The 72,089-nt window shown below is 36.3% G+C and overlaps 3 protein-coding genes and 2 pseudogenes across 5 annotated transcripts; 2 read left to right on the forward strand and 3 right to left on the reverse strand.

Moving 5' to 3' along the window:
* Positions 1-24,589: 24,589 nt before the first annotated feature.
* Positions 24,590-25,352, reverse strand: LOC147502476 (uncharacterized). The gene is made up of 2 exons (XM_086604542.1): positions 25,173-25,352; positions 24,590-25,030 (listed from the first exon to the last, which is right to left on the reverse strand). The coding sequence occupies exons 1-2, from the start codon at positions 25,350-25,352 to the stop codon at positions 24,590-24,592; spliced, it is 621 nt and encodes a 206-aa protein (XP_086460668.1).
* A 676-nt stretch (positions 25,353-26,028) lies between these two features.
* LOC147502477 (uncharacterized) lies at positions 26,029-26,469 on the reverse strand. The gene has a single exon (XM_086604543.1). The coding sequence runs from the start codon at positions 26,467-26,469 to the stop codon at positions 26,029-26,031; it is 441 nt and encodes a 146-aa protein (XP_086460669.1).
* A 7,212-nt stretch (positions 26,470-33,681) lies between these two features.
* Positions 33,682-35,934, forward strand: LOC147502478 (purine permease 3 pseudogene; annotated as a pseudogene). The gene has a single exon (XR_015221709.1). The product of XR_015221709.1 is annotated as a purine permease 3 pseudogene (transcript).
* A 4,875-nt stretch (positions 35,935-40,809) lies between these two features.
* LOC147502479 (purine permease 3-like) lies at positions 40,810-46,987 on the forward strand (annotated as a pseudogene). Its single transcript, XR_015221710.1, has 2 exons — positions 40,810-41,665; positions 46,518-46,987. The product of XR_015221710.1 is annotated as a purine permease 3-like (transcript).
* Positions 46,988-48,648: 1,661 nt separating this feature from the next.
* On the reverse strand, positions 48,649-52,679 carry LOC147502480 (shikimate kinase 3, chloroplastic-like). The gene is given in 11 exon segments (XM_086607269.1): positions 48,649-48,939; positions 49,259-49,323; positions 49,468-49,477; positions 49,479-49,547; positions 49,642-49,771; positions 49,880-49,962; positions 50,807-50,894; positions 51,117-51,189; positions 51,280-51,334; positions 51,555-51,613; positions 52,272-52,679. Coding segments are annotated over 11 exon segments (930 nt in total). The 5' UTR covers positions 52,525-52,679; the 3' UTR covers positions 48,649-48,894.
* Between the last annotated feature and the right edge of the window lie 19,410 nt (positions 52,680-72,089).

Here is a 72,089-nt window from a genome sequence, read left to right on the forward strand (position 1 = left end):
TTGGGCTGAAATGAGCTACGTGCTGGCCTGGACACGAGCTACCATTGTACAACGGAAATTTTGGTTGGATAAACTCTGAGGATGGCTACTAGCTTGTCCCTGATTTCAGTAGTGAATAGTGACACCTTGTACGTCTGGAGTATCTTTTGAGCGATCTGGAGTGCGCTAGCCTTGTCATTCGACTTCTCCAACCTTTGAGCGATCTCTAACCTTTGTGCGAAGTCTTCTAGCCTTTGATTGGTGATGTTGGTGAGGGCTGTGATGACGTTGTTCTCCACTGCGTCTGGAGTGCCATTGTTAGTGTTGGAGGTGGTGTGTTAGTGCATCATTTGGTTCTCTTGTTAAAGTGTTATGAATGACTCCTGTAGCATCTTCATCTGATCTGCTAATGCTTGTAGCTGTGCTTCCATGATGGCTTGTTGTGACCATCTTCGTGGGCTTGACAAAATGGTATCTTTGTTTTCTCAAGAGAACGAATCGGCAGACGGAGCCAATGTAGATGTTTGTTAGTTTACTGGACAACGACCTGATGATTTGTGTGATAGGGAATGGTTGCACTCTTCTTGGGATAAGAGTTGCCTACGTATCAAGTTTCTTGGGGTAAACTTGAATCAAGCCTTACGTAGTTCATCTCTCTCTACTTATATATGTTTGAGCTGACCTTCCTTGTTTGCTCCAGGCCGTTACGAAGTGTAGATCCACCTTGTGTGCAATCTTGATGATTCGCCATTATTTTGATGTTACAAAGTAAATGACTCCTTGATTGTTGCATTGATTGAGCTCCAGGATTGCGCTAGATGATTTGCTTCCATATATGGCTGTAACTGATGCTGGGACGACCTGGGTTTGGGACGTTTGGTACGAGCTGACGGAGTACGACCTAGTGTGTGGACACGTGTACTGTAGTGTAGAATGGAGGGTACTTACAGTCACTTTTTTAATATTTCCTGATTTTCCTCCTTTTTTTCTGTCATTTGTTTTTTTTTTTTACTTTTGTTGTTTGACAGTTGTTGAGATTAGAGATGATCCAATAGTTGTAGTAGCTCGTCCCTATTAGGGATATCCCCGGGATAGCATGGCTCTTGATTTTATTCTTTCTGAAAATAATGATACCATAAAATGACGGAGTGCACAGAATCGCACCTATACGGCTTTACTTCAATTCATTTTACTATTTCTGACCACGCAGATTTTGTGTACTCACAGAATCGCACTTGCATTCAAATATCCCAAGGCCCTACCTGTACCGGACCCTTAAAATTCAGCCCAAATCATTAAAATGCCGGGCCATTATAGTGAACCAAGTTAACATCACATTCTAAAGCCCATTTGAATCTATGTGGCCTTTCTTATAAAAATAATAATAATAATAATCTATGTGGCCTTTGATGTCTGGTTGGTTCTATTAATTAGCTAAAACTTGAAAGTTTCTAGCAGGCTAATTATTGGGCCTTCCTTCCTAAGAGATAGGGGTGTGCAGAAAACTGAAGGAAGAGCTGAACCGAGTGATTTTATAAAAGTCAGTTTGGGTAAGTGCAAACTCGACAGGTACAGTTCGGTCATCAGTTTTTAAACTTTCAAACTCGTATAAACCTATCCGCCGACCTTATTATGTTACTAGGGTTTGCCCGTGCCGTACAGCACTAAACAACTCGCCACGCCTTCAGCGCACGCTACCTAGTACCTTTACATGCCTGATAAACGTAAAAATGCTAGTTTACCTACGAAATGAACGATAAAACTCAAAACGTAAGTAAAACTAAACGAAATTACGTGCCTAGTTTATCAAAGATTGTTATACTCTCTATCTATTGAACAGATATAGTGGAGTAGGAAGTTCGTTCCACTCTTAGTTCTTTCACATAGTAATGTTCTCTAAGTATAAATAATCTTCTTAAAGTCTAATGAGAGATTTACAAATTATAAACTACGATGCAACTACCCACAAGATACGACTAATTAACTACGAAATGCTGCGTTGATTCTATGATAAGGAATTAGGGGGGATTGATTCCACCTTAACTCAACTTAACTTACTAACGATGAATCGTCGTAATCCGAATTGAACTGCTACGCAAAACAATTGGTTCTTCCTAACCCCTAATTACACATGGCACTTCTACCAATTCATAACTAGCATGTGAACGATTAAACCCATTCTCATGGTGAATTAATCGTTTCTAGAGTGGAATAGAAATTACGACGACTCTGCGATAATCAAAATCAGGCTTTCATCAAGGCTTCTCAACCCCCTCTAATGGAGGTTTAGCCGAGAATCATTCCGCAATCATTTCCATATAAATCTAAACTAAACATAATATCAAGATTCCAACTTTACTAATTTAACAAACAATAATTGAAATCTAATTAATAACTAAGACATGATCAACAACAAGAATTTTAACTAGATCTATAACTGCTATTGACAAAATCGAAAGGACTAATAATAATACTAATTTATTTATCTAATCAATGAATAACAATACTTTTAAAGGTTTAATCTAAAACAAGAAATGAAATGAACTAAACTTAATTAAAAACTAGATCTAGAAGCTATTCTAATGGCTACTTTCTATTCTAAGCTACTAGATATCTTAAGAGTTAAGTCTTCTTTGTTGATATGGAGAAAATCAGATCCAAAATCGTGCATGGGTTTGGAGCCATGTTTTGGGCCAGAGAATCAGGCCCAAAACCCAATTCCTTCAGTCCACATACCCATTTTTAGCTGAATTCGGCTTCAATAGACTTTTCATCCACTTTTGCTCCTTTGATTGGGCCAAGGCTTGAATCATTGGAAAGATATTTCCGATCCGGTTGTTTTGACATAAGGTAGGCCCAAATCCGAGGTCTGAGTCCAAATATACGGTCTTCAGAAGTTCTGCTGATTTTGTGCACTATTTCTGCCCGCGTGGACTTTGACTTTTCACCTTTTGACCGGGCTTTACAAAGGCTTTGTCTTCTTGAATCTCGGCCTTTAATCACAGAAACTCCTTAGCAACCAACCATTCCTCCTTTATATCATCAAAGTGGCACATTTCTGCACATAATTGACTTTGAAGCCTGAAACGCATAAAAACACGTAATCAGTATTAACTCTTAATTATTACTCACATAATTGGTCTAAAAGTATGATTATTAAGGGGTTAAAACTACAGTTTTAGGCTCTTATCAATGCCCATGTACATATTTACACCAAAACATCACCTGGTAACTTGATTATCGAAAGAAAAAGAAGAATAAGCAGAGGTGACTTGAGTGATCAGTTCCAAACAGATAAGGTGCAATTTCTTTTCGAATAAAATGTTTTGGTTTAGGTGTTTCATAATACGTTTACATTCTGTTTGATTCTAGTTGTTTGGAGTCTGGACTGTGGATGCTCTTTGCAATCTTATAAAATCATGTTTTTAAGTGATTTGAAGGCTTTGACGTGAGACAACAGAAGACTGTCAAAGAAGGTTTACATATTTCGGTTTAGCAAATTCAAATGCATATGCATTCACTGCCATTATTACTTGATCTCCACTGTTCATGAACTATGTACCAAGTCATCACAAACAACAAAAGGTTATGTACCAAGTAGCAAAAGGTTATGTGAAGCAAAATAATGTTCATATGGGAATAAAAACATTTCTTTGATGTTTGTGAAGTGAAGTTTATACGGAAATTTTGTGACTGTAGGAAATATGTCAGACTGTTCTATGCCAAAATATACAAATGAAGATGCTCCTAAAACAGAGATAGAAAAGGAGCAACACATCAGAGTATCAGACTACTCGCCTACTCCAAAACCACTCAGTAACAAACAAGTTCCCCGTTTACAGTGGCTTCTAAAAAAAAGTAGAGCTAGGTGCATATTTAATAATGCTTATCCAGAAATTGATGCTAATTCAGAAACTTTATAGCACAAAGCACCAATTAGTTGCAGGATGGTTCCAAAAGATGTCCTTTTTTGCTGAAAAATTCCAAAAGATGTCAATACCCAATAACTAAAGTCAAAATCTCCTTATTAGCATTTACAAATGATCCACATAAACCCAAAAACTAAAATAGGAGTTCAACCATTTTTAATAGCATTCATCATCCACTAATCAAGTCTTTGACTTTAAATAATTAACATAGTCAAGAACAGTCACAGATAACAATAAATGATCACTAACCAAAACAGAAAATCCATACTGAATCGTCAAAGAATGCCATTTTAGGCAATCGAGGGCTTAAAACATGATCCTATGAGGTATCAATCACAAAGTGGCATGAATTGCCACATGGCAACCCTGTGGTAGCCGATGAATGGCATCGCCTTGTTGCCGGTGCTTGAGCTTGAGGAGCAAATGCAGTTGGAATGGCAGAAAGGTGAGGCATGAAGCTTGGCTGAGAACTCATGGCTTTAACTTGTTGTTCCAACTTCTCTTTCTCTGCTTTCAGCTTTTGCTTCTCATCAAGAAGCTCATTTTTCTCAGACTACATAAATGATAAATGTAAAAAGAGTAGTTTTACCAATGACTAAAGTTCGTGAGAACTCTAAACGCTAGTAAAACTAGAACTATTTTCGTGTATCTAATTTATCAAAGTTTTCTACTCTTAATCAAATTAAGATATAGTGGAGTAGGAAGTTCGTTCCACTCCTAGTTCTTTAGCATGCGATGGTTTCGTGTCAACTAATCAATCATAAGTCTAGTGAGAGATTTACGAGGGGAATTATATACTACGAGGTGAATTCAATTAACAAGTTACGAATAACGAAATGATAGAATGCTAAAGGTTTGAATCTAGATAAAGAATTAAATGGAATTGAATCCACCTTAACTCGACTTAATCCTACAAACAAAGACTCGTCGTGATCCAAATTGAATGCTTCGCATATCAAAATAGTAATTCTAATTCCTAATTATACATGACATTTCTACCAATTCATAACTAGCATGTGAGCGATTAAACCCATTCTCATGGTGAATTAATCGTTTCTAGAATGGAATAACTATCACGACGATTTCTAAGTTTAACAAAGATCAAGCTTCATCAAGGCTTCTTCAACCCCTCTAATGGAGGTTTAGCCTTGATTCATACAACTATCATTTCCCATTGAATTAAATCTATACATCATATAAAAATTCTATTTTTATGCAATTTGTCTAAACAATAATTGAAATCTTAGGTAATAACTGGGAAATGAATAACAAGTAATAAAGGAATTTAAATCTAAACAATTGTAAATGACAAAATTGAAATGAACAAAAATCTACTATTTTATTTATCTAATCGATGAAGAACAATGATTTAAGAGTTTAATCTAAAACAAGAATTGAATTGAAACTAAACTTAATTAAAAACAATTAAAACTAGATCTAGAATTATCTATAGTTTTAGGTCTAATTAGCTACCATTAACAAAGAGCTAAGCTTTTGTTTTTATATACTCCAGATCCAAAAATCGTGCATGGGCTTGGAGCCATGTTTTGGGCCGGAAAATCGGGCCAAAAACCCAATTCTTTTAGTCCGAAAAAGGCTATTCAGCTGGATTTGGCTTCAACAGACTTTTCGTCCACTTCTGCTCCTTTGATTGAGTCAAAACTTGGACCATTAGAAAGCTCTTCCCGATCCGGTCGTTTTGACATAAGGTAGACCCAATTCCAAGGTCTGAGTCCAAAGATACGGCCTTCGGAAGTTCTGCTGACTTTGTGTGCTGTTTCTGCCCGCGTTGACTTTGACTTATTAGCTTTTACCGGGCTTTAGAAAGGCTTTGTTTCCTTGAATCTTGGCCTTTATCACAGAACTTCTTAGCAACCAATCCTTGCTCCTTTATCTCGCCAAAGTAGCACATTTCTGCACATAATTAACTTTATTGCTTGCCGAAATACATAAAAAAACACGTGTCGTTGTTAACTCTTATTTATTACTCACATAATTGGTGGTCTAAAAGTATGATTATTAAGGGGTTAAAACTACAGTTTTGGGCTCTTATCAAACCACCCCCAAACAGCATTTTGCTTGTCCTCAAGCAAATATGAGAAATTAGAATTAGTGACCAAAAATGGAGTTCTAACTAATCTCGTTTCGCTGAGTGTGATTGCATTGACCATATGCAACAAGGCCTTAAACCACTAGGAATTCCTAGTGGGCGAAGTTATAGCCTCGTGAGAGTTTTCCAAAGAAGGTACTCACAAACTTCATCTATACTACAACGACTAAGAAATAAAACTATTGTTTCCTTATTCATGCTCTAAATTAACTATACATTTCACTAGCAATGAATATAGAATAATCAAGTTGAAACCTAAGCTAATATATGCATAATAATCAATCATCTACAATAAACATATATACAATGAGTAATACTATGAAATGCAATAGCAGGTCCGTTTCTGAAAACTCATAATAGCGACCTTAAGTAGGTTCTCACATATAAGTCAAGATACAAACAGCTCGATTTTCCGATTTTCCCGCTCAAGTTTACATTCCTCCAATTGTAGCGGGCACACTTTTACCTTTACAATCTTCAATGACAAACAAGGAAGCCGAAGTCGATCAAACACATCTGCCACTTACTATCACACTAACCTATTCCCAATTGAGCTAGAGGTCTTTATTAGGTGTTGCGGGGATTAGGAGATGGTTTAAGAATGAAGGAAATGGATATTCAAAAGGACAAGTCCGAGATAATAGAATCTTCATTTTATGTAACTAGAGAAACCCTTGTTATTTACTTTTGCTTCTACACTTTGTTTCCATCCTTAGCCATATTTTTCTTTTTCTTTTCTTTGGCTTTTGACTCCCTTTTATTCTATTTTTGGAGTTTTTATTTATTTCTATTTTTTTTTTTTTTTCCTGGATGGAAACTTCTTTTCTTTTCCTGAAGCAACTAACTAATTTTTGTTTACACGGTTTTTTCTTTTTCTTTCTTCACTCATTCTATTCTCGACTTATTCTAGATTGGGTAAGTTGAATTTTTATTTTGTTTTGTTTTTGTAAATGGGGTAAAGGATTTGCGGTTTATGGAAGGTTAAGGAAAGGCTCGGAGGGGCTTAATTAGCGGAAAATAATTTTATAAGGGTTGAATTTCTGGCTATATCGATCCAAAGAGGGCCTAAATTCTCGCTTAGGATATGGTATAGTGATCAAGCAAGTGGACATGTGATTTCTCTATCCGGATTTTACTTCTCTCTTATGTCATTTCTCAAATGTTTCACTCATATAAGGCTTTAGGCTATATTCTCACAGGATTTGTAGAATAAGTACTCTAGCCTAGATTTCATAAACTTACTTGCTAACAATCATAGATACTCATGTAATATATTTATAGATAGATGCAAAGATTATTACATACATATTAACCTAAGTTTCTAAAAATTATTCTAATGCAAAAGCTACGTGAGACTTCTAGATTATTAAGAGCATAGAGAAATAAACAATACCAATATTCCTAAGTGTATAACATAAACTTATTTATTTATATTTTTGAATTTAAAAAATTTTAACTAGAAAACAAGTGCATATTATACATATCTATATCCTAACAGATGTCTTAATTACACGTGTTTCTATGCCCCCGCCAAACAAAAATGCATGATTTGTCCTCAAAGTATTTTAAATAACGAGGGTAGGAAAATACCATGGAAACGCGTGAAATTCTGGAACATCTACAAAACAATGGTAGAACATACTAATATAAGAAGGAAAACTGACGCAACTCTATAAGAGTTCCACCCGTTATGGGGTTAACAGAATTAAATTGCTTGGGACATAAGGAGACAATAACAAAACTAAAAACTTACCTTATCTCCCACTTAAGCATCCTCCTCCTCATCAAAGAGATGAGGTTCCTTCGCATCCTGCCAGGACATTATAACTTGCCAAGCTTGCCACCATTTATCATCTACTAATGCTAACCTGTTAAGTGTTATTATGTCCGATAGGATGTACGGGCGACCAAATGAGGTCGCACCGCCATCCCGCCAAGTCATAATTCGCGAATGAGCGAACCACCCAATTGGTGGGTCTCATGACTTCAACCCTTTTCCAATCTGTGAATTGGGCACGTAATACGTAAACAACTACGCGATGATGCGGCTTACCAAAACAGGCATAAGAAGATACTTACGCCATGCTTTGGGCTCTCTTAAGACTAGCGACTAAAACTTCGGGAATGTCATATCTGCGACGCCCCTCGCCTAAAGCGATGAAAATGTCACCAGCATCGCTTTTTGCGTAAGAACCGCCATTCCCCAAAATATTAATCGGGATGAATAACATGGTGGTGCCTACGCTTAGGGACAAAGCTACGGAAGCAATGCTATATCTCCCCGGTCCATTACTTGAAATACCCTCCCCCATAATACTCATGGAAATATGTATAATCATAAAGGTATGCATTATCGGTCATATATCCCCATGTGTGAACAGGATCGTATTGGTAATCCCAAACTAAAGCTACCACATATTTATTGAATTCTAGTATCGTGTCATCGACTACGACGGGAGAATTCTTGTTCTCCATCCCGATTACAATAGAAACTAACGTGGTCGTAGAAATAAGCAAAGAAGTCAGGCTGAATATGAATCGTCATCACTTACCGTGAGATGGCCATCCTAACTCAGGATCCTGTTTGAACCAATGTCCATAAGTCTCGGTTCCCAACACGTCTTCGAAAGACTGTTCAGGTATGACTATAGGAGATGTCATCTCAACTACTCTTTGGAACAACTCTAAAAATCCTCGAACAACCCCTCGAAAAATTGGAAATTTTCGTGGTTTACTTGAGGTCGATAGCGCTCAGTGTTTTGGATTTACAGTGTTTTGGGCGCGAGTCACGCTCAACTTGGGCATAGGTGCGCTCTGAGTATAATTTCTGACAGTGTCTAGGGCGCAGCGCCGCTTTTATCGAGGCAATGTGCGCCGTAAAGTCTTTTGCGTAAGTTTACAAGGAAAAAGAAGGAAAAACTTGGAGTGAAAGGTGAGAGATGATGGTGGGGTGTAGTATGGGTTGTGAGTGTAGAATGAAGGAAGTTTAAATAGGTTCTGAGCTTCCAAAATAAATTGGCAAGTTGCCAAATTGTTTAAGGCAATTTCCGAAAATAGAAAATTTCCAAACCCGAAAACGGAAACAAACCATATTCTTGATTTTATAACAACCCTGGTATCTTTTATACTGGATTTAGAATAGTAACTTCTAAACTCTCCTAGATTTCATGCTACCACCACACATAATCATAGATATGCCGATATCGGCCAAATTCTCAACCTTTACTCCAAGACAACTTTACAGAAGATGATCATATAACGAATTATGCTCGGTATAAATATTACCACCCCCAAACAATTCGGGAAGGTGGGATTAATGATAAAAACACGCACAATTCGAAAATAACCAATTATATTAAAAAAAAAATCCAAACAACATAAAACAAACAAATTAATATTTAAATTTAACTACTGAATTAAAATCCAACTAATAAAAAAATAAAAACAATGAAATAACAGCGAACACAAACCGATGGTGAACACTTAGCCATGTGATGAAGATGGACCCCGAGATGGAGATTGGTCCTGGATGAAGAATGGCTTGAGCCATCTGTCCTTCGGGCGACGACGCCATGCCTCTCGGGACTTCCCGAAACGTAATCCTCCAAGGGTGGCATCGTCGTAGCATCTCTATTCGAACAAGCTGTGCTTCCATCTCACCCGAGTAATCGCATAATTGGATTGGTGATGCTTTGGTGGATAGTCTCCATGTTAGACAAGATATCTTCCCCGACCCTTTCGAAAGCATTTCAACTCTCGTCGAAGGTTCGCTTGTTTATTTCAAACTTACAATCTGTCTATCTCGGATATCTTCACAAATACCATAAACGCAACGCAAGCCAGTTTGCAACACTTGCATGCGTTCTAAATTAGAACTACAACTATCTAATGCATCTTCATCCAGACATGTCATATCTTCCATTTCATCCTCCAACTCGACTACATTTCCTTCATACAACGGCCAAGTCTCTTGGATGCAATCCGTATAAATACTTGCATTAGAATGCAATTTGATCTTAATAGGAGCAGATTTTGCGACAGCTCTAAAAGACAGCATGATCTTAGTGATCAATACTGGAAGGGGCGCAGTGCTCTGTCCCACTCCTCTAATCACATTTAAAATTAAGTCGAGGATGCATAAATTATACTTATTTGTTTGCAAAATCCAGAGAACGTGCAGACATTGCAGACCGATGTCGCTGACTTTTTCTTTCCCGAGGACGTTCCTACCAATCCACTGAGCTACAATTAGTTGGTTGGTTCTCAGACTTGATTGGCGGACGCAATGAGAACTCGTATTGTATTCACCCTCCACGACAGTATCTTTCATCAAAGCAAGAACTCCAGTATACTGCGATTCCTGAATGGTGGCTTCTAGGTTGCTTCCAGGTGTAACGCCTAACAGCTCAGCCAACAACTGTCTCGTTACTTCCCTCCTCGTTCCTGCTACCTTAATGAAACTCCTATCCCCCTCCAATTCTCGCTTCTTATAAAATTGTTCTACCAAATCATAGTGATAGAACTCCTCAGTCGAGTACCACAGTCCGTTCCAATCCCTCCTAATCATCTCCGCGTAGAAATGGCGAAAACGATCGGGCCTAAATGCTTGTTCCGCAAAATTCTTTTCGTCAGTAAGCCATTTGAAGTTTTTGAAACAAACAATGGTTTTGTAGACGGTGGATGAGGCGAGTTTGATGAAAAACACACTAAAAACAATGGTGGTGGCGATGGTGGGTATGGTGGCAGCTTGAATTGGTGGCTGTTTTCGGTGGTGTAGGAAATTTGCTTGAGAGAACTCGGGCTGGTGGTTAACAATGGGCGTGGTGTAAATAGGTGTTTGTTTTTCTTTTTCTTTTCTTTTTTTTTATTTTTGGTTGTTAGGTTTTCCTTTAAACCTTGTTAACTGGCGGGATGGAAAAGGAAACCGACTGTTTGCATTTTGGGAAGGAAGGAGATGCATGTGCCATGCACGTGCGTGCGGTTTGGGCCCAAGCCCAATTCGAATTCCGAACTTTTTCGATATTTCGCGCAATTTCAAATTCAATTTGCCGCTTCGTTACTGGTCCGATTTTGGCGAATGAGTTATGGAAATGATTAGTAGAGAATTTCCAATCCAATGATCCATAAAACACTTAATTCTAACCATGGGTGACATATAAGAAGGTGGAAAAATGACTCAAAGTGCGTGTGTGACGTAAGTTATGCGAACGAAGGAAATCTAAGTTATAGATAACGTCAACCCGAATGAACTACGACTAATGGGCCTAAACAACACAAATGGAAAGTTTGACCAATCCGGATGGAAAGACCGACTGCCCACCCCCAAACAAACTTTTAAACACAAAATTTGTTTTAAACGTGGGTCGTTTAAAGTCAGATTCCCAAGACTTGTTGGATTGCTATTTCTATGATTTTAGAATTTTTATTTTTATTTATTTTTATTAGTTTATTATAAGAAAAATGAAAAACAATAAATACATAATTCACCTCATAGGGGAACATGATTCAAAAACCGAAAAACATGCAAAAGTGGAAAACGTGAATTATGTGAAACGTGGACTTAGGATCCGTACTACGACCACACACTCCATAGGGAGGGCCCGGTTACCTAAATGGTGCACTTACCACTATATGGAAGTGAAAGGAAGTACACCAAATGACAAAGGTCAGTCCTCATAGACAGGGTCCTGTCCTCTACATCGTGACGTGGTTCGTGAAAATGTTTTAACCGTTGACCATTAACTTGAAAGGTACCGTTGTCCTTGGATTTACCAAGGTGATTGCCCCGTAGGGGTGACTTCAAGAACTTAAAATGACCGCACCAACGGGTTTTAGTTTCCACCCGAAAATATGTGTAGATCGGAGTTGTAAAGCAAGACCTTTTGACCGACCACAAACTCTTTTGCGCAAGATTTGCTTATCATGAACATGTTTCATGTTAGTCTTATAATCCTTCGCGAGATCGTAAAAATCGCTACGGATTTCCTCAAGCTCATTCAATTGCAACTTGCGTTTGACACCCGCCTCATCAATATTGAAGTTAAGGTTTTTTATAACCCACAGAGCATGGTGCTCTAATTCAACAGGCAAATGACAAGGTTTCCCAAATACAAGTCTAAAGGGAGACATACCTATAGGAGTTTTGAAAGCCGTCCTATACGCCCATAAGGCATCCGATAGACGCTTCGACCAGTCTCTCCTATCAGGATTTACAGTTGTTTTTAAAAAAAATTGATTTCCCTATTAGAAACTTCTACTTGTCCGCTAGTTTGTGGATGATAAGGAGTTGCTACCTTATGTGTAACTCCATACTTTTTCACTAGAGATGTAACAACTCTGTTGCAAAAATGTGTTCCACCATCACTAATGATGGCTTTAGGAATGCCAAAACGACAGAAAATATACTCCTTAATAAAAAAAATACAACTGTCTTATGGTCATTGCTACGGCAAGCCATGGCCTCTATCCATTTAGACACGTAGTCCACGGCAACTAGAATATAAATGAAACCGTGGGAAACAGGGAAGGGACCCATGAAATCAATGCCCCAAACGTCAAAAATTTCTACTATCATGATTGGGTTTAATGGCATCATATTACGCTTCGTGATTCGCCCAAGTTGTTGGCAACGAATACACGTCTTGCAATGCACTTGGGCATCCTTAAAAAGGGTAGGCCAATAAAATCCACATTGAAGAACTTTAGCGACTGTTTTCATTCCACTAAAATGGCCACCACACTCTTTGTCATAGCAGAACGATAGAACTTCATTATATTCCCACTGGGGAATACAACGACGAATAATCTGATCCGCACAATACTTAAAAAGGTAGGGCTCATCCCAGTAGTATAACTTAACTCTGGCCAAGAACTTCTTACGTTCATTTCTTGACCAATTATAAGGAATAACATCAGCCGCTAAATAATTTACAATGTCAGCATACCAAGGTGCTGAAAAAATAGCATACGATGCTCATCGTGAAAAGAGTCCCAGATGGACTCGGATCACTATCATCGCCGTTTGTAAGTCTAGATAAGTGGTCAAGAACTACGCTTTCAACCCCTCTTTTTATTTTATTTCTAATGTGAACTCTTGCGGAGAGAAAAATCCATCGATTAATCTCCGCTTAGCATCCTTTTTGCAAGAAGGTACCTAAGGGGTCGTGATGGTCCGTGGTAAACTAAAGTTTTAGAACCAACCAAATAAGGACGAAACTTATCTAAAGCATAAATGACGGCTAAGAATTCTTTTTAAGTAGTTGTATAATTCCGTTGAACATCGTTTAAGGTTTTACTAGCATAATAAATAACAGTGGACTTATTATCTAGTTTCTGTCCCAAGACAGCACCAACTGCATAATCACTAGCATCACACATGAGTTCAAAAGGTTTAGACCAATCGAGAGGCTGTATAATTGGTGCAAAGGTTAGGGCGGCTTTTAAAGTTTCAAAAGCCTGCTTAGAGTTAAAATTAAAATCAAAGATGGCATCCTTTAAAAGCAGATTAGTTAAAGGCCTAGCTATTTTCGAGAAATCTTTAATAAAGCGCCTATAAAAACCTGCATGGCCTAGAAAGGCTCTAATATCACGGACAGTCCATGGTATAGGTAGAGTCGCTATCTTATCTAGTTTGGCCTTATCTACTTCGATGCCATCACTAGATACAATGTGACCTAGTACTATGCCCTTTTTCACTATGAAATGACATTTTTCCCAATTTAAAATGAGGCTCTTTTCTTCACACCGTGTCAAAACCTTAGACAGGTTAGACAAGCAATCTATGAAGAAGTCTCCATAGATAGAAAAATCATCCATGAAAACTTCCATAAAGCGCTCTACCATGTCACTAAATATATGAAGCATACACCGCTGGAAGGTACCAGGAGCATTACAAAGGCCAAAAGGCATTCGTTTATAGGCATATGTTCCAAAGGGTCACGTGAATGTAGTCTTTTCTTGGTCATCAATATCAATAATAATCTAAAAATAGCCAGAGTAGCCATCCAGAAAACAATAAAAAGCATGACCAGCTAGACGTTCAAGCATCTGATCTATAAAAGGTAAAGGAAAGTGATCCTTTCGTGTCATAGCATTTAAATGTCTGTAATCAATATAGATTCTCCATTTCATAGGACCTTGTGTGAAAACATAGTCACCCTTAGCGTTACGTACCATGGTAACCCCCGATTTCTTAGAAACTACATGAATGGGACTTACCCATTCGCTATCGGAGATTGGGTATATGATACCCGCATTGAGTAATCATAAGACTTCTATCCTAACCACCTCTTTCATGGCAGGGTTCAAGCGACCGAGGTTCATGGAGAAGTCTTCGTTATCCTCCAAATGGATACGATGAGTGCAAACATTAGGGTCAATTCCCTTAATGTCGGCTAGGGACCAACCAATCGCAGACCGATGTTCCCTAATCACCCTGATTAAACATGTCTCTTCATCCTTAGATAACATAGAAGATATAATTACCGGATGACTACCATCCGGATCAAGTTGAATATATTTTAACTCCGGGGGAAGAGGTTTAAGCACTGGGGTGGAAGGAAAGTCTATAGATGTTTTGTCAGGGTCCTCATCTTGCGTAATGAATACTTGCTTAGGTAGCAAGTTTTCATACTCAGTATAAGGAGCAACCAAAGGGTCTACAATTGGTGTGGACTCAAGGATGGTGTTGACTTCCTCTAAGTATGAGTCATTTACAAAATCTGAAGTTCCAAAAGAAAGGAATTTATACATATGGTTTTCGGGAAATGTGTTGTTAAAATAATCTTGAGCTAAGCTCTCGATCATACTAACCTCCCCATCTATAGACGATTCTGGTAACTGTTTCATCATTTTAAAAACATTTACCTCAACAGAAATATGGCCAAAAGATAAGGACATCTTACCATCGCGGCAATTTATAAGCACGTTGGCAGTTGCCAAGAAGGGGCGCCCTAAGATAATCGGTACAGAGTCGTTAGCGACTTCTGTATCGAGGATAACAAAATCTCCAGGATAGTAGAAATCCTGAACCTTAACAAGCACGTTTTCCACTACACCCTTAGGATACTTTATAGACATGTCCGCTAACTGCAACGTCATTTTTGTAGGTTGCATTTCTTGTAGACCTATTTGTTTATACAAATAAAACAGAAGTAAGTTAACACTCGCCCCCAAGTCTAATAAAGCGGTCGTCGTGTGGGATTCTCCTAAGGTGCATTTTACAGTAGGACGACCAGGGTCCTTGTACTTAACAATTCAATTATTTTCTGATAAAGTTGGGAATTATTCAGTTAGAAAGGCGCCTTTTAGGTATGTTGGTCTTACGCCTATTAGTGCACAACTCCTTAAGAAACTTAGCGTGGTTAGATAGTTTTTAATAATAGCCGAGAAAAGAAGGTTTATCGTTAGATTTTGAAAAACGCTCCTAATCTCCTCAAAGTTTGTATCCCCGGTTAGCATGGCTAATTTCTGGGGAAAACGGTGGCTTCTCTATATTTAGCGTATGGGCTCAACCGGATGTCTAACCTTGGGTATCCGTTTCTTAGGTTGTGATTTAACCGGTACCTCTACGCTGGTAGGCTCTTCAGTTTCTATTTCGTATCTAGTTCGATATCCCGTGTAGGGACTCATCGGTGGGGTAACTATAGGCATAGTTACTTTGTTATCAACCACTTTACCGTAATCCAGAGTGGTGATGGCATTTAGCTCACCTACGGTTGTAGTTTCCATACTAGTATTACCGCTTTACCTCAAAGGTCGTGTTTGCTATTTTAGGGTTTGATATCGCCACCCTCGAAACACGCTTTTGGTTGGGCTTTCTCTTTGGCTAACTATTGTATGCCCTGATTTATGGATTGTAAGAGCTGTTGGTTCGATTGAGTCATTGATTGGAAAAGTTGTTGGGTAACCTGTATAAAGGCGTCGATACGATCCGGTTGTGTAGGTGTAGTAGTCCGCGGGTGGTGCGACCGAACTATCTCACGCTGATTATTTATGGGCGGGTTGTGATAGTTATTATTGTTAACCGAATGATACCTCTATTGGTATTATAACTATTATAATTACCCCTGGACCTTGTGCTTGACCTTGTCGTGGTTGCGCTTGGTTATTATAATTATTATAATTCCCCTGACCTTGTCCTTGTCTAGGTGGAGCTTGGTTATAATTGTTTGCTTGCCTAACATTTTGGTTATTAAACCCTGGAGGTGTAACTTGTTGATTGTTTCGCCAACTGAAGTTGGGATTTTGTCTCCATGGGGCATTAGGAATAAGATAGCTATTAATGGAGCAAACATTATCTTGCTTTGATTGTTGTTGTTCATAGGCAAGAGGACAATAGGAGTCAGGGTGCTCAGGACTCAAACAGAAATTACATGGGTTGGAGTTGACATTCATGACGGGGATAGGCTTTTGTTGAACATAAATAGCCTCTACCTTTTTAGTTAGAGATTCGATTAAATTTTAAGTTCGATTGGGTTTCATCTCAAACATACCGCCCTTAACTAAACTGTTGAAGAAAAACTAGCGAGCGGGGATATCATCACTACCCCCAATTATTATTATCGCTTAGATTGATATTCTAAAATTTGTAAGCCTCCGAGGCTCCTTTACTTAGGAAACTACCCCATTCATTATGTCAAGGACTTCTTTATGGTGGTGTAGAAGTCCTTTGAAAAAGGCACGAACTAACGTGTCTTTCGCTAGGTTATGATGTGGACATTCTATAATGAGATCGGTGAAATGATTCCAAGCCTCTGAAAATGATTCATGAGGATTTTATCGAAAGAAATGAATCTTGGAAAGCATCTCATCCGTCTTTTAGGGTGTAAAAAATGTTCCATAAACAGCTGAACAAGTTTAGCCCACGAGTCCACAAAATTAGGCGTTTGGGCAGTTAATCAAGACGCCGCCTTATCGGCTATGGTGAAGGGAAACACCCTCAGTTTAATTTGTTCCGCACCAACCGTAGGATGGTGGAATGTTGTAAGGACTTGTTCAATCCTACGCATGTGCTGATAAGGTTTTTCATTGTCTAAACCATGAAAACACGTAATAAATTAAATATGTTTGGGGGATTCAAAAATCCCAATCGGGTATGCTAGAACGATGCAAGATTTAGGGCTATCGCCAAGGCTTTGTAAAAATCGGAGAGAGGAGTCTCTTTCTTCAGCCATTATGTCAGGTGTGGTGTGTGGAATAGTAGCTAGAGGTGTAGTGATTGGTATACTAGATAGACGTGTTTGTTGACGTTGACGGTTAATTACGTTCAGTGTTTTTCTCCGGCTAGACCTTAATCTCATGCAAGTCTAAGTCTAAACACGACAACACTCCAAACAATCTTGATATACTAGTATAAACCTCTAACTGGAGATGCGAGGTGTGGAAGAAAAGAATACCTGAATGCCTCCTTGCTTCGCTTTACTTAATAGCGCCTTGTTTACGCTGCGATCGCTGTATAACAAGTTAGAACACTGAAAATTGAAGAAATGGAAAGTTTGAAACAAACCTGAGGAAATCGGGCACTTTCAGCAGAGGGAACAGGTGCGCTCTGTTTGGGCGTAGGTGCGCTCCGTGTAACTTTAAGTTACAGTGTTTGAGCTGGTCGCCGGTTTTGGTTTGGGCAGTCGCTTCCAGTTCCAGGCGCTTGAAGCGCAGTAATTAATTTTTCGAGGAACTTTTCAATGCTGAAACGGACAACCACAGTATGAATCAAACAAGGGTGGGTGGGTTTAATGGGACTTAAAAATGACTAATTATACTATGAAACCAAAGCTAAAGGGAACTAAGATGGCAATGACTAAAGTTCATGAGAACTCTAAACGCATTTGATAAATGTAAAAGAGTAGTTTTACCAATGACTAAAGTTCAGTAGAGAACTCTAAACGCTAGTAAAACTAGAACTATTTTCATGTATCTAATTTATCAAAGTTTTTAACTACTCTCAATCAAATTAAGATATAGTAGAATCTAGATAGAAAGTTAAAGCTCCACTCTTAGTTCTTTAGCATCCTCGATGGTTTCGTGTCAACTAATCAATCATAAGTCTAGTGAGAGATTTACGAGGGAATTCTATACTACCATTCTCATGGTGAATTAATCGCTTCTAGAGTCAATAATTCAATTAACAAGTTACTTAATAACGAAATGATAGAATGCTAAGGGTTTGAATCTAGATAAAGAATTAAAGGGAATTGAATCCACCTTAACTCTACCTTTAATCCTACTAACAAAGACTCGTCAGTGATCCAAATTGAATGCTTGATATCAAAATAGTAATTCTAATCCCTAATTATACATAGGGCATTTCTACCAATTCATAACTAGCATGTGAGCGATTAAACCCATTCTCATGGTGAATTAATCGCTTCTAGAGTGGAATAACTATCACGACGATTTCTAAGTTTAACAAAGATCAAGCTTCATCAAGGCTTCTTCAACCCCTCTAATGGAGGTTTAGCCTTTTAATTCATACAATTATCATTTCCCATTGAATTAAATCTAGACATCATATAAAAATTCTATCTTTATTACAATTTGTCTAAACAATAATTGAAATCTTAGGTAATAACCTGGAAATGAATAACAAGTAATAAAGGAATTTAGATCTAAACAATTGTAAATGACAAAATCGAAATGAACAAGAATCTACTATTTTATTTATCTAATCGATGAAGAACAATGATTTAAGAGTTTAATCTAAAACAAGAATTGAATTGAAACTAAACTTAATTAAAAACAATTAAAACTAGATCTAAAATTATCTATAGTTTTAGGTCTAATTAGCTACCATTAACAAAGAGCTAAGCTTTTGTTTTTATATGCTCCAGATCCAAAAATCGTGCATGGGCTTGGAGCCATGTTTTGGGCCGGAAAATCGGGCCAAAAACCAAATTCTTTTAGTCCGAAAATGGCTCTTCAGCGATTTGGCTTCAACAGACTTTTTGTCTACTTATGCTCCTCTGATTGGGTCAAGACTTAGACCATTAGAAAGCTCTTCCCGAGCCGGTCGTTTTGACATAAGGTAGACCCAATTCTGAGATCTGAGTCCAAAGATATGGCCTTCGGAAGTTCTGCTGACTTTGTGTGTTGTTTCTGCCCGCGTTGACTTTGACTTCTTAGCTTTTACCGGGCTTTAGAAAGGCTTTGTCTCCTTGTCTCCTTGAATCTTGGCCTTTATCACAGAACTTCTTAGCAACCAATCATTGCTCCTTTATCTCACCAAAGTAGCACATTTCTGCACATAATTGACTTTACTGCCTGAAATACATAAAAAACACGTAATCAGTGTTAACTCTTATTTATTACTCACATAATTGGTCTAAAAGTATGATTATTAAGGGGTTAAAACTACAGTTTTGGGCTCTTATCAATAAACAAAGTGCCAAAACCATAAATAAAGAAAATTCCATCATCTGAGAATTCAAAACTTCAGTCACTCGATGAAAAAAACTATAAATATGTTGATAGCATACAGCAGTCTGAATATGCTCCTCACCAAGAAGGCACACATTCTTTTTTAAGGCTTCTTGCAAATAACGAAAAGTTGTATTCATCTTTCCTATGTCCTGGTACATCATAGCTACATTTATGAAAGTTGCAGCCACGTCAGGATGATCAGGACCACATGATAAACTTAGTAGGAGCAATGTCCCGAGACATATGCCATAGAGCGAGCTCTGTTTGGTTTAAACCAGGATAGAAGAGAGCCATATTGCCATAGCTGTAACAATGAAACCAATTATTCGGTGACACACATACACAAACCAACAATAATCTGAAAACTAATATACAACGTTAAATAAGGAATCTGAAAGCTCTTTGTGTGTTGCTTTATGGAGGAGTTTTCCCTTCTACAACTATTATTATGAGGAGATTGACAGATTAATTGGTACATGTGAGCAGTATCTAGGTGGTCCAATCCGAGGCAGCGGTCATTTATGATAAGTTCTTTGTGCTGCTGCATTATTGCTCCTGCCATGTCTCCATGCATGATATAGAACCATTGCAAGGTACCTAATGAAAGAAAAATTACATTATCAACACTAAGCACATAAAAAAAATTACAGACATTATAAATACCAGATCTACTCACTACATTATGTTTTTAGTTAAAAAAACTCGTCAATGCAAGAGTCGCACAGAAAAGATAATAAATGGACAATCTTTTGCATTGATGATGAGACCTTAGTTTTCAAAGAAAATTCAGAAAAAATATTATGGTACCACTAAGATAGTTGGTAAGGAAGAACAATAGATGTCTCATCCACCCAACAGATATGTATCACGGAAAAAGAAACCAAGGGGTATATAAGAAGGGAGAAAAGTCAATATATAAATGGTAATTACCGGCAACAATTTGCAACCTCTTGATGCATGGAACCAACCACCTGCACCCGCAGTCAAACAAAACCACAGAGCAGTTAAATTATTGTGTTGGTAGCACTAAAAAGTGATGCTTAAAAAGAGAAAAAGAAAACGGAAACCATGAAATGTGGGTATATGGAAAGAGCATACTTGCTGAAGTATGGAAAATGCAATGGCCAGACAAAGTGTAAGCCTCATTAAGCATTCCCTTAAACAATTCCCAGAGCAGAACATAGCATCCACCAATCTATCTAATAAAACAAAAAGAAAATCTCTACGGGAAACAAATGGCTCAGAGAGGATGAAACAAAAAAAAAACCCCTTTACCAACCGAACTTTCCCCATTTCCACAAGATCCCTAGCTTCTACGAGTCCTGATTCGTGAAACACTCAAATGGAGTGATGCCTGAGTAGCAGTTTCATAGAGCTGTGAGTGAGGAAAAAACTTCTTAATAGCTATTCTGGTTTTCTTTTCCTAGGCATGACACAACTCACAAGCCTCCCTGTAAAAAGCTCAAGTCCCCAAAGCTTATGAAATCACATCGATGCTAGTATTATGCTTTAGGCGGCATATCAGGGAAAACCTCATTATTTGATGAAAACATGGTAACTTCTGGAATCATAAATTCACCGCAACAAAAAAAATATATAAGTGAACCTTGGGATATCATAATCTCCATCGAGAAAAGTAGAAACAACAGAAATAAACAAACTACATATTGACTCCTAGCAGCATCAAACTACATATTGATTCCTAGCAGCATAAAAGTTTCAAGTACCAAAAATAAAGAAAATTCCATCATCCGAGAATTCAAAACTTCAGTCACTCGATGAAAAAAACCATTAATCTCTAAAAGGAAAATTTCCTAATGAGAAAGGCTCCCAAAATTCCATTTCTTTGCTCAAAGATCTTGCACAGTCAAACTTGCAATAATAAAAAAAAATGACAAATAAGAACAGTAAGTCAGTAACATAAAAAGAGCACTTCAATCATTTCTCATAGCCTAAAGTAGTGATTATATACTAATCTGGTGGAAGTGACTGCTTCAACTTATCAGCCTTCTTAAACACAGAGTGTAAAGGTACTTGGAGCAGCGAACCTTGAACTTGACCACATCTTTGCTCCTCTTAATTTTGACAGATCGTGCATCCTTCCTTCTTACTGTGAGAAGGAAATCCTTGACCGCGTGAATTTGCTTTGGCTACACAAACAAAAGAAGACGTACAGAATGTCGAATGTTGTAGGATTGTATTCCCCATTGTCCAGTTGGGAAGAAAGGCACACACACACGAACAAAAAAGAAATTGCAAAGAAAGACTACTGACAAAATTCCAATTTAAAACATATATAGAGAAGAAACTGACAGAATTAATATATATACTTGTAGGAGTATAAACATTTCTACTGATCAAGCTTTCCATTTACAAGAAAATTAGTATATCACTCTTAACATAGAAAAGGGAAAGAACATGCCGGATAAGCATAGATATGAGAATCAAAGTTTCTTCGTTCAACATTGATCATATCTTTAAGTTTTAAAGAGTATAAACAGACATCACCACTAAGTAGGAACTAAAAATAGATTTGTATAGAAGAAAAAATTCAACTGATGTAAGGTTAAATAGATTGAAGGTGCATAATGAAGCTAAACTGATGTATAGAAGAAAAAGTCACTAACCAAGGTGCGTAATGAAGTCTCCAGCACAGAAACGGACAAAATGGAAATACACTCCAAGTCGCAGAACTACATAAATAGAATGAAGCACATTAACCAAGTCAGAGCCAATACACATGTATAAATTTGATGACCATGAAGTCAATGAGAAACTACTCAAAGTAAATGGGAAAAGAACTTACAAATTATAGTAAGACTTCTGGGTATACAAAGTTTGGGGTATGATTTCCCGAATTTGGAGGGAGGAAAATATTGATTCTGTCTGAATAAGTGCACCTTTGATAGGGCAACATATAATTGACCATGATTGAAAACTTCAGTGCGAAGGTCAATTCCCACATATTTAACTGATTGTCCTTGTGACTTATTTATAGTCATTGAATAAACAACACGTACAAGAAATTGTCTTCTTGTCATATGGAAAGGAAAATCAGAAGATGACGGTAACAAAGATATCCTTGGAATAAATGCATGATTACCTACCTTTTCACCATTTAAAATTCTTGCAAAAAGAACGTGTAGCTAGCATTGGACCACCATCAAGCGGGTTCCATTACATAATCCATCTTTGGGAGCAATATTTCACAACAGCATTATAGACAACCAACTTTAAGGTTGAGACAAAACGGTGGTAGACCAGCTGGATCAAGTGAGTTTAGGTACTCATTTGGGTATTGATTAATATTGACTGGATTGGTTGCATCATTGTCTGTCATCTTGTCTGCAACTAGAAAGAGAGTGCTTTCCCCTGGGAACATATTTAAAGTAGTTGCATTAATGTTGTTGATATCATCATTATGTGCTGATAAAATTGTGCACTCAGTTAAATATTCTGGTGTAACAGTGGAAGCTTGATCAAGCTGAGGATATGTAGTAGAAATAAGATCTTGAAGATTTGCACATAGTTGAATTGTGGAGGGTAGTTCAACTGTCTCGCTTAGGTCAGTTCATATCTAAGCGTGGCAAGGAGAAAATAGTAATGATACTAGTACTAATAAAAATAGTACAAAGAAGGATGCAAATGAATATTAGAATGAAGGAAAACAGTAGAAGGGAAAATGCAAAGTTTGGTACCTCTATTAAGAAATTTGCAAACGCAATATTTGCAGAGTTTCCATTTTCCAATCGCATGTTTTGGGCAAGAGTTAGAACATGAATGTGATTCAAAGGAAGGAAGACCACAAGGAAGGACGCACAATCTGTTCCCAAACCCCTTTGGGTATAACTGGAAGGCATTGACGGAAATCACCACCAAGCACCACTGTTATTCCACCGAAAGGTTTATTATTGTCGCGAGTATCCCGGAGTGTCCGATCAACTGCCTCCACACATAACTTGTTTTGCATTGGGACAAGTACTTCATCCCAAATAATAAGTTTAGCTTCCCTGAATAATTCGGCATGTATTAAATTCTTACTAAACCCATAAACAGAGGTATCAAAAATATCGATCTATTGAGATGCGAAAAGTTGAGTAAGCCGTACGACCGCCTGCCAACAGTAATGAAGCTATTCTAGATAAAGCAACCATAATAACAATATGCCCCTCAGCACGACACGTAGCAACGATTGTGTTGTAGACAAAAGTTTTGCCTGTTCCCGCTACTCCATTAAAAAAAATAGCTTCCCTTCATCTTTGGAAACCGAATCTATCACTGCTTTATACGAGAAGTCTTGCTCTGCATTAAGGAGTACCCTGTTGCTATGTGCTTTTTCATTTTGAGGGTCAAACTGAAATTGCCGTTGGTCATATATGAGACAATTTGCAATAGCTAAGTTCCATCTGGTAGTTAACAGAGGCATAGACATCAGAGGGAAATTAGCTAGTGATTTACCTTACTCTATTAGAATCTCATTTAAGAGAAATAAACCGTAATCTTGCACTTCAGCAGGGGTAGGTTCTTGAATGTTGGTGCGAAGCTTGTGTGGAAGGTCATCACATATATTTTCACATAAATCATGCCACAGTATATGTGGTTGCAAAGGATTGCACTCTACGAGAATAACACAAAATAGTCGGTGAAGATGATATTCAGTTTGCATGATTGCAGCCTCTTGTAGGCATTGCACCCATTCACTGTCATCCTCCAGAAGTCCGCGTGCAACACAGGCATCTTTGAAAGTTGGAAGTGGAGGACCATTTCCAATCCTCTTCAGATCATCAAATGAATGGGGTCCTTTTACAACCGTGAGAAGTAAGCGCAAGTAAAATCACTCACCAGAGTTAGGAATGACAAAATACATTCTACCAATAGCAAATCTTCCTTCTTGTCTCCTATATGTCCAAGTTTGTGATTGTTTGTTCTAGACGTAGTATTCCGAGAACTCTTAATAAGTGAGGTTGCTTGCTCTTGAATCTGATGCACAACACTCAAAGAAGGCAGTCAAAGTTGACTTCTGACGCTCAGCTCTTGATAGTATATCATTTACTGATTCATCTACTTTATAAACTATGCGGTGCATTCTGGGGAGATGAAGTGTCAAGCATACAACTGTGGGAATCTCCTCGTGCAAATGGAAACTTAGCAACCTCTAAACAGCTTCAGGGGGTCCAATGTATCTCACATCCAAGTATTGTTGGATCTCATCCAAGTCACTGTACACCATTGTTGCCCTGTCATGCCCTTTAAATATATACTTGTGAATGTATTTAACACAACAGATCCCAGCACAAACTTTGACATTAATGTGGCAGTTGAACACTTTAGAAAGATAATGATTATAAGAAACAACATCCCTATTATCAACTGTATGCCCTCTCACAATATATGATCTACCATTGTCACAACGACTGTAGATAGGATATCCATCTTTATCCATAGTGGTAACATCTGCAAAAGTCCTGGGGTAGTGATGCTTGCATTGACCATTTACCATACACAGAGAGTTAGGATTTTTTAGCCCACATGGACCATGAACCATACATGTAAGGACGATCCGAAACAAATCAGGTTCGACTTCTGGATCAGGAAACTTTGCACATACAATGCTATCAACTTGAGCAGGTACACAAATCTTGTCGAATGTTGAAGATATATAAGTGCATGCATATGTGGCAACCCGCGTTTTTGAAACTCAATGGTGTAGACATGTGCAACTGCATTACCAAGCACACCTTTTTTTTAATTTCCTTCATCAAGGCCCTTTGCTTTAGTTCAAAGGCACGGGCCACCACCTCAGGTCGATGAGTTGCGGTTTGGTGCGTAGACAATGCATCAACAACTTCCTCCCAGTGTGGGTTTGCAGTCATAGTGAGAAATATATCAGGATGCTTATTGTAATGCGTGATGGCCATGGAATCTTAAAAAATTTCAAACATGTGCCTTGAGCTACCGACACAAGATGCTAGTAAGACCACTCGTCTTCCTATTTGGTTTGGGTCAAAAGCATTAGCTGCGACATCAGTGATACCTTGATAAAGTTCGGCCCGAAGCTTGTCTTGTTGTTGCCTGTAATATCTCATTTTGTTCTGTTCAGTCACTGCCCACCCATCGACCACAAACTCTTGGAACAGTTTGTGCCCTCGCAAGATTGCAGAATATTCTCCAGGGTGTTCAAACAACCGATAAGAATAGAAGTCCATCTGTGTCAATCGGTCATTAGTAGCTGCTGCAGTTAAACTGTTTGAACGTCTCATGTTAGGTGACCACCCAAGATCTCCTAAAGGAAATATTAACACATAATACAAAGGCAAGTAAGCTGGATGACATTCACTGATTTGCATGAATTCTTGCCCTCCTTTAAGATAGATGACAATATCTCTCATGCTTCCCCGTTCGCTGCCATCCCCAGGTAAAATGACAACAATCTCATCTGCGGTTGGCAAATTATAATGGCATCTGTCTCTAGTAGCATTGTAATACAAATACGCAGGGACGTTGAAGTTATCACCATGGTTAAGAGAGGCAGATCTAAGAACATCGTATGCATGGCGGAAAATAGCAGAGAAATGATTATACTGGAGCATAGTTTCATGAATGATTTTGAAGAACATCTGTGTTCAAACCAGGATTACGAAGTTGACGTAACTCCAATGTAGCACTGGGATCATATATGTAAAGTTGAGAGTAAGTTGGCTGCCGCCCAGAGTCAGGAATTAGAGCTCCAGTCCTATGACGCAGCTGACCATGGATAGTAAAAGGTCGTGGACCTCGTCCAGTAAACACACGCTCATTTCCTCCAAGGCTCGTAAATGCAAAGGCTTGATTGTATTGCCTCATGTACTTGCAAAATAACTTTGACTCATTTCCATCATATAGAGCTTTAAGAGCTGGTGGTAATGGTCGTAGTGGAGGCAATTTGACTTTCCCTTGCAAACAGCAAGTCCCAAATCGAGGATGTGCTAATGATGATTTGGTTAGCCGTTCATCCATCCAATGGAGTGCATTACAGAATGGGCATTGAACATCCATTCTCCCTAAGGAGTGTCTTCCTTGTTCAATCAGACGGTCAGCAGGAATATTTTCAACTTCGTCTTCATCATCACTGATGTCAGCATTATTAGCAGAAATTGGACGGTCAAAACCATTATGGTGAACATCCTCACAATAATGTGCAGGATCTCAAATGGTTGTGGTCTGTATGAGAAAATTATTATTTAGACAAAGGAGCTAATTTTTTTGTATTCTTGTTTTAATAAATGTGAAGAAGTATATATACCATGAATTTCGGGTAGTTGATGATGATATAGAAGTTGAAGCTGCATTTGTCGAAAGTGGTATTGGATGAACTAATGATGAGGTAGTAGACATGCAGCTTCGCGCACTGCGAAGAATGTAGAAGAATATTATAGTTTTTTTTTTTAATGTAAACCAGGAAGAACCAAGAGAAAAGTGCATTGAACCCCGTACTGACCTTGCATTTTGGTGAGTCCGCGTTGGCACAAATATCTCATTGTTTTGATTTATTGAATCAACATGGGCACTTGATGCGACATATTCTTCGGGGAGCGTAAACAGCCTGACAGGATTAAGGAACGATAGAGATTTCTGAAGAGACTCAGAAGAAGAAAGGCGTCTGCATGGTGTCGCATGAGGTGTAACTATAGTACTTTGTGCTCGCCGCCCGTTAGATTTAGATGGAGTTCATGGAAGTGAAGGAGATGCATTTAATGCTGAACCTATCAACTGGTGGCCAATGACACGACGCGTGAGTGCTTGTACACCTCGGTTGGTGAAGTCTGAGATGCCTTTCTCTTTAGTGATCTTTTCTCTTTCCCTTCGAGCATGTTGTCCTAGTATTGCTTTTGTTAGTTCTCTCTTTGTCGGAGGAAGGGGTTGTTCTCTTAAGTAGACGGATGGGGAGAAAGAGGAATAAAAATAAAGCAGTAAATGCTAGTTATAATTTTTTTTTAAATGTGGACCAGAAGGATATGAATAAAGCAATAAGTGGTAATAAACAAAAAGAACGTAAGCGGGGAAATAAATACAATAGTCAGAAGCAAGAAATACCGAAAAGCCAGGAGGTGGTTGAAGATTGAGCCTATCTTGGGGGCCTATCTCTTTGTTGCTTTGCTTCAAAGGGTCCAAAGGGTGTTTCCTTTTGTCGAGAATTGGTCACATTGGAAGCTATATAAACCAAATAAGCAGTTCAAAAGAAATGATAATGAATGGACAACATAAGCATTTATTGGAGCCAGGTGATAGGAATACCCAGGAGCGAGCAGGTCGTTGAGGAGTAGGTGGTTAGAGGAAGAGTCTATCTTGGACCGGAACAAAAATTTGTTTTTCCTTGTTTGATTGATCCTTAGAAGGGTCCATTGGACGTTTAACCTTATCCATGTGATCCTGTAAAACATAAAAAGATAAACAACACAAATGGAAGTTTGAAGTTTGCAATGGGCAGTGGCAGTAATACTAAAGTACGTACCATGGAACCATAGAAAGTCGGGTTTAACCGTTGTTTTGATAACGTAAAAGCGCCTGGAAAAGTACAAAACGCAAAAGTTGCAGTAAGTCATTTGGATAGGGGAAACTAAGTCATTTATAAGGTTGGTACTCAGCTAAACCGCAAGATAATACATACAAAATTTAAAAGATAGCAATCCTAACAGAAACTATTATAGCAATGCAGTAATCATTTCAACTTGCTTTCCATCCACTCAACATTTAGGAAGAAGCCATTTTGTCAAACAATTTGAATACAACAGTCCATGTTATGATTCAAGTCAATGATTGTTAACAACCACACCATTACTTAAGTACTTAACCATAGAACCCATGTAGCCAAACACAGTTCTATTTGTTTACAACTTGGCCATAACCATCCGTCCATCCCCTTCTTTATGAAACTCTACCCATTACCACAGTGGATGATGTTGATCGGGGAATGACGGAATAGGTTGTTCCTTTAAGGTTTTTAAAACTACTACTAAGTAATGCGCCAACTAAAAAAGACAAAAAAAGGGACGGAAATTAGTGCGCCAACTAAACCGAGAAGAACTGAGAGAATCAAAAGGAAGAAACAAAAGGGTGGTAAACTGACCTTAAAACACCCTAGACCGAGGATGCAGCAGTAAGAAAAGGTAAGAACGACTGAGCGAGTAAGGTGGCAGTAAGAAAGTCAAGTCGCATGGATCCAAATGTTGTGGATAGAAACAACATACCAGCTGGGAGCCGCTCTTTCTGCCATGTCATATTTTTCTGAAAAAGAATTACAATTGTTGGATCGGGCCCTTCGGGCCCTACACTTCCCTATTTTATTAGATAGATTAGATAGATGTTTTAATATAAATTCATATGATAGTTTGTTATGTTAAATCAAAATCCAACCGTTGGATCTAAACATATAATATAACTAACACCTTACTAACCCTAAACATACTAACTACTCCACTCTCACTAGCTGTTCTATCTCTTTATTCTCCCTCTTCTCTCTTCTACAATTAAGATTTAGTAGTCTTATTCTAATTTTCTCTCTACTCTATTATTGAAACTATTTTTTCTTGTTTATTCCTCTCTCTCTCAATATAAAATGGTTTTTTATTTTTATTTTTGATTGGTAAGTCTGTTTTAAATGAGATCAGTAACTCTTTGATGCTGGCGGGGTTCAAGCCTCAGACTTCTGGTATCATCACCCAAAGGTTTTGTATTTCTCTCCTTACTCTTAATGGAATTTCTTTTAGAGGAAAATTCTTGGTGCATAAAGAAATCTAATAGATTAGACATTAAATAGAGTCCAAATAAAGTGGGTTAAATGATTTTTTTTTAAATGATTGATGTAAAGAATGAAAATTTCATTGATTTTAAAAAAAATTGCTTAAAATGAGAGCTTCTTTAGATCTGTTTTGGACTCGGAATAACTGACGAACCAACCCAAATTTTTCGATTCGGATCGGATCAATTTTTAATTTTTGGTCAGGTCGGTTCGGTTTTCCATATTATTAACCCGACTAGGTCGATTCAATTGTCGGTTTCACTCTAAACCCAACCCGAATTGACCCATGCACACCCCTACTAAGAGCATTCCCAATGCAGAGGTAATTTTGTTACCTCCACATAGGAGCCACATGAGATTAAATTGCCCTCAAATTGCCTTCTTTCATATAAGCTACCACAGAGTTGTCCAATATAGATGAAATTATGAAAACTGAATGGACTCTAAGATCCCCTCTAAAGAAAAAAAAAATCAAGCATTCTATCTATTATTAAAAACATACGAATTTCGACGATAAATAAGCAAAACAAACGAGACGAAATCTTACATCTCATCTCTCATATGTTGTGTTTCTAAAGCAAGACAGAATGTTAGATTCCAGCCAATCTTCACAATTATGTAACTTTTGATGTAGCAAAATTCATTGTTACATTTTGGTGAAGTGACATCCAATATTACAATTGCATTGAAACAATCGGGAATGCTCTAAAAGTGCCTATGCTTAAATTAAAGCAAAATTAATAATAAATAATTTTGAACTGTTTGTTGGATTTCCTTAGGAAAAACATTGGTGCAATATAGCTAGGCATATAGCACATATGTTTTATCTTGTCTAGACTAATATAATTAGGAGTGCAGACGGATAGGTTTGGATTTGGATATGGTTGTATCCGAATCCATTTGAATCCTATTGGATATCGGATGAATATCCTATCCGATCACAAAACCACAAATCAGTAGGATAGTAGGATGGATTTTGCAAAGTATGGTTGGCAAAACTGATCGAGTAGCTCCAAGAACTGCCTCAAGTAAAAATGGCAATTGCCCCAATTGTTAGAGATTTTCTGAACAAAACAGGAACATGCACTGAGAAAAAAAAAAGTTTAGAGGAGAAGAAGCTAAAGCAATTAGACTCGTAAACAAGTAAGGAAACTGTTGCTGATGCTTCGCTCATTGACCTTCGACATAGCCGACTGGAGTAGCCTGCTTTGTATTCAATCGATTCTGAATCTGAACTTTGCAAGTGATAGAAAACACTAGCTTTCTCATGGTTTAATATATATATATATATATATATATATATATATATATATATATATATATATATATATATTATATATTTTTTTTTTTTTTTTTGATTTAGTGGTTTTTGGACTGCTCTTTTGGATATCAGGCCTTAGTGGAGGCCCCTAAGTCCCTAACTATATTAATAAATCAAGTCGGATCGGATATTATTCAATGGATATCACCAAAACCCACATATGTATGGATAGAAAAATTTATCCAAATCCAAATCCAATATCTGAAATTTTCGAACAACATCTGATTTTTCGGATTCGGATTTTCGGTATCCGTCTGGACCCCCTTAGTATATAATATATGCCATGAGGATATACTTAGCCATGAGTGGTGAAGCAGAAAATGATGAGCCCAAAGAGTTATTTATTCAAACAGTCTATACTCTGATGGGATTGAGGACAATAATACACCAAAAAAGTTGAATTGGAGAAAAGAGATCGAATGTCTTGAGAAAGGCCACATTTAACAAACAAACAAACTCACCGGCAACAGACTGTTGAGTTGCAGCGCAATACTTGATCTACCTAGCCTATTTTAGGCTTTAGAGAGTTGGTTTGCGCTTTTGAGGTGCAACCACTGACTTTAGATATGCGCTAGGGGTGCCTCTTTTTTCCGAAAACCCAAATTTTCCGAATTCCGATCTGATATTTTTCCGAATTTGGCCATGACACTTGTGTTTCGATATCTGAAATTCCGATATCCGATTTTTCCGAAAAATAATTGGATCGGAATTGGATGTGTTTTCAAAATCCGATCCGATCCAATTTCCGATTAATTTCCGAAATTTTAACATATAGCAGTCTATTTCATATAGTTACTAAATTAAAACTGCAAATAGTTTACAAACCAAATAAAAACCCTAGAGAATTAGAACATTGTCTCTCACACAATTTTAAAAAATCAATATTGTCATTCTAGTACATGTCTCAATTTCTCCCATCTTCCTATTTACTGAATTAATACATTAACATGAAGAAAAATTTGCTGAATGAACGTGTTAAAAGGTCTAATTTGTTTACTGAATTAATACATTTCAAAATAATTGCTAAATGAATGTATTAACTGGATAAAAAATGGTTAACCTAAAAGAGAATCCGATTATATAATTCAAATTTCCGATTTATTTCTGTATTTTGCGGATTCTAAAATTTCCGAAAATTTTCCGATTTTCCGAACTTTCTGAATTCGGAAAAAAAAATTGTCATCCGAAAAATAATTGGATCGGATTTTTTCCGATCCAATTATTTTTCGGCAAAATTGAAATTTTTTCCGAAAGCCCTTTATCCGATCCGAAGTCACCCCTAATATGCACTAAACAACAGTCGTTAGTCGTATCTGGGTGCAGACTCAACCAGATCACCCATTTGGCGCCAAATTTTTTGAATTGTAATCAAAGAGTCGGAGTAGTGTTAAACGTACGGATGTTGATAAAACATCGCATTGAAGCTAAAATGCAATTTCAATCCGTACCTCGCCCTATGTGTTTGATCTCTTAAGTTATTACTTCTTGTTTTTTTTCGCTAATCAACTCTTAAGAGTTCTATATATAATACATATTGTTACAGAGTTTTCCTCTGCAACAATCCTTTGTTTGTTCTTAGCGAAATATGCCCACGCTCCCATGTCCCATTACTCCATTAGATAAACACTATCTATTAAAAAAAACCCTCTGAATCACCACTTCACTAGTTCACCCATCCATGATTTTCCTATTTTTGTGACTGAAGTTTGTAGGGTTAATTGGATGAAGACTCTATTAGTCTCTTTCAAAGACTAAATTATGACTAGAAACTAAATGCCCACTTGGTTAGATGGATTTATCATCACATTGTCCAATGAATTGGGACAAATATGGTGTCGACTGCATATATAGGAAATTATATTTTCCATGTCTTCTTGCGACTTATAGGTGTATTTGGCTTAACTTGTGTCCTTAATATAGTGTTCGGTGTTCCATATAATTACCAAAAAAAAATGTAGTATTCCATTCTATCCTACTCATCTTTATTTTATAGAAAAATGTGGAGTTGAATAATAGTGATTTTAGTGTACGTCTTACGGGTAAAATTATAATTTTACTTTTTTTTAAAATATTTTTTGTTTTTTAGAAAGATGTAACAGTAATTTTATTTTTTAAAAATTGTTTTTAAAACAGATTTTCAAAACTGGTGGGCCATTATGTTTGGGGAAAGTTAGATAAACAGGGTTATAAGGATAAATTCACTCTTAAATTAGTATTTTTAGTCAATTTGTAGGATCTTTTCTGTTGAGAAAATACAACACAACACAACACACAACACGTGTTTTTACATGTGCACGAGGCTAGTATACATCAATATAGTCCGTGCGAGTCCACCAATTGATAATAACCAATATACATATGACAGAATGCAGAATATCATAAGGGTCAAATTTTAATTTCAGTGAAAATTTTCCATGTTAATGTCAAGCTGTACATGGCTAACAAGAACTTAGCACAGGTCATAGTCGGGATTTCGGAATTTCCGAAATTCCAACATATCCAAAAGCCGGAAGTCCAAAATATTCCGAGCAAAATTCCCAATTTACATTTTTCGACCCATACATTATTATTTCGACCCTCCAAACGAAATATTCTATGGAATTCCGATATTCAAATCACTAACTATGGCCACATGTTAATATTCACCGAAAGGGGGGAAAAAACTCAGCAGAAGTCCCCTAAATTGAAAGTTATTACGTATTCTTACAACTTGACACTTGTGAAAAGATAAATAATTCTGAAATTTGGAAAAAATGAGCAATGTATGGAGTTTCTGAAATTTCTAAGCAATGTCCTTATGCCGCTCATGTCCCTATCCAAAAAAAAAGAAGAAATTTCTTCAAATTTGCCTAAAGTGTAGTGGAGTAGTGGCCACTGACCAGAATCACGGTATCGGTATATCATCAGATGGAAAAAAGGCAGAAAGACCAAGACGAAGACGCTAAGTGAAAATGAATTTCCGTAAAGAGTTACTCTTGTAGTTTCTTAGAGTTCAGTAATGAAGCCAATTAAGATGAATAAACAACGGACAAATTAAACACGCGATTACTCTACTTGCGCATAGGCCAATTCATATATACCCAACCCCAACTGTTGCTGGATGCTTGGTACGGCGTTACAAAACAAAATCCTTACTAAACAAATTGAAAAGTTCAGTTAATAATATATATCAACGAAAATTTACGGCCTAATATTATCCCTTATCTTAGCCACCACTAGGCCGCAACAAGTAGACCTCCTCTGTGTGTGATTTTACATCTGAAGGCTGACTCGCTATTCAGGGGTGAGAACCGAAGTCATAGGTCAAGTGGAGATAGGTTATCAGGATAGTATAAACTAGGATATATATCATATATGTATTATGTATATACATTTTATTAAAATTTTTTTTAAAACAAAATATTTAAATGTTTCAAATACCAGTCTTCCGTTCAACCAATTCGGAACAAATCGTCTGTGGTCATTACCAAGTGCTGAACTTGACCAAAGGACTTTTATCAAGCATTAGTCACCAATTCTCTTTAACTCTTAATCTTGAGTAGTTTGTGAGTAACTCAGTAACCTCAAGAATTGGATTATACATAACATTTGCCAAGTGGAATGGTACAATAGGACAAGGATGCGTGGCACGTGGGAGAACTCTGTCACTGAGCATATTTGCCTCGTCTATACAAATTTTGACGGCTTATGGTCACGTTGAACAATGAATTGAGACAAGCTGATGCAGACATGCAGTGACTTCCCATGTTACTCGAGCAAACCATGTTTGATGATCCATGTAAACCTTGGAACTGTATCTTGTCTTTGTCCTATTTTCCTCCCTTTTTGCTTGCCTGCGCTTGCCTTTTTGGAATTTTCACTGAAACTTCCTAGCTCGTACGTACGTTTTTTCTTCCTATTTAAGTCACCTTACGTACATTCTTTCCGAACATAATAAGCACAATACAATTCTTCAAATCTTCATTATCAACTACAAGAAACATTTAACACTTCATCTAGTGAAGAATGAAGATGTCAAGTTCCAAACTACTTCGACAGTTTTATCAGTACCTATATGTTATTAACTCACTTCTTTCCTTCAATCTATCTACTTCATCTGAGTCAAATTCTGATCTCAAAGTACCATTCATGTTGAACGAAGGAGACGTTGAAGAAGGAAGAAAAACTCCGAAGCCAGTAATTCAGAATCAAGAGAGTAACACCCCCACAAACGCCAACACAAGAAAATCCATCAATTGGCCTATTCTCTTATTAAGTTGCACATTTGTAGCTATTGGCGTAATAGGGGGTCCTTTGGTATCTCGTTTATATTTTCTTCATGGTGGAAACAGAAAATGGATTACTTCATGCATGGAAACAGCTGGTTTCCCAATTCTCTTTTTACCTCTATTTTCACTCTTCTTAAAATCTAGATCTCAAGGAGTTTCGTTCTCTTCATTTATCATGGAACCGAAGTTATTCATTTCGAGTGCTTTAATAGGCCTATTACTTGGGCTTGACAACTTTCTATACTCTTTGGGCTTGTCCTACACCCCCGTCTCTACCTCTTCTATTCTATTTGCAACTCAATTTGCATTTCTTGCAGTATTTTCTTTCTTCATTGTGAAGCAGAAATTTACCGCCTATTCAATAAACGCCGTGATCTTGATGACTCTTGGATCAGTTCTGTTGGGCCTTCGAACTGATGGTGATCGCCCTGCCGGTGTAACCAATGCACAATATTTATTGGGCTTTGTCTTGACTTTGGGAAGTGCAGCTTTGCTTGGGCTCATATGGCCACTTGTCGAATTGTCTTACAGTAAGGCGAAACGACAAGTAAACTATGGTATTGTGTTGCAGTTCCAGATAAATATTGCAATTTTCGCAACTATTTTCAGCGTCATTGGAATGTTCGTAAACAACGATTTTCAGGCCATAGGTAAAGAAGCAAATGAGTATGGGCTTGGAAGTGGCATGTACTACACAGTATTGGTTGCCGGAGCAGTAGTGTGGCAACTCTCATTTATTGGAGGAGTAGGAGTAGTTTTCTGCGCGAATTCATTGTTAAACGGAGTCCTTAGCGCTGTGCTTCTACCGATCACAGAAATTGCAGCCGTAATTGCGTACCAAGAAAACTTCAATGGGGAAAAGGCCTTGGCCTTGGTTCTTTGCCTATGGGGTTTCACATCTTATTTCTATGGGGAGTACAAAATGAATAAGAAGCTGAAAAATGCAGCTCAGAACCAAGTAGTAGAGAATGAATCACCAAGTGATGCACTTTCTTCAGTATAAATTGCATACGCGTACAGTTGAAATGAGGTTTCTTAAACATTTTGTGATGCAGAAAGATGTAATGGCACATATTGTATAGAACATATTCAAATTGAATTGCAATGTTTGCTAACTTGGTTTCTTGATTCAATTATTGGTATACTAAATAGTAAATACAATCTGGAAGTGGCATGTTATATTTGACTCAAACCTAGGTCACTGTACGGATAAACATTATTGCAACACAAACATATAAAGAAAACATTTTTCACAATTTTGGAAATAACTTTTTCTGAGGCTTAAACAGTTTGCCCCACTTTGCCGGCAACACATCTGCAATATAAATGTGTGAGGTTTCGTTAGTGTTCTAAAAAACACTAGGCGGTAGTCGGGCGGTGGGAGAGCGCCTAGCACCTAGGCCTTTTAGGCAGTGCCTAGACGGCGGTTTTTTTTCCTATATATATATATAGTAATACACACATATACTACAAGAAATGAAGAAAAGCATTTACCATAACTCAAAAAATAAACACAAACAAAGATACTTGTTACACAAACAAAGATACTTGTTACAAAAATGCATAATAGTTGAGGAATATTGACTTCATATAAAAACATACTCTTTGTTATAGTGACATAATTTACATTAGACTTAAGTCTTTTAAACTCATTCAAATTTTAAACATATACGGGCTTTTATTTTTCGACATTTAATCATTCAAAAAAAAAAAAAACTAAACCGCCTAGACCCGTCTAGTCGGTCCACCAATTTTTTAAATGACTAGAGCCTAGGCGAGTCGGTTGGGCACCGCCTAGCGCCTAGAGACCGCCTAGACCAATTTTTAGAACAGTGGGTTTCGTTACCAAACACCCAAACCTATCAAGCCCACCAAAACACTTTCTTAATTCCCAGTGCCTAAAAAGCAATGTTATCAAACCCAACTCGGGCCTCAACTCGAAAAAGGGTTCGGGTCATTGGATTGGCGGTTCAACCAGTGGGTTAGACTAGGTTACTGGGTTGAACCGCACAAATAAATATATATAATTATATAGGTTGTTCTATGTACATTTAAAATATTTTTTCTCCAATGGATAGAGTGCATAGTGTTTTCACAATAACCCAAGGTTCAATCCCACCCAACATTACTTTTCTAGTTTTTAAATGCTTTATTTTGTTAACTTTCAGATAATGTACATATTGTAAAGGTGTTATTTAGTTTGGGTTTTACAATATGTGATTAAGGTGAAGAAGATGGGGACAATAGATTGGAAAGACCGAAGAGTTAGTTCTTGCTTTATAAAACCACGCGAAAGTCAATCAACTAGGTTTGAACGAATGCTACCTATCGATCTATCTCACTTACGGGGAGAGTAGAATCAGGTCTGGCATAGTTCATGTAGGGGGTATTTATAGTTACTGAACATGAGGATCCACACAACACGTGTACTGACAAGCACAGATGTATGGTTGAGATTGAGAAGGAGTGTATGAATGGTGTTGGTAGGAATTTCGTAATGATGGGGAGTGATTATAGTGGTTCGTAATTTACGGTGATGGATTGTGTAAGTATGGCTTTGGTAATGATTGCATCCAGATGATGGATGATGTCATGAGATGAAGCGTTCTGCTTGAGCTCGTCCGTTCGACCTACATCACCCTGGAGCGAGCTAGTAGGATGAACATCTTAGATCGGGTAATGATGTCATTGCTTGTAGTATGAGCTTAAGTGGACCACCTACATGAGGCGAGTTGCTTTATAAGACGAGCTCGGAGGACGATGACATGAGGTCGGTAGGATATTTCTGCTTATGCTAGACACGCGCCTGATATTCATTAGATGTGAATATTACTCCCTCACACATATAATTTAAGACCCAACACCTATCATAACAAGTTGCTGGCACTAGTGGTTGGGTAAATTAGTTAATCCGCCATGTGAGGGAACGGGTTCAACTACAAAGTTTTTAGATTTCTAAGTGTAGCATCTCGTTCAGTGGTAAACAGGCCGGGTCTATCGGGTTTAATTAAAAACCACGCGAGTCAATCAACTAGGTTTGAACTGGGCCAACTGTACAAACGATCCAATAATCAACCACCCACCGGGCCGGGCGAGTTTGATAACACTGCCAAAAAGGACAATAAATTTTAGATCCTACTCTAAAAGCTTGTTCATTTTGAAGAATATTTCATATTCGGGTCCCATGTAATTGAGCCTTTTGTGAGTCTTCCCTTTCTTGATTCTTCCAACTGTGCTTTCATTTAAAAAGTGCATCAAATTCTAAAATATATCTTAAAACATCATCTTGTCTTATGGGATAAACTCATGTTTATTTGGGCGAGGGAAGTAGGAGAACAAATTTGTGGACAGACTTGTCCACAAACATCACTTTTTTATTGGTCAGTTTAACTTTTGAGCAGCTAAATAGTTTTTCTGGGCAATTAAATAGTATTTTCGGACAGCTACTCCACCAATCAGCAGTTGATGTCTTGTGCATAGCAAACAGTTGTCTGTCCACAAATTTATTATGGGGAAATAGAGAGTTTATTCATGAGATTCATGATTGTATGGCTAGTAGCATAGTGCTTTGTTGTGAAACTCCCTTTAATGATTGTACTCTTAGGGAGTATGTAACATTGGTTGTTATGGGTTGTTTTATGCTATGTAGGGATATGTTTTAACCCATAAATTTTTCAAAATTTTATTTTTTCTTAAATTGTAAAACAATATCACCATAGTTCATGTACGTACGTGTTGGTCTTCAAGTTGAGTACCCCGCACTAATTGACAAGTTCGTTTTAGTTGGGCTACTATAACTCACATAAAATACGTAATTTAGGTTTCATTGTAATGAGAGCCAGTTTTTGAACCAGTTTTTTTATTACTCACCTCCGTCTATAACTTCCACTGTCACATCCTTTTTGAACCAATTTTTTTATTACTCTTCACCACAAGGAACTAGTTCCATCCGGCAAAGAGGGGGCGGTGTATGTGCCACCATATCTGCACCCCTATAAACAATCATCGTTAGGTACCAGTATAGCGTCACTCACTACTAAGCACGATATGATGCCAAAAATTATGGCATGCCAATTGCTCTAGGTTCCAAAAAATTATGGCGTGCTTTTTTATTATTTCCAAAATTATGGCGTGCTTGCCTCGGCCTAAAATTATATGGCCATCATCGAGCCTTTGTCCAAAAAAATTATCGGAGGACATTCCGTCACTTCAAAATTATGGCGTGTTTGCAACGGTCCAAAATTATGGCGTGTCCGTCTGCCAAAATTATAATATTAGCGATCCAAACGCCATTTGTTTGTCCAAAATTATGGGCGTTAATGCGTCTCCCCGCTCAAAATTATGGCTTGCTGCTCTTAATGATGAATTTGGTATCCCAAAATTATGGCGTGCCCGCAAAAATTATGGCACCACAAGTTAGATATAGCGAGGTTGATTTAGAAAACATATTGGTTAAGATATATTTCTATATTAAGACTTTACATAATTACAAAAGATTTTCTAAAGAATTAAGGAAATGATGTTTCTCATTATTATCCTATAAATACCTCTTTCTTTTTTTGAAACAAAGAACTACGTTCATTTGAGAGACTTGATTCTAGATAACGATTTGGATCTGGCGGAAAGCGGTATTAAAGGTACAGATCTCAACAATTCTACAACAATCTCCCTAACAAGATCGTTAGTGTGTTCGGGTGAGTTCTTATCCAAACAGGTTGGTTCTCTTAGGTACAACGATTTTATGAACACCCTAGCATTTAGTACTAATACATCCAGGGCAATCTATTTGTCTTGAAAATTACAAAGTGAAAAACCCTAAAAAAACTGTTTTTATATTAAAAAACAAGTTTTAGCTAGTTTTATAAAACAAAATTTTCAAACCAATAAATATTTTTTGGGTGAAAACTACTTTTAGAAAAAATGGAGACCAAACGTGTTTATTTTACAAAAAAAAACGTGTTTTCACTAATAAATATTTATTGGAAATAAATAAATATAATCCAAACACTCTCAGCTCCTTAAGCTACACACCCAATTACTTTGTAAATCGAGTCTTCGTCAAACTGACCACCCCCTGACGCGTTTTTTTCACTAATAAATATTTATTGGCAATAAATAAATAGAATCCAAACACTCTCAGCTCCTTAAGCTACACACCCAATTACTTTGTAAATCGAGCCTTTGTCAAACTTACCACCCCAATGACGACCCACATAGGGTCAATTCTTGCTCTGCTATTGGGGAAAAAAAATGCAGATATCAACCTTCAATCCACCACATATATAGGTACAAAGAAAAATATCTACCACATTATTATTATTATAGAAAAACATGGGTCGAGTGAACAGTGAATTCTACATCCGTCTCAGTGACATTTTCATAATTTTACATTTTTTATTAATTTTTTTGTCTTTTTTAGGAGTATGACCGAAGTTGCGCAATTCCAAAATTTGTTTTATGTCAAATGCAGGCTCCAGTGTTGGGGAAAAAGGTTTGCATGTGGGGGTAAAATAGTAAATTCACTTCTATTGTAAAAAAAATTTAAAAAAATAGTGTTGGGGTTCACGTCGAGATTGCTCCACGTGCCTAGCATGAAGCTAGTAAATGATTAATTTTCTCACTATATATTAATTAAGTTATTATTAAGTATTAATATATTTCTTTCACTCCCTTATGGTGAGTCCAATGGCTCTGTATCCCTACAAAAGTGGTGTGATTTGCGGCGGTTCATCCATATATTACTCTATATATAGAGAGTATTTTTGAGAAATGCGGAGTGCATATTTTTGAGAAATGCAGAGTGCGTTCTACGCGAGTTTAAATGACGTAAAATGGAAAAACCCAAATATTGCTAGTTAAAGTGGTGCAGAATGTAAAATATAATTTCATTTATCACCATTTGAATTGGAGTCATTTGACACTTTTGTCTTTTTATATCATTTGGGCCCTATTTGAATTGGAGCCATTTGGTAGTATTTTTCACACCATTAAATGGCCAAATCCTACTCTCGCTATATCCTTATAACACTGTTTGGGGAGATGATAACCATTGGACCAGCCTTATAATTGAACATTTGAACTTAACAGACCTTTCATCTCAAAGTTCAAAAATAACATGGAAGCAAATGAAGATGAAAGACAATCATCCAAAGCTCCATTGATAAAAAAACCAGCTAACACAACATTAAATTGGCCACTTCTCTTGCTAAGTTGCACCTTTGTAGCTGTAGGAGTAATAGGGGGTCCTTTGTTATCTCGTCTCTATTATCTTCATGGTGGAAATCGTAGATGGCTTACGTCTTGCATGGAAACAGCTGGTTTTCCCATTCTCTTCTTACCTCTCTTTTCCCTCTTCATACAATCTAAATCACAAGGAGTTTCACTCTCTCTGTTCTTCATGGAACCTAAATTATTCGTGGTAAGCGCATTTATCGGCATTTTACTTGGCCTAGACAATTTCTTATACTCTTTGGGAATATCTTACACCCCTGTATCTACCTCTTCTATTCTTTTTTCTACACAACTTGCTTTTCTAGCTGTTTTTCTTGGTTTATAGTTGAGCAAGAGTTCACAGTTTACTCTATAAACTCAGTGATTTTAATGAGTGTGGGGTCGATCCTGTTGGGTCTTCAAACGAATGGGGATCGACCTGCCGGTGTAACAAATGGACAGTACTTGCTGGGGTTCTTCTTGACCTTAGGCAGTGCAGCTTTGCTTGGCCTAATTTGGCCACTGGTCGAATTGTCTTACGGTAAGGCTAAGCGACCAGTGAATTACAGTATTGTGTTGCAGTTTCAGATTAATCTCGCAATTTTTGCTACTATCTTTAGCACCATTGGAATGCTTGTAAATAAGGACTTTCAGGTAAGAACTCTTTTCTTGCAATTTTCGTATCATTCTTATTTAGTTTTGAGCAATCACAAAAGAATGAAAGATACACTGTCCGTGCAGTGTTTTCCCTTGGTCTTTATTTTTCAGCTAACATTCTGTGATTACGGTATTCTCATTAATGGGGTCTATAAAATGGCGGATGCAGGATTCAACAATAGGGGGGCTACTAACACTAATTCTCACTACTTTTTTTTTTTTTTTTTTTTTTTGAGTGAACAGTTACCAATGTACTTTTGGGTTTTGAGCAAAGTTAGGGGGGGCTACAGCCCGGGTCAGCCAACTCATAGATCCGCCTAATACTACTATGTCCTTGTCTACTAATTTGGAATCGAAAAATCTGGTAAAATGTTATTGTCACAGCTCGAATTTCTAAACAATTAAAAAAATAAATATTTGAAATATAAATATCTCAAACATCACTATATTCAATTGTCTAAAAAAAATTTATGGCCAGGGGTGGATCTACTACATCTTCCAAAACCGAAAACCCACATCATAAAATAATCTTAACAACAAAAATAATCTCCAAAATTCTCTTTATTACTTTATCAAAAAAAGTCTATCTTCCGTCCCAATAAAACATCAAACCACTCTAAGAATAACAACTCTTCAACATCGTATTTTCATGTCATATGAAAAAAAAAAACTACGTTATTACATGTACTTCCAAAAGATCGGACCTAATAAAATAACCTCCTTGCTCTCCGGGCAAGAATCCAAATCACACACCGGAGATTAACCATTCCAAACTTCCCCTATCCACCTATGTTCCGCGTTCTTACACCCAAAAACAAACAAAATATTTGTCGTGAAAATGGAATTTCTTTGGTATGAGTAGACTAACCACATATAACCATTATCATACTTTTAATTATCCAAACAATCACGTTATATTTTCCCATAACTTAATCATTCTCCGAACTTGGAAGGCGGTGGATTCAGTCATTTCAACCCAAGAGTTTCTTCCTAAAGCAAAACTTCCATTATATTAACTCATTCTAATAACTCGTTTTAATATCTAAATCATTGAATTAAAACTTACCGATATCCATGTATAAAGGGTGGGACCGGCGTTCTGCGCCAAAATGTTATTAAGTCCTACTCACTCCTCCCCAAGAAAGTTAGAACTTCTATATAACATATGTAGATATTATATTAGGTATTCAAAAGTAAACTCAAACACTCGCATAATCAAATAATACAACTAATCAATTAATCAATTACTTTTCTTATACACATATTTCATAACCTATGTGCCTACCTAACTCTACATTCCCGTACACTCAAGGAAGACAACTAACCCGCAAAGCGAATACCTTAGTTCCTCTCTAGGGTAGTCCAAAGAATCTGGTCATTCATGACACATTTAATGAATACCCATAGATAACGCTAACAGACCATTTATGGCACATTCAATGAATGTCCACCTAACATATGACACTAACAGTCATAAAACTCAATTCCAAAACTTGAGGCGTGGAGAGTTTTAAAAGAGTTGGTAAATTGGTTTACGCATTATTGAACCTTATTGCATATATTATTTCAGAGAACGTAGGAGTATCTTGTTTCATGTATTTTTGGTTTACGCGTTATTAATTTCATGGATGTATAAGTGTCATGGCGTTGTATATCACAAAACCAAATATCACATAGCGGTTAATACACATACACACGTATATATATAAAGGTCTTAGCCTAAAAGCCAAAAGCATGATAATAGCCCTAGACCTATCCTAATAGATCGAATCATAATCGACTTTAAAAGGTCAAATTGGGTCAATCGGTCAAAGTCAACCCTAGTCCAAAGTCAACTCTAGTCAAAGTCAACCAAAGTCAAAGTCAAAGTCGACACGCCAAGGGTCAACAAATGATCCACCCGTCTAAACTTATCTAACCCCAAAAGCCCAAAGCCTAAAGCCCATAGTCTAAACTTAAGTCAAAAAAAAAAATCTAAAGTTTAACACACAAGCCCAACCCACGATTTGGCCCAAGCCCAAATTTGAATTTTACTGTTCATCTCCTTCCTCACTCTCCCATTCTCCAGCCACCACCGACCACCACAACAGCCACCACCGGCCATCCATCTCCACAATGAACCTAGCGGTTTGGTTCATGGAGAAAAACCACATGTACCTATACCAACAATTCTCACTTCTCTTATACTGTGACAATCTCGATTTGACGCCATTACTGCTCCTCCACCGATCAGCCACTCGCCAGAACACCACTCACCTCTCAACCATAACCCCCTACAATCAATTCTCATACCACCAAAAACAACTACCATACATATTTGATCGACCCTTCCTCCACACTAGATGGCGCTGCCATTAACGACCTTCTACCCTTGCAACAGCACCCACCCCAAACACCAATCGACTAAACCTCCACTTCACAACCCAACACTTCACCACACAACCAAACATCACCAATTATGACCGCAACAGTTCAACATCACCACAAATCAAATAAAAACATACTTCAAACACAAAAAAAAAAAGGGACGGTTTGGTGCTGATGGCGACGCCATTAACCACCTAAGTCTAGACCCGCAGTTTAAAATGCTAAAATTCTTCATAGGTTTATTTACGAAGTATTCCAAAGTTTTGTATCCGTCGGCACCATTACAGAGTTTACAATATCTCGGATATGTAAAACAGTATTATTGATAGGTTTAGCAGAAACAAATAATTAACCAAAATAAACCTCTTTAGACTACTCACATTTTATAAACCTAACAAATGAAAATCCGAAAAGACCGAAGTCATTTGTTGCCGCAACGACGATCTTCCTCGTTCAAAACCTTTTCTTCTTTTCAAGAATCTTTTTTTTTTTTTTTCTAAAACTCTCATTTGTTTTTTCCCTTAAACTCCCGTGAGAAAACTCTATTTTCTAGTTTTTAAAACCTCCCCGAAAAACAAGGGTTAAAACTTATCTACTTACTTACGGGCTTTTATCCGTAACTGCTGGATATTCTATATCTGTTTTATCTATTTCCATTATTATTATTATTATTATTATTCTTAGGAAAATAAAAGAATAAAAACACGGGGTGTTATAGTTATTGTCACGTTTGTATCACTCTTTTGAAAAGTTAATGGTAGATGTGATTTACAAATTGTTGACTCTTCTTATATTAGCTGGGAGATCAAAACTATACATTTTTTTGCCCGAAAAAAAACTGTTTATGTGCCCTAAAAATGGTTTGGACCAATGAGAAACTGCTGTTTGTGGACAAGCCTATTCATATTTTTTTCATCCTTCCAATTCTATCTACAAAGAATTGAAGTGAGGTTGTTGGACTTGTTGAAAATAACATCATGTAGACTAGTAGTTGTAGATGAAATAAATGTGGAAATGAGTACAATATCAGCGTACAGTTAACTCCATTGTTGTTAGTACCAAAGTACTCCATTGTTGTTAGTACCAAAGTATAGATCTGGGGTGCAAATGGATAGGTTCGGATTCTCCAAATTTGATTAAAAATTCTATCCAATCTAATTTTGGAATCGGATAATATCCGAAAATTAATATTAATTAAAATTTTATTTGTTTTGAATAATTTATTTTACCACTATAAAACTAGTACAAATATATATATATTTGTCATTTATTATTATTATTTTGCTATTATAGTTTTTATTATTAGTTTATAATTTTATATAATATTTTATATAATAAAAATAAATAAATAAATTATATATAATAATTATTAGTTTTTTTAAAATGGGATCGGATATTATCGGATGTGGATATGACAATATTCGAATCTGAAACTAGTTTAGGCCTAAAAAATTATCCGAATCCTAATCCAATACCTGAAATTTTCAGATAATATCTTATTTTTCAAATAAGAATTTGAATATTTGATATCCACTTATACTCCTAGTCTCAAGGAAAAATCTCACTATCATGTTGATCAAATTAAAAATAATACAATTATGCCGCCTAGATATGCAAGTTTTTATGGGGTCGCTTGCCTCAATTATCAATGTGTCATTTTCTAGTATTAGGTGATTCTCGAAGAATTTATGGATAAGAACGGTGGTTCTCGAATAGACGTCATGAAAATGGTACTTTGGTACATTTGCCAATACCACAACTCCCCACAAGCATAGGTACATTTTCTAGTATTACTGTTTTTGGCAACAACTGCAAGGACAAATATCAAATACCACAACTCCCCACAAGTCCATAAAAATTATCACCTAATTAATGTTTATGTTTTTAGGTGTTTCTATACCATAAATCCATAAAAAAAAAATCGATAATAGGCATAAACAATGCATAATTACTATGTGCAAGGGTGCCATCAAAAATAAAAACATATATTTGATAATAGAGAAGGCTGTAAAATCTTTGAGCGTTGTCCTTAAATGTGCCTGTTTCTTTTTTCTTTTCTTTTTTCAGTAATCTTAAATGTGTCTGTTTCTTGGGTGCGCCGGGGGTATGATTGTATGAATCGTTGTGGTCTACTCGAATCAAGATTCCCCAGCATTTAGCAAAATGCCAAAAGTTGGGATTATGATCTCGTCACTCAACTGGTCCAGTCTGAATCTAAAGAAATATCTCCATGAGGGTTCAGACTTGGGAGAGAGATTAATTAATTATTAGTTGCCTTGTAGAAAATACAAGCAGAACAATCACAGGAAAAAATATATCGTGTGACATGTTATCTTTTGTACCTAGCAAAAGGAAAAAAATATATGGTCTTTTGTTGCTATCTTGCACAATTCAAAACTTGAATGCGTGCATGATAAATGTGGAAAATAGTAGAATATGTGATCTGAATATTTGGATTTTCATATTCAACTTTTTTTGGCAGGCCATGGGCAGAGAAGCCGAAGACTATGGGCTAGGCAAGGGAATGTATTACACAGTATTAGCTGCTGGTGCAGTGGCATGGCAACTTTCCTTCATTGGAGGTCTAGGCGTAATCTATTGTGTGAACTCACTCTTAAATGGCATCCTTAGTGCTGTTCTTCTCCCCATCACAGAAATCGTAGCCGTGATTGCATACCATGAGAGTTTCAATGGAGAGAAGGCATTGGCCTTGTTTCTCTGTCTATGGGGGTTTTACTTCATACTTCTATGGGGAGTACAAATTGAATAAGATGAAAAAAAAGACACCAAAGACACTAGTAGAAGTGAAGGATGACGAACCAAGAGATGTCCCTTCTTATGTATAAAATTCATTTTATATAAAAAGGAATCGTGTTAGAGATGGTTTAGCTTAAATAGTTGATTAGTCCTGCATGAGAACACCATCAAATACCATTTTTCCTTTCCTTGTTTTTTTTTTTTTTTACGGATAGTTATTTTTATTTATTGAAATACCAAACGTATGTACTTTGCCTTGAACATCAGACAAGAATACAAGATCATATAAGATGCAACTGATGGACACTGATTCCACCAGAAAGTGGTAAAAGGATTGAGCAAACTTTGAACTTCCATAGGCTGACCGGGTTGGTGAGGAAAGGGAATTCCATTTTTCCCATTCCCGCCATCTATGTGCTACTCCAGAACATGACCATTGGGCATAAGTGCCGTAATCTCGTATTCTCACTTATATTAAGGGACTCAGATTGTGAAAGAAAATATCATGTGTAACCATCAGGTTTTCTCTCAAACGGACATGTCAGTTAACGGATATGTTCGTCGAAAGCTTATATAGTGTCTTTTATATAGTGTCTTCATAAGTTTATACAGTGTTGTTCCAAAACCTTGACAACACTATATAAACTTATGAATACACTATATAAGCTTCCGACGAACAACGAAACATGTTCCGTGTTTAAGAGAAAGCCTGACTAACATTCTCTATTCCGAAGTCTCTTCACCTTCCGTGTGTCTACCTCGCTGGGTCGAAATGTATGCACTGCCAGAAAGCTAAACGACTTGTTTGCTCGTCAATGTTTAATTTATGGACGAATTGTAATTAAAATCTGTACGTAACCTATTTTCTTGTGGCAAAGTTCACCTCTAGCACTGAAAATGTTGTTCAAAGTTCACGGAGTTATACCTCCTTTCTTGCAGCAAGCTTCATCTAACATAACATTGAAGACAGGAAAAACTACTCCAAGAATCTCTTGAAACAGCCAGACTTCAGGTACTGCTTCTAGCAGTTTGCAGGGTGTCTTAAAATTCCGTCTTTTCATACAGAAGGGCCTCAGACAATGGTAGAATGTTATACGTTCCAATTTTTCTCGACAAATGACACCATATACCCAACAAGGAACATGCACTCACGCTTAACCTTACTGAGGAGTTTGTCCTCCACCAGTTAATAATTTTCCAGCCGTGATACGTAAATCAAGGGTAAGTAAAAAAAAGCCCTACAGAAAAAGTGGACCAACAACTAATGATGCGTCAACCCACGGCAGATGGATATTCTCTGAAGAATCCGGGATATGGAGGTGCTGGTGTGATCAGTAGAAACAGTGCAAATGAAATTGTAGGGGTCTCAAGGGCTTGGAGTTGTTACCAACTTCAAAGCAGAGTATGCCCATTGTCCTTGCAGTTGAGATTGCAGCACGACACGTATGGATGAATATATGGATAGAAGCTGACTCTTCCGCAACTATTTGTTCCTTTAAACAGGATAAAGTACCTTGGCAACTGAGGCAAAGATTTGTCAGGGCAACCAACAAGCTTCAGGAGGTTACGATTACACATGTATTCCGAGAAGCGAATTTTGTTACAAATGCAGCAACAAAAAAGGGATCACACTTGCCCAAAGATGCGTCACTATGGAGTAGTAGTAGGCCCGAGTTTGTAAGAGCTATAGAATGTCCTCATAGAACTTACTTTAGGTTCACCTGAAGGTTCTAATGTTGCAAAAAGATCCTCCCTACACTCTGTAACATTCTTCTCTTGCTTCTATATAATATACCTTGTGTGCAAAAAAAAACCCCCCATGGCAACAACAAATGCACAAATCGGACAATCAGATGGAACACAATATCTAACCAACATTTTCATTGAATGTCTTCAGGTCTGTACATATACAACAGGAGGGAAACGAAAATATAACATAATCCTTTCTGGATCATGCCTACATTACTTTTAGTTTTCTAGTTTGGATTCAAAAAATTGATAAATTAACGAATGAATAGATAAGAGCACAACAGTAAAGTCATACACCTACAATAAGAAGACCAAGAAGCTCTTAGAATTAGGATCTCCATGCAACAAACTCATTATCTACATCCTCCATTTATATGGTTCTCAATTTGTATGAGCGCCTGCAAAATATGTTTAAAAAAAATATTAAGGAAAAAGAAAAAGGAAGAAGGAAAACTTTTAGAAGGCATACAACACACGTAATGAATGTCGTATTTAAAAATGGGTGCTATATCTGTATCAGATTCATGAACCTATGTATTCCCTGTTTTTTCTCTTTTAACATTCCCCTTCACAAGTCACCCACATACTCGAACAGAGTACTAGTGTGTGTGTCTTTGCACACGCATGTATATGGGAGACAAAAAAAAAAAGGAGATATTGACATTGACATCAATTGAACCGGACATGGGAAAGGAAGAGAAAAGGAGATATCAATACCTCGACTGCAATAGCAGTTGGTGTAAGATCATTGACATCTCGAAGACCTACCTTGGACACAACGTCTGCAAAGTAAACAATATTCAACATTTAGCCAAAAAATAAAAATAAAAAGTTATACAGAGAAAAAAAATCGGAATGAAAGAAGAATAATAGAAATGGACGTAAAAACAGAAGAACTGTGTAGTGTGAACTCAAGAAAAACATACGTTCAAGGCTTAACTCTAGCATCAGCATGTGCATACACTTCACCTCTCTCTTCAGATAAAACTGAAAGACGCACTAAAGCCTGTAGATATTTATGAATCAAATGTAAGTAAAATAAAAACAATCTTATTCATTATTCTATCAAATATAATGTAATGCATAGTTCGGAAGAACACCTTTGTGTATGCATCACCAGGTTCATTATGCAACAGAGGACGAGAAGCTGTCCCCACTGCAGCAATCCGTCTCGCCAAAGCTTCTAAAGGCACATCTAACCATACTGTGATGCCTTGCTTCATATATTTCCTGAGTACCAGGTTGTTAACAAGGTTTCCATTTAGCTCTTTATACAATTGAAAATAACACGCAAAACAGGACATTAATAACTCAGCATAGAATGTTGATTTTCTATACCAGTTGATTGGACGAATCACCGCACCACCTCCAGTGGCAACAACTAGTCGGCGCATTAAAGATAGGTCTCCAAGCACCTTAGTCTGAAAACAGAAAGAAATTGACCTAAATAATCAATAGATGGACAGCTGATGATTGTTCCTAATATACACCATCACAAAGAAATTGACCTAAATAATCAATAGATGGACAGCTGATGATTGTTCCTAATATACACCATCACACTAGTGTCTTTAAGACAGTAAGAACTTAACATCTTATTGCTCCTTAATTATGACCATGGCACTGAAATACAAATTACGTGCTAACATGTGTATGACAAAAATCACAAAATGCATACTAGTCATATGATTAGCGATGTCTGATAAGGTTGCCTTGCTTAGAAAGCACTCATCCGTATCCTTTAGTTTCTAAAACTGGCAAAGACTTAAAATAGAAAGTAATCTAACAAAAGAGAATTTCTGGAATTTTACGATCTTGCTGGAATGATGATGTCAGCGTGATGTCATCGTTTCAGCAAGGTGTACTACATCATTTAGACTACTCTACAGGAAAAAGAAAGTTATGTCTACACAAGTAACTCCTTTTTGTTAAAAAAACCAATGACTTGGAGATGGTTTTTATCAGGGAAAAATAGCAAAGGTTGAACACGACAAGTTCTAAATGGGTGAAATGCAAATACATCCTTGCCAAGTTCCAAACACCGACGCATAATCCTGGAATGACCATATCTAAAAGCCTTGTGTATAAGACAAATTCAAATGAGTGATATGCAGATGATAAAAGGCAATAAATTTTGCCTTAGGACTTTAAAGCAATTTAAGACAACCAGACCCAGAACAAATGCTTGGAAAACTAAAACAAACATGCTGAACTTCCCTATGAAAGAGAATGTAATAACTCAGTAAAAGCAGTTCTTTCTTATACCTCATTCTCTCTGAAGAATTCCTCGCTATATTCTTTAAAGATTTGAGCCACAGAAGGGGCACCAACAGCTTGTTCCACCAATTTATCACTGAAATGTGCACATGAATCATTGATAATGATCAAGACAGCATTCAACATAATTGGGTCATTACACAGGAACTCATTGAAACCAAACTCACTACTTGAGCAGATTACACATATAAGCTAAAGACCAAGCAGGCTGACAGAAATAAAGGACTGGCAACTCAAGATATATTTTTTAGTACAACACTCTTTAGATGATATCAGGAGATCAAATTTAGATGCAAACCTGTCCAAAAAGGAATAACCAAGCACTTCTGATAAAATCTTTCCTACTGTTGTCTTTCCAGATCCCATCATTCCTGCATTCAACATCCAATAGAGTGTAAATCTCATAAGAAACTATATAGTACAACGAAGAAGAAGAAAAACAGCTTCCAGAAAGAACTTACCAACAAGATATATACAACATCCACTCAAGTATGGGGCAACATCTTGTGATTTTTTCTGCAATTACACGAACATTAACTTTATAGATAAGTAAAAGTACCAGATATGAACCACTGATCAACAGTCAAACTCTCGAGTTCAAATATATTGAAACTGTGGAACGAACCAATAACAAAATATGAAATACCTATACCACTAACAAACTGGAGAAGTCCCAAAACTTAATCATGCCTCATGAAACTCAAACAGTGATCATCAGCAAGGATATAAGGTGTACCTTCAAAATAAGAGCTTCGTCGACAGAAGTATAATTGGTTTCAGATTCGACTGCCGGAGCTTCACAGATACAAGAAAAGCAAAAAGTTAATACTAAACACAAGAGGAACTGCAAAAATACAAAATGAAACCCGTAGTACAAAAAGCCTGCTAGCTAAGTCATGCATATTTTCCGATAACATTCAGAACAAATCCTATAGTATTACTTGGATTTCTTTTCTAGTTTTATAATCAGGATACAGCAGCTACAAAACATTTTTTTTAAAAAAAAAATAGATATCACTGCAGACAAATTCAATTACTCACTCTCTCATAAATCTGGTTCTCAAAAAGGGGATTCACGGACTACTAAGCTTTTGCAACATCTAATTAACAGATCTATCACTAATTTCAATTATCTAATTAATTGAGCTAATATAAGAGCCTCAATCCCTCAATGTATAGGAGGTTTGATTGATGAACAAATAAATAAAAATTACAAAATTAAAACATATACTTATTTTCAACAATTTAAGTAATCATTTAACAATTTAAATAAAAAAAAAAATTACATAATATTAAAAATAATAAAAATACACAATCTACATCTAAACTCCACAAAGACCATAACAAATACTCATGAAACTATAAATAATTTTTTTTTTTTTTTTTTTTTTTTTTAAAACAAAAACTATAGAAACTCAATTACCATTTCTAAAAAAAACAAAAAACCATATACCTTGTGTATTCTTATACGAACAAGAAAGTTCAAAGTCGACAAATTTCCTCTCACCCGTCTTCATAACCGCACCACGCCATCTCTTCCCACTATTTAATACAACAAAACTATTATTCTTCTTCTTCTCATTACACCTCTTCTCAGAAAACTTAAAAAACCCACCACCATTTGTTTTCCCACTAATCTTTTCTATCCCAATCGACGACGACGTACAATAATGTAAACTTGTAGTAGCACCAGCAGCTATCTCCATAATAGCCTTTATATCAAACAAAAACTTATTCAGTTATTCTATCTTTTACAAACAAAGCATCGGATATAAAAAGAGAAGGGGTCTGTGAATGATAGGTGAAATATATACTTATTTTTTTGTTGTTGTTGGTAGGAAATTTGAAGGCAGAGAGGGAGAGGAGAGTGGGTTGGTTTGGAGGTTGTTTTTATAGTTGAGCAAAATATTTCAAGAACGGAACGTGCATTTTGGTCTTTGTGGAACGGTGAGTAAAATAATATTAGGTGTGTGTGGGAATGTTCAATTACGAGTTTCTCCTTTTTGATTGTTTTGACTTTGGCTTATAAATAGACCGGTATATATATCACTCAATAGTCCATTACTCATTATACAGCTGGAGTAGGAGAGTGCCAAGGCAACTGCCAAGACAGATTCGAGACTGATCATTCTACGCCAGTCCAAACCTGACTATATGTGAACTGCTGAACGGGCTGGTTAACACCTTTATCTATCTATCTATGTCTTTTTTGCAGAGGGAATAACATTATTGTGGCTTCCCCCATTCGAAGAACAGGTCATGTTTTTTTCAATTAAAGCATGGGCGTGATTCCGACATCACCTGTAAATATCAAATTTTCACTAGACTTTTATTAATAATCGGATTGGAGTATTAGACCTGGCCATGCGCGTCTGTTTTTTTTTTTTTTTTTGTTACGAGTTCAAAGATAGTCAAACTGATTATCTTTTTTTTTTGACTTTTGACTTTACCAAGTCAATTTTGGATTTCCGTCCTCTAAAGTCTAAACACAATATTGTATAACTATAAAACTATTGTCTATTAAAAGAGACTCTTGGACAATTGAAATAAGTTTAAAATGATACAATAACAATGTATAACCAAGTTGTAACAATTACTTCTTCTTTTATTTTCTTTTATTTTTATTTTTTTGGAGGGGGTTTGTAACAATTAATTAATTTTCTTTTTGGGTTAGGAGGTGATCCTAATGTCCTATTGTTCTTTGATGGAGATTCATTCTTCGTAACCAACGAAGTTTGCCAATTTTAATTCCAATGAATAATTTGGTTTTTAGAATAATTGAACCAGCATGAAATATTAATACAGTCGGAATATCATTGATTTTGAAATTCAGTCGGAACTTTTTGGAATCTATCGAAATTTTGGCCGGAATCCGATTTCGGACGATTTTGAAATCCCAGAGTGTAGAAGTGCACTACAATTAACTTTCCAAGGATACTTACGTAATTGTGCAAGTGGCTGCGCTAGTAAAAAAGATGCCAACAACTATATCACCACTAGAAAAGTAACAGGTTTGGTAAGAGGAGATGCACATGTGACACGTGGGTTACTACACGTTTCGCCGAGTCCGAGCAATTTTATCATGTTCCGCAATCTACGTTTATGCGTCCTAATTTGACTTTTAGCTAATTCTGTGGACATCGGTACATCTCTCCAATCATCAAACTAGAAGTCTAGGAATGCAACTTTCAGCGAAATAGATATCACAAATCATTATACTCAAGAAGATGATACGTGTATGCCTACCATTTCATTTCATTCCATTGGCGTCTCACAACTGAACTTTTTATCTACTTCCACCAAAGTAACTAAACAACTTTCATGTATTCCTCCAATTTAAATACCAACAACTTCCGATACAGACATACAGTTGGAACTCAAAACCCAACTATGCACAATTAGCAATTTAGTATGTAGCTGGAGCCATTTGAATTTAATTAAGGAATGAAAGCGTGATAGACTAAATATAGCGAAATAGTATCATTGTTACTTGTAAATTTGTAATGTGATAATTAATATATATGGTTCGGGGTAAGGACCCACCGTCCCCTCTCTCTAATTTGGTTAGGAGAGATTTGAATCCTAGGTTGGTACTTGGTAGTGCCATGCCATTGCCAATTAAAAGATTGAGTCCTAATTTATAATTGTGATCCTAAACAAGCTTATGTCTACTTTATATTCTAATGTCCAAAAAATAAATTGCACTACTTGGTAGGAATCAATCATAATCAGTATTATTATTTGTAAGAATTTGGACCACTTGATGGCTCGTCAGCCACCCCGAATATAAAACGGTAGTTAGGACTTACACAACAGGTAACGTGTTTCTTGCCAAAAGAAATATAAAGATTTATAAGAGCATTTCCAATGCAAGCCACTCTTATTCACCTCCATTTCAGCTCTATTTTCCCTCTTTTTCACCGTTTTGGTGAAAAGCAATGTGAGGTTGCCCAATGCAAATGTGACTATTATTTTCAGACGGGATGTTTGATTCTGTCTGAATGTAAAAATCGAAAAAATCTTGGCGGAATGAAAAAACATCCCGGCCCAAGTTAAAAAAAAAAAAAAAAGTCGAAAACACGAGATTAATGAAATATTCCGTATGAAAAATTTTAAAAAAACACGAGATGGAATAAAAAATCCCGTCCGAGTTCCCAACCCAACATTATCTTGGTTGAAAGTTTCACTCTCATTTTGATTTTTGAAAATAGTTACCTTGATATTCACCTTTGCATTAGGCAAAGATTTTTTACCATTTGGAGGTGAATATTGTCACATCCCCTCGATATTCATATGTATTGGGAATGCTCAACAACTTCATTCTTACCAAGGAAGGTAAACATTCAGTCATTCACATAAAGAACTTCAGTAACATAATAACATTATAACATTTCTGATGTTTACTTGGTACAGTTTTGTTGGGTGTACGTAACTTTCAATCTTGTACATTTGTTTGCCAAGAATCCCACTTGAGGAAAAGAATTAGGTGGAATTCTCGGTGGACCACTCTAATTTGGACTATTTGGATGATTTCGAATTTGAAAGAATTGGATTCTAAATGGAACCCATTTTCTTATTTGCATTCCTTAGAATTCCTTGTTAATCCAATGGAATTCATTTACCTATTCCTTTTTTGTATTCTACTTATAAAAAAAAATCCATTTGATTTAAAAAAGAAATAAATAACAAAATTTATGATTCAATGTGACAACCAAGTGGAAAGCGAAAAGCCTCAATGAGAGAGATCAGAGACAAGGGTGTGCTTGGTATTGCTGTTGCACATGTTTACACAATTGAATTTCAGAAACGTGGTCTACCACATATGCACGCCCTTATATATCTTCGACATCAAGACAAAATTCGTGTGCCTGCTCAGGTTGACCACATTGTTTGTGCTGAATTTCCTGATCCAGATACTGAACCTGAATTGTTCCGCACTGTTATCAAATGTATGGTTCATGGGCCATGTGGCTTAAAAAATCCAAGTTGTCCATGTATGGTAAATAGGCGTTGCAAAAGTCAATATCCCCGTGCTTTCGAAAAATGTTACAACCATGGATAAAATGGATATCCTATCTACTGTCGACATGACACTGGCAAAAAATATTATGTTAGAAGGCATGAAGTTGATAATAGGGATGTTGTTCCATACAATCCTTATCTTTCTAAGATGTTCGATTGCCATATTAATGTCAAAGTTTGTGCCGGGATACGTTGTGTCAAATACATTCACAAGTACATATTCAAAGGACATGATAGGACAACAATGGTGTTCAATGACTTGGATGAGATACAACAATATTTAGATGCACGATATATCGGGCCACCTGAAGCGGTTTGGAGGTTGTTCGCACCAAGAGAAGCCGTATGTTGTGAGATTAGCACTTCATCTCCCTAAAATACACCAAGTAGTTTACAATCCTAATGAACCAACAGATGCTATTCTCTTAAGGGAACAACAACAAAAGTCAACTCTAACTGCATTTTTCGAGCGGTGTGCTTTAGATCCTAATGCACAAGGGGGCTTACATATCAAGAATTTCCAGAATATTATGTTTGGAGTAAAAGGTGGTATAGATGGACAAAAAGGACTCAAGCACCTGCTATTAGCAGAATGTACTTTGCAAGTCCTAACTCTAGTGAGCAGTTTTATTTGAGGGTACTTCAAACTGTTGTAAAAGGTCCGCAATCCTTTGATGATCTAAAGAGAATTGGAAATGGTCCTCCGCTTTCTACTTTCAAATAAGCGTGTGTTATGCGTGGACTTCTTGAAGACGATAGAGAATGGGTGCAATGTTTACAAGAGGTTGCAATCATGCAAACTGGGTATCAACTTCGTCGACTTTTCTGTATTATTCTCTCAGAGTGCAATCTCTATGGAATGAATTTTGTGAAAGGATTTGTGAGGACCTCCCACACAAGCTTCAAACTATGTTTTTCATTCCTCATCCTATAGATGCCCAGGTACAAGATTATGGCTTATTTCTCCTAAATGATATTCTCTACGAGTCAGGTGGTAGAACTCTTGCTCATTTTCCTACAATGCTGCTCCCAGTTAGAAATTGGAGCTTGGTCGTTGGGAACAGACTTATATGGGAGAAAAGGCAATTTCAATTTGACCCACACAATGAAGAGGCACACGCCAATGCCATCCACTTAAATGCTGAGCAACACTTTGCATATAGTGAAGTGATAGATTCAATAGCTCATAACAGTGGACGACTATTTTTCTTAAATAGAGCAGCTGGCATAGGAAAAACTTTTGTTTACAACACCATTGTTGCTACGTGTCGTACTCAATGACACATTGCTATTATGGTGGCTTCATCCAGAATAGCTTCTTTACTATTGGCAGGTGGTCAGACTACTCACTCAACCTTTTGCATCCCATTAGATATTATGGATAACTATGTATGTGGGTTCAGTAAGCGTTCACCACAAGCTAAATTATTCAGACAAGCTAACATAATTATATGGGATGAGGTACCGATGCAAAACAAGTTATGTTTGGAAGCTGTTGATCGCACACTACGTGATATTCGAGACAATGACAACCCACTCGGGGGGATTACTGTAGTTCTTGGTGGTGAATTCCGTCAATGCCTCCCAGTTATACCCAGAGGGGCCCGAGAGCAAATTGTTCGTGCTTCCTTGCGATGCTCTTTTCTTTGGAATCACATTAATGTTCTCACCCTAGTACAAAACATGAGATTAGAGCGTGACACTTGTGAGAATTTACTATTTGCAGAGTTCTTAACAAAGGTATGAACATTTCTGTCCTAATTTATAATATTCCTCTCTATTAGAATTCTCATAATATTCTATTTCACATTTTATGTCATCAGGTTGGAAACGATCCTAAAGCGGTTATTGAGCTACCCTCAACAATCCATCATTGCATAAATCTTCAGGACCTGATTTCTGCTACTTATCCTCATTTGGAAGAAACTTCCACTATCACCCCTGGCTATTTAACTGAGCGGACAATTCTTTCTGCGAGAAATGATGATGTCAATGCCATTAATGCAGCAGTTTTACGTATGTTCCCAGGAGAAACTAGGACTTTTCTGGCTGCTGACAAGTTGGATGAGGCAGATGCAAATAATCCAATAAATATTAATCAGTATCCAATGAGTACCTAAACTCACTTGATCCCATGGGTCTGCCACCATTTCGACTCAAGCTAAAAGAGGGTTGTCCAATAATGTTGCTGCGCAATATTGCCCCAGAGATGGGTTATGCAACGGGACTCGCTTGATGGTGTTGCAATGTCAATCACACGTTATCTGGGCTAGAATTCTTACAGATGAAAAATTGGGTTACCGTGTATTTATTCTAAGGATCTCTTTGTCACCATCCTCTTCAGATTTTCCTTTCAATATGACAAGAAGACAATTTCCTATCCGTTTGGCTTATTCAATTCCATGACTATAAATAAATCACAAGGACAATCCGTGAAGTTTGTGGGAATCGATCTTCGAACTTAAGTTTTTAGCCATGGCCAGTTATATGTGGCATTATCCAGGTGCACTTCCGTATCCCACATAAGTATTCTTCTACCTCCAAACGCTGAAAAGCTTACTACAAATGTCGTATACTATACCCTGAAGTCTTGCTTTAAGCATTTGTCAGGTCATTGCACAGGTAGTTTCTTTTCCTTATTATTAGTTTTATTTTTTTTTCATGGTTGTTTACATTTACTTATTCAACAAGTCGATCTATTTGCACTCACTTTATTTAAAAACTTTACTTCCTGCAGTTGAATAGATATTCAATTTTTGTTCACACTAGCCAAGAGTCTTTCACAATGTCGTCAGTTCTATTTACTTTTACTACAACACCGCTTTCTGTCTTTGTTTCACTTTGAATCTTCAGTTCCTTCTTTTGCTAGATAATATTTGCACTTTCTACTTACGCTTTTATTCAATGTTTTCCAAGCAGACATACAAGACAATTACTTAATTATTCAATTAAGTGTTCTTCAGGCATGGGATTTACAACAGAGGTGTTGACCTTGGCAACTCAAATTAAGGTCCTCATGGGGTTTATGAACAAGTTGTGATCGTAAATAATGATATTTCTCCTCAGGGCATACTTTTGTGGGGTGCTCTTACGACCCCTTCTTTGTAATCTTTTGCTGGATTTCTCCTCAATGTACCCTCACTTTGGTGAAACACTATTTTATCTATTATGCTTCTCATATCTTATTGATATATGCTTGTATTGGTGTTGTTTTATGTTTAAGTAGATTTAGAAGATGGACGAAATTTCGCATCTTCATATATCCATTTAATGCATTTCTGTTGATACACTTGATGGATTCAATCAAAGTTAATTGTATGCCCAGCCTTCTTACAGTGGAGAGTAAAAAATTACCAACAAGGTTCTATCCAAACTTCCTGCACATCATGGTTTTCTTCTTCGGCTGTTATTGGTAGTGTTGAATGAGGTTCAAGTTAGTGCCAAATATGCGTCGAGTTTGTCTGTGCTAGTCGAGGATCCTTCAAAGCAAACATTGTACTTAGAGGAGTTCTTATTTCAATGTTTTAGCAAGCTATTTTACATTTCCTTTGGACTATTTATGTATTACTTTTCTAATTTTCCCATGTCTAATGGACTAACCATTAAGTAGTGGTTTTATATATCTTCTTACATGAAGTTCGTGGTTTTATATGAAAAATCATTGAGTGCTTTACCATTACATTTGACATATTTAAGTAACAATGTTGTGATGGTGCCATTTTCAACCGGTCGTTGCCGTTTTCCACAGGTGGTTACACAGTTAGTGCCGAAGGCACGTTGCGTTTCTCTATGCCGAGAGGCATGGGCATAAGTATATTGTTTCATCATACCGGCGTGTACTGTACTTTTGCACCGGGCGGCGACGAAGTGTTTCATGCCTAAACCACGGCTGGCCTTGTGTCGAAGGCACGACGAGTTGTTTCGTGTCGAAAGCGTGAGTAAGCCTTGCACCGAAGGCACGACGAGTTGTCGGGGAAGACCAAGAAAGCATCGAGGTCTCCATCAGTAGCGTACGCGGGCATACCCTAGTAACATTATAACATTTCTGATGCTTATTTGGTACAGTTTTGTTGGGTGTAACTTTCAATCTTGTACATTTGTTTGCCAAGAATCCAACTCGAGGAAAAGAATTAGGTGGAATTCTCGGTGGACCACTCTAATTTGGACTATTTGGATGGTTTGGAATTTGAAAGAAGTGGATTCTAAATGGAACTCATTTCCTTATTTGCATTCCTTAGAATTCCTTGTTAATCCAATGGAATTCATTTACCAATTCCTTTTTTGCATTCTAATTATAAAAAAAAATCCATTTGACTTAAAAAAGAAAGAAATAACAAAATTTATGATTCAATGTGACAACCAAACAACCATATTTTTAAGTTGGAATATGATTATAGTGAATTCATAAAATTTGCCAAACAAACATTTTTAAGTTGGAATCAAATTCTATTCCAAAGTATTCTAACTCCATCCTATTCTTATGTAGTTTCTAATCCCACCAAACGGACTCCAAATTGGGATAACTTATTTGACATGTAAAGATAAATTACTCTCGTAAAAACATGACCATTTCTTTTAATTATGGGTGCATACTCATTTACAATGGAAATACTATATAAACAAAATTTAATCATCTCTATATCTATTTAGAAAGATTATGTAGCCACGTTGGCCAGTGGTCAGCACTAAATCAGCATGTGCCCTATGGTGGACCGGAAAACAAATTCAAAAAACAGTTGGTCTTTATTAAAGTTTTCCCGTCTAACTTGAATTTTATATGAAAATTTTCCTTAACAACTTGTGGGAAGATTTTGCTGGGACCAGATACAAAAGTGAGGAGCCCTACAAACCCAATCTAGTCGGGATAAGGTTTGGTAGGCGTTTACCCAAGAGAAGGCCCTTCCTCCAAAATGCAAAATGACGTGATATTCTATCTATTTTTGAAGCAAGTTAATCAATACTAGGGGTGTGCATGGGTACCCAATTACCCGAATCCGAATCCGAACTGGAACCATTTATAGCGGGTTTGGGTCCTAAAATGTTAGACCCATTTAAAGTGGGTCTTCAAGAACCGACCCGATAAAAAACCGAAACCATTAGAACCAAATAGTAAAAAACCGATGGATACCCGAACTGAAACCGGAACCAATTAGTTTGATTTTGATATATAGAATTTAGTATTATATTATGCTAAATAAAGACAAACCCAAACATTATTATTATATATAATCTATATTTGTTAGGTGTAAAATTATACTAAATATATATAACATTTAGCATAATAGTGAATGTGTGTTATTAAATGCATCTTTTATAATATTACATTAAATATGTGTATTATAAATATTAATAATAATGTTTACGTGTCTACGTCTACACGTATAGTCGTATACTATGAATTAACTAATGCACTGTCTATATTAACTAATGCATGAACATGTACGTGCTTGATATATTACATGTATACATATTAGATAACGAATACGTGCAATGCTAACTAACAATTGTGGTACATGTGGTATTTATTTTATATATGACGCATTACATATAGTATAATATACATATGTTCGATTTAAAATATACACATGCGTATAATGTATGATAATGTATGAGAATGTATTTAAAAATTTTAGATAACTTTTAAATATTATTATTGAATTTAGGACCATTACTTCTTATAAGAGGACAAAAATATCGATGACAAGTGTTATAGTTGCCGTAAACCAACTTTTATATCGGTTATATAACTAAAAAAAATAATTTTAGCAATAAAAATGTATAACCCGATAAGGAACCGGAATCGGAATCGAAACCGACTTAATTAATGGGTATGGGTCTGGGTTTTCAAAATATAAGAAAAAACCCAAAAGAACCGAACCCGATAGGAACCGCTAAAAATAGACCCAGAACCGAAACCGATAAGAACCAACCCAGAACCGACCCATGAACACCCCTAATCAAGACAAACTAGGGGTGCAAACGGATAAGTTCGGATTCGGATATGTCTGTATCCTAATCTGAATCTGAAAACTTATACCGATATTCGAATCCAAATCTTACGGATATTAAAAAATTTGTCCAAATTCAATGGATATTAAAAAATTGAGAGCGAATTTGTGAACAAACTTGTCCACAAACAGCAGCTTCTCATTGGTCCGGCGAGATAAACAGTTTTTCGGCAAGTAAAAGTTTTCTGGGCCACCTCTCCACCAATCAGCCCATGAGGTCTTGTGGGCAGGGAAATAGTGGTATGTCCACAAACTTATTCAAGAAAAATTTATCCAAAACCGATTTGGATATCCTAATAATATCCGATTCGAAAATTAAAATTAATTAAAATTTTATTTGTTTTGAATAATTTATTTTACCACTATAAAAACTAGTATAAATATATATATTTGTCATTTATTATTATTATTTTGTTATTATAGTTTTATATTATTAGTTTATGATTGTATACAATAAAAAATGAATAAATTAATTATATATAATAACTATTAATTTTTTAAATCGGATTGAATATTATTGGATGCGGATATAGTAGTATCTGAATCCGTATCTGAAACCAGTTCGAACATAAAAAAATTATCTGAATCCGAATCCGAAATTTTCAGATAATATCCGATTTTTCGAATACGTATTCGAATCGGATTCGAATATTTGGATATCCACTTGCACCCAGTGTTCGTGATTCCGAACGAAACCTCAGAATTCCGCCCAATATTTCAGTTTTTCAAAAAACCGGAATTCCGAATATAGAGTCGAAATATTGATTATTCCAAAATCAATCGAAATTCCAAATATGATAGGGGTCGAAATTTGATGAATTTCGGTTTTTGGATTTGTCGAAATTCCGAGAATTCCGAAATCCCGAACTATGCTTGCACCCCTAGTACAAAGCAAGGCCAAATATTTCGATGTTGAGCGATATATCGGACCTCCCAAAAATCAATATATATCATATATATCGATATATTGGTAGATATATTTTTTTTTTGATCGGTCAAAATTTTGTTTTGTATGCCGATATATCATAAATATCGTTGATATATTAATAAAAATCAGTCAAACATTGATGAAAATCAACAAAGTCAACGATCTATATCGTATATATCAGTCAATATATATCAATATATCGAAAAATCGGATACAAATTGTGTCAATATATCCATCTGATATATGACAATATATCTATATCGGGTACCTCAAAAACCGAAATATATCGGTAATATTTTGGTCATTGGTTTAAAGTACAAACTTTATATGTGAAGTTGTGATATTGAGGACTACCAACCACAGTCATGAACACCCAACATGACAACCCAACTAGTCTAGGAGGGGCATTGGTGTGTATCTATCCACCATGAGGTCTCGGGTTCGAGTCTTGTAAAGTAGGAATTTTGCGCCTTTGCAGGATTTATTCCCGACGAGCTTGGGTGGTGGCTTCTAGGCTAAGACTGGTTCCAACCACCCACAAACGCCCCTCCTCTGCGGTGCTGTGAAAAAAATTACCTTACCCAAAAAAAAATAGTCATGAAAATTATGCCACTCGATTGTTATTATGGGTGAATTTATTGAATCAAACACCATTTTACAACAATTTATTTAAAAAAAAATTGGCATGGTTTCCCTCCCCTTTTTTTTGACATCTGAAATGAACTTGTATGGCGCCATATTTATATTAGGCATGATATGGATTATAAATAACTTCACATGACAATGTGCCATTTTAGTTATTTATAAATTCATTTTTCAAAATATACAACTCAAAAAATGTCTAAGAAGACAATGAATTTTTTTACAAAGCAACACTATGAACTATATATGATAATAACAATGAAAATTCCAAATCGTTATCATCAAGCAATTCAAACCTCCAAGAACAAAAAACATACAGTAAGCATCCACATTAGTTATGATGGCACATGAAACCATATGCAGATCTGACTAATAAGCACCGCAGATTAACAACAAATATGGATAGCTTTCTCTATTGATCAATGCTATTCATTCATAATTTTGAAGTTGAAAAACAGAGAGGCTTCATTTCATGCATATTCACTTGATTCCCTGCATCATCACACAACCAATTAAATAATGGCCAAAATTAATCAATGTTCAAATTGTACCCCACAAAAACAGTAGTGCTTAGTCTTCAATCATCATGCATACTCCTTGACTTTCTAGTGCATACACATTTGATAGAAATAATGTGAGCATCCAACACAAATACCTTGGTGTCTAATGTACAATAGAAATTTTGAGATGAATTGGTGTTCCTAGTTTAGACATTCCACAAGATAAATACATGGTACTATTGAACTAATAATCTTTTGAACTACATTATCTCAAAGTCATGCAAAGTATTAAAAATTGAGTCCATTCCTTGCATGAGATAACCTGCCAAAACACTTACTTTAAGTTTTTGATAAGTTCAGTCATACACTTATTTAGAGGCTCCATTCTAGATTGTAAAGTTGATCGATACAAAAAAAATAATAAATAATAATAATAAACAAATACTCTAACTAGCTTTCACAAGGAATATATCGTGGATTGTAGTCGCCATTCGGTATAAGTCGACGGGGTAGCACCAGTGAATTACTAAGAATAAAGCAATAAGATGACAATCAAACTAAGAATTAAAGACGCACATAAGAATTGGATGAAAACACCTTCTATTGTCATTAGAAAATATTTTTTATATGTAAATTATTTGCATGAACGCAAAAAGGGTAGATCTAAGATGCAATGTGTTATTATAACTATTATGAGCAAATTTGGTACAGGTAGAACTTTAGAAGCTTAGGTAGGCTTTGGCACAACCTAACTGCCTAGTATAGAGTAGCCTTAAGCAAGACGAAAAAACTCTAGCAGATTACAAATCATATTGTTAGTTCTTATCTTTTGTTAAAAGGATGGAACACCTAGTCAAGCTGAAAATCACTCAGTTCACTACACCACAAATGGCCATAGATAGCGTTGGCAAAATGCTATGAAAATGCTTTGATGGCGTTTTCCCAAATACTATCTATAGCCATGCAGGGGTGTGCATGGGTACCTAATTACTCGAATCGGAACTGGAACCAAAACTGTTTATAGCGGTTCTGGGTCCTAAAATGTTAGACCCATTTAAAATGGGTCTTCAAGAACCGAAACCTTTATAACCGAATAGTAAAAAACCGATGGGTACCCGAACCGAAATCGAACCGATTAGTATGATTTTGATATATAGAATTTAGTATTATATTACACTAAATAAAGACAAACCCAAACATTATTATTATATATAGTCTATATTTGTTAGGTGTAAAGTTATACTAAATATATATACATTTAGCATAATAGTGAATGTGTGTTATTAAATGCATCTTTTATAATATTACAGTAAATGTGTATTATAAATATTAATAATAATGTTTACGTGTCTACGTCTACACGTATAGTCGTATACTATGAATTAACTAATGCACTGTCTATATTAACTAATGCATTAACATGTACGTACTTGATATATTGCATGTATATATATTGGATAACGAATACGTGCAATGCCAACTAACAATTGTGGTACATGTGGTATTTATTCTATATATGACGCATTATGTATAGTATAATATACACATGTTTGATTTAAAATATACACATACGTATAATATATGATAATGTATTTAAAGTTTTTAGATAAGTTTCAAATACTATTATTGAATTTAGGACCATTACTTCTTATGAGAGGACAAAAATATCGATGACAAGTGTTATAGTCGCCGTAAACCAACTTTTATATCGGTTATATAACTAAAAATAATAATTTTAGCTATAAAAATGCATAACCCAAGAAGGAACCGAAACCCGAACCGGAACCGATTTAATTAATGGGTATGAGTTTGGGTTTTCAAAATATAAGAAAAAAACCGAAAGAACTGAACCCGATAAGAATCGCTAAAAATAGACCCAGAACTGACCTATGAACACCCCTAGCCATGCTATGCTTTTTATAATAGCGTTTTGCAAATAAATGCAATCAATTCAATAGCGTTTCAGGTCAAACGCTATAAAAAATAGATAGCGTTTATTGTCCAACGCAATCAATATCATAGCGTTTGAAGATAGCATTTTACGTGAACTCTATAAATTATGATAGCGGATTTTTGAATGCAATGAATATTGATAGCATTCCAGAAATGTTATCCTTTTCCACGCCAAAAAGTAATGTCATATTTAATTTTATTTAATTTTCAAATGGATAAAATCGGACCCAGATGGATTCGAACCATCAACCTCTCAACTAGTGAGCGCTCTTTCCATTTTGACCTTATGGATCAACTAATAGCAAATTAAACACAATGACAGAAAAGTGTATTCAAATTCATAGAGTAAATAAATACCATCCAAATTTGTACAAGCTCGAACTTGTAATCAATATAACCTTCTTATACATGAAAACACGACTAAAAAAATACAAGGTCCAGACATGAGTGCATGACCTTATAAGATACTTATATTAATAACATGAGAAATAACATTTGAAAGATATACTTACATCAATAAGAAATATTTGAAGTAGGATAACTTACACTCTAGCAAGAAGCAAGTAACTCTTAAAAACAGTATAAATAATGGTTAGCTCTTGAATTTAATTGTGCCAATTGGAGAATATGGATATAGCATCTAAGAAGTTAAAACGAAATCAGACAAGCACGCTCACTCACACACACAGACAAACACAACTAAATGAAAGAATTATAGCCATTGAAAAGCTTGAAATCAGGGCAGTCAGATTACCATGCAGCAACCACAAGGTGCCTGCAAAGAAGTCCAATATGTGGCAGTAGTGCACTAGTGCAATCCAAAAACTGTACAAAGACTACTCCAGTTGACAATTCAATTTTCAAGATAAAGATGACTACCTCATCCCACAAAACGATTGTCTTCAACCCCCTAATTTCGTTGTTTCACTTATACTTGATGTTGTTACGGAAAAAACAATATAATCTTATTATTCATTATACAGCCCATGTTGCATTATACATAGTTCACCTATAATGAATAGGAAGCACTTAATTACAATATCTTCAGGCTATTCACATAATACATAGATACAAGCAAGGTTATTCCATTATTAACTATAAAGCTTATTGACCACGGCTTCGAAAACCGAAACACCACTTACTTGGATACATTTACCGTGACCTTATGTCGATGTGAAAGCCAACTTTCTGCTTCTCTGCAAAGGCAAAACAAAAACACATACGAAGTTTCATTCAGTTGGCCTGAGTCAGCTTATTGCCCTTTAAGCACACACATAATTAACATGTACAACTTCAGTCTAGTTACTCAAGGAGGCTTTGTACATTCCCTGATACGAACTTGTTTAATTATTAAAAAGGTAACTTGAAGAATTAGACTAGTTGAATCAACATCCAAGGAATTAAGTCAGGGCAAAAATGAGATATACTTACCATTTTGGAACTCTTAACACAAAAGGGAAGTGAATGGGGCAATGCTACACAATTCAACATAAGATTACTGGGTCAGCATAAGTTTCATTGTTTTGGAATTTAACGTGTGCATTCCACGTCACACATGACTTATTCCTTGAATGGTTGTTCAAGCTACACTAGGGTGGGTGTAGGTGTGCTACTTTGCAGGTCAGAAAAAGAAAGATTCACGGCCTTAAAAGAAATGAGAAGTGAGAGAAGTGTGTGTATGTCGGTGTTTACGTGTGCATTAAACGAAGTGTGTGTGTCGGTGTAGGTCAGCAAACAAACTAACACAAAGTAGTCTTAATAAGGATGAGATATGAAAACATATTAAATTAGGCGAAGGATTGGACCTTGTATAGCTGAGATAACTACTCCTGAACCACTTCATTTAATTGGCATGATGCCTTGAAGAATAGAAGAGGCCTCCAAACAAATCCCCAAGATTTATATCAACGAACATAGCAAGAGATGCTTCTCCTTCCTAGAGAAAGTTTATAAACCTAACTGAAAATTTTGAGTTTATGTATCCAGAGTTACATAAGTCTAACACAACCACATTACCAAGTGAATGGTTCTTGAGTGCATAAATCAATATGTAAATGGAGTACTTTAAACTTACCTTTCACATATTACACCAGTAAAGAACAAAACAAGAATTGACTGCATAAAAAAAGACATGGCAACTCCTTGTAAGGTAAAATAATAAGGAAACGATGACAGAAAGGGCCACCTGATTAGTATTACATTTTAAGGCAATCAAGAAATAGAATTTAAGAGTAGACACTAGCCAAATCTTTTACTTCATAGGATTACTCGTGGTTTCTTCTTTTCGTGCCAATTACCAACAACACAATCGCCACAACACCAACCAAAAGAAACAAAAAAAATTGCAATTAAGATATGAAATTGCAACATTAAAAAAAAGAGGCATTACTTCCCTCAAACTAAAAGATAGTCCAGGCAAACTCACTCACATGTGAAGTAGAACCAAGGGACTTTGATCCCCGCCATACAACTTCAAGTGTCTTCTCATCTAATCTCTCTGTCTTGGCAATCAATCCGAGCAAAGAAAAGAGAGTCAAAACCCAACTACAATGGACACAGATGAAAACCTAAATACATTTTAACTTGTTGTTTCCATAATCCTAACTACATCATTTTATATGATAAAGCTTAAAGTTCAAATTATACGAAATGGCTCAAGGCTGCCCACCTTTTCATGTATTCGATACATTATTTATACACCATAACTAAAAAAATGTAAGAGAAATAATATACCTCGCCGCCAAGCAAGTAGCTTGAACCGCAGAATGTCCAAACGGATCAATCTGCCAACCAACTCTGATCTAGGAACTTGATCAAACTCCTTTTTAATAAACCGGTGTCAAAGTGTCATCTGATCAATCATATCAATATATAAAGTGGTGTCCGTAGTACTTCTCCTGCAGCCCACTCAAATAAAAATCATTACTTCTTTCAACCTGATGCCAAAGTTAAACAATGCAAGTTACACTCCAAAATATGAAAGGTAAAATGAGATGTCCCTTAATCAAGGGAGCGGAGCCAACGCGTTAAGGCGAGGGGGCTATCTTGGACAAAAAGTCATTTGGTTGGTTTCTCGTGCATGCATGCATGCGTCCTCATTCCTCGTCTCTCCTCTTCGTCCCTCTCCCTCTCCCTCTCAATCTCTCCCTCTCCCCTCTCCCCTCTCCCCTCTCCACTCCTCCCTCTCCCTCTCCCTTTCAACTCTCCACTCTCCCTCTCCCGCTCCCTCTCCCTCTCTCTCTCCGCTCACGCCCCCACTGCATAGCAGTATACTAGTTAGATATCGTATTGCAAATTTGCAGTCATTATCCAAGATTCAGTGGAACATACATATCTACACGTGTTGTCTGTGCTTGTTAGCAATCGCCATAGACAGTAATAAATATGGAATAATTCCCCCGATCAGAAACAAACTATATAAGATTAAATAGAAATGAGGAAAGAATTACATGTATAAACAAAGACACACAAACGATACACTTTCAACTAAGAAAATCATCCATTCATATATGTGTCGTGAAGGCTATGATATCCTTGAAGCCCAAGGGGACAAGTAGTCTTCGAAAGAAGAAACCGATATGGCAAGACCAACACTTGTCAGAATTATCATTCAAAATAGAAAACTGTTTTTTTTGTTATATATTTGGATTTATACAAATAACACAACTCGAACAACGGACCTCTCTATTTTTTTTTTCATTATAACGTCCCGGGTAGACCCTTAATAACAATGCACAGGTAAACGCAATAAAATGTGTCTCACACAGAGTGACGAAGATAACGTTTCTGCTTTTAGTTGCTATCGTATGGAATGGCAAACTCAACAATAACATTTTTTTACAAATGCAATTAAACAAAAGTTATTAAAAGTCTTTTTTCTAGTAGTGTCTCATCTTCTAGCTTGGATTCTAACTTGGATTCTGCTTACGCCTTCAGAAATCTCTCGTCGAATCAGACCAAAAATATATGTATTAAGAAACTTATAGCTATGATTCAACAAATTCTAGCTGTAATTTTAACTATAACATAACAAAAACTAAACGATACATCATATTAAGTAGAGAAAAGACAATAGTAATACTCATGATGACATGGTACTTGCCGAATTTGAAAGCTGGCCTTTGTTATTACGGTTTATGTAAGCATTCTCTTTTAACAATGGCCTGAAACACTATCCTTAAACAGATTATGTAAGACTATTCATTAAAATCGGAAGTTCAAAATCATAAATCATCAAAGATTTACCAAAACAAAAGGGAACATACTGAATTTTATAGTTGTGCATATTGCTTGCCTACAATAATTTGAATTTGAGTAGATCAATTTATGCAAGTACCAAAATCTGTAGGAATGAAGAATAAAATTTTACTTGAAGTACCAAAATAAGTAGGAAGAAGAACGTATAAGTGCCTAACAATTATTCTCTCAAAAATTTCTCTAGAAAGGATACATATATATTAAGCAAAGAAAGGACAATGGTAATACTCATGATGGCATGGTACTTCCCGAATTTGAAAGCTGGCTTTTGTTATTGCAGTTTGTGTTCAAGTTCAATGTTCGTGCTAGGCAGGCTAATACTTGGAGGAATATGCCACATTCACCTAGCTGATTTTTCAATGGAGTTTATATGGGACTTCTAGAAAACTAGTCCAACCAATTTAGTACTCAACAAATTCATTAGAAAAGTAAAATACTGATAAAATTATGTCAGCAATACCTCCAATTTGTTTTTTCGACTTTTGTAAAATTAAATATATAGAGACATAGTTCTACTGGAACTAAACCAGCCATAAAGCTACATGCATGATAAAATGGGTAGTAGAAATTTGAATGCATGTTCACTCTAGAACACTAATACAATTAAATTTAGAAAATTGAAGATAGTGTCACAACACTCCAGCTAAAACGTACTGCTATTCAACTACGTGCTATGCTCAGTCTCAGTGTGGCTAAGTTCCTTTCCTTTCTCCATGCTTACCCGCTTTTTAAAAAATAATAATAATGTTAGAATCTAGTATGCAACCAAGACAATTTCCAAAATAGTAAACTACAATTCTTTCAATTACACAGGATTAAACAAAGAGAACTGGGAAAAAAAAAAGTATTTGAAGATCAAAGAGCCACAAAGAGAGTACCCGTTATCTCCACCATTTGAAGAAGTGTTGAAAGAGTTGAATTTGGAGTGTTTTTTTTTTGCGTGAAAAAAAGGGAAAATAGCTAGGGGGGGGGGGGATTTTGAGTAGAGAAAAGGAAAATTAGGGGTTGGTCGAACTTTTTCTTTTTTATTTATGGTTTTTCTTTTGGGAATTTTTAATAAGTGTGACTCTTAAAAGAAAGTGATTCATGACCGTAGGATCTCCCAAAACTGTTTTTTCCTTAACCGCTTGATATAAATACATAAAAAAAAAAAAAACCAAACTGTTTTATTATATAGACTACCTATAACCCGTGACTACGCCACTCTTGCCTCAAAGACACCTCTAAACATCCACAACTTCCTTAGAAATATTTGTGGGATATTTTTCTAACTAAACTCGATTTTGACTTATTTAAATGACCAAAGCATAACTTGCACTCTCACAAATGCTAACTTAGCTCCTGCCTTCCCAATTATATAAATGCCTTACTTCTATATGGTCGATTGTGGATGTATTTATTTGATATTTAAGGTATGGTTTTGTTTGTAGTTTAATGGTCTTGGAGCTTAGTTGGGTGTGCGTGTTAGCTGGGTTTGAGGAAAATTGTGGATGTCATTAGTGGACTTGGTAATTGTGGTTAGTTTAATTGTCTTAGAATCTAGTAGATCTTGCTGAGTGGTTGGCAAGGTACTATTGTGGTGGGTGTAGTGTGAGTGTGTGACTAGGAAAGTGTTACTATGCATGTAGTATTTTGGTTTTTTAGTTATTGATTTTGTTCTTGTTTGATTGTTTTGGTACCTGGTAGGCTGACTTAACATGGGCTATCACAAACCTCAACTTCATGGCTCATGGCTTCCTAAATATATGAAGCAATTACTCCATTATCCATCATGTATTTCCATGATTTAAAAGAGAAAGTAAATTTAATTTAATTATAACATAAAAGAAAAGGTAGAGATTAGAGAATACAAACAATTTGACATATTTAACAATGAAATAATAAATTAAATTATAAAAAAGCTCATGTTTTGAGGGAGAAGGGGTCTATCTATATACCATTGGTTGATTACTTCACTGGTT

The sequence above is a fragment of the Coptis chinensis genome, chromosome 4, assembly GCF_015680905.1.
Source record: "Coptis chinensis isolate HL-2020 chromosome 4, ASM1568090v1, whole genome shotgun sequence".
Taxonomy (NCBI): Eukaryota; Viridiplantae; Streptophyta; class Magnoliopsida; order Ranunculales; family Ranunculaceae; genus Coptis; species Coptis chinensis.

Bases quoted from the DNA above. Each gene is read 5' to 3' on its own strand.
- LOC147502476 (XM_086604542.1), bottom strand. From the start codon at position 25,352: ATGGCCATCACGCATTACAATAAGCATCCTGATATATTTCTCACTATG. The intron at 25,031-25,172 runs GTGTGCTTGGTA...GTATGTGCAAAG, and splicing joins TGAAGGAAATTAAAAAAAAG to TTTCCTGATCCAGAAGTCGA.
- LOC147502477 (XM_086604543.1), bottom strand. From the start codon at position 26,469: ATGGATGTTCAATGCCCATTCTGTAATGCACTCCATTGGATGGATGAA.